The sequence below is a fragment of the Anomaloglossus baeobatrachus genome, chromosome 3, assembly GCF_048569485.1.
Source record: "Anomaloglossus baeobatrachus isolate aAnoBae1 chromosome 3, aAnoBae1.hap1, whole genome shotgun sequence".
Classification (NCBI taxonomy): domain Eukaryota; kingdom Metazoa; phylum Chordata; class Amphibia; order Anura; family Aromobatidae; genus Anomaloglossus; species Anomaloglossus baeobatrachus.
The window spans coordinates 693343211-693415299 of NC_134355.1; the positions used below are offsets into that span (position 1 = coordinate 693343211).

At 48.9% G+C, this 72089-nt stretch overlaps 1 protein-coding gene across 1 annotated transcript; it reads left to right on the forward strand.

Annotated features, from left to right (window-relative positions):
* Nucleotides 1–20228: 20228 nt before the first annotated feature.
* On the forward strand, nucleotides 20229–48610 carry LOC142295788 (DNA (cytosine-5)-methyltransferase 3A-like). Its single transcript, XM_075338880.1, has 13 exons — nucleotides 20229–20298; nucleotides 20447–20491; nucleotides 20665–20744; nucleotides 20882–20994; nucleotides 21272–21455; nucleotides 21532–21616; nucleotides 26770–26915; nucleotides 32203–32293; nucleotides 32408–32556; nucleotides 41487–41572; nucleotides 43200–43269; nucleotides 47135–47253; nucleotides 48451–48610. Exons 2-13 carry the CDS (start codon nucleotides 20485–20487, stop codon nucleotides 48590–48592), a joined length of 1272 nt encoding a protein of 423 aa, XP_075194995.1. The 5' UTR covers nucleotides 20229–20298; nucleotides 20447–20484; the 3' UTR covers nucleotides 48593–48610.
* The last annotated feature ends 23479 nt before the right edge of the window (nucleotides 48611–72089 follow it).

The window sequence follows — 72089 nt, forward strand, 5'->3', positions numbered from 1 at the left end:
GTGTGCCTTCTACAGAGCTTCCCTTGGTACAGGAACAATTTACCTCTCTCCTTCCAGAGATGTTGCGTCTCAGCTGGGGCATTCTGATTAGGGTATGCACCTTGTTGTGTAAGCAGTTCTTTCACTAGCTTCACAGCTGGATCGCTGTCTTGTGTGTCAGCCCACCCGTGGTGTGCTAATGGGTTGAGAGTTGCCTGCTGTTGTTTTTTGTAGACACTCGGTTGATACTGTCCCACCTTAGGACGGTGAAAGGCCGGCAGCTCAATTTCTTCCAGTCCCTCCGGTTCCTCTTCCACGTTCCCCGAGTGTGGCATCCGGGATAAGGCATCTGCATTCCCATTCTTGTGGCCTGCCCTGTACTTGATGACAAAGTTGTAGTTTGACAGTCGGGCTATCCATCGCTGTTCCAGTGCACCTAATTTTGCAGAGTCCAGGTGGGTCAATGGATTGTTGTCAGTAAAGATGGTAAATTCTGCAGCTGCCAGGTAGTGTTTGAAACGCTCTGTTACAGCCCAAACTACTGCCAGTAGTTCTAACTTGAAGGAGCTGTAATTCTCTGGGTTTCTTTCTGTAGGCCGGAGCTTCCTGCTTGCAAAGGCAATAACTTTCTCCTTGCCTTCCTGCTTTTGAGACAATACTGCTCCCAGTCCTACGTTGCTGGCATCCGTGTACAAAATGAAGGGTTGATGGTAATCTGGATATGCCAGGATCTCTTCTCCTGTCAGTGCCCACTTCAACTTCTTAAAGGACTCTTCTCTCTCATCACTCCACTGGAAAGGAGGATTTCGGGCTGCAGACTTCTTTGACTGTCCTACCAGGATGTCTTGTAGGGGAGCTGCTAGCTTCGTGAACCCTTTTATAAATCTTCTATAGTAGCCTACCAGTCCCAGGAATTGCCTCACCTCTTTCACGCTGGTGGGTCTCGGCCAATCTCTGATCACGGTAACTTTTTCAGGATCTGGTGCTACCCCTTCTGAGCTCACGACATGTCCCAGGTACTGTACCCTTGGCTTTAGAAGGTGACACTTGGATGGCTTGATTTTCATGCCGTATCCGGATAAGGCTTCAAACACTTCTGCCAGGTCTTGTAGATGCTGTTCATAGGTCCTGGAGTAGACTATGACGTCATCCAGGTACAGGAGGACAGTTTCAAAGTTCTTATGTCCTAGGCAGCACTCCATCAGTCGCTGGAAGGTACCAGGCGCGTTGCAGAGTCCAAACGGCATACAATTGAACTCACAGAGGCCCATCGGCGTGGTGAATGCTGTCTTCTCCTTATCAGCCTCTGCCACAGGAACTTGCCAATACCCACTAGTCAGATCTAGGGTGGAAAAGTAAGTAGCGGATTTTAATGCAGCCAATGACTCCTCTATCCTAGGTAATGGGTATGCATCCTTGTGTGTAATGCGGTTGATCTTTCGGTAGTCTACACACATCCTCATGGTCCCATCTTTTTTTCTAACTAGCACTAGTGGGGCTGCCCAGGGGCTACAACTGTCTCTTATTACCCCTGCTCCTTTCATTTCTTTGAGCATGTCTTTGGCGCATTGGTAGTGAGCCGGTGGTACTGGTCTATACCTCTCCTTTATGGGTGGATGGTTACCTGTGGGTATAGTGTGCTCTACCCCTTTGATCTGCCCAAAGTCTAATGGGTGTTTGCTGAATATTTGTTCATATTCTTTCACTACTCGGTATACTCCATGCTTTTGATGGGAGGGTGTAGAATCGGTACCTACATGTAGCTTTTGGCACCAATCCTCCAGCTTTCCCTCTGAGCCATTGTCTTCCGCCTGATTTGACGGCTTCAAGGGCTCAACGGTGGTGATGGCGTTGTTATCAACCGTATATAGCTTAGCCATGGTAGCATACTTAGGTAGGGTGACCTCATCTTCCCCACAATTTAGAAGGCGTATTGGCACTCTTCCCCTGTGTACCTCAACTATTCCTCTGGCCGTCAATACAGTGGGCCTACTGTCTGAGTACACAGGTTCTACCAGGGCCTGATAGTCTCGCCCTCTGATGCCTATTGCGGCTCTACACCAGACCAGCATTTCTGTTTTGGGAGGAATTACAATAGGTATTGGGTCACTTACCCTTGCACTGCCAATTTCACCTCCTGACATTTCTACCTGCTGCTTCAGCATCAAGGCTTTAATTTCCTTCTGCAGGAGTCTCTGTTGCCCAGGTTTGGCAGTCTCGACGATCTGCTGCAAGACAGTAATTACCTCTGCAAAACAATTTTCAATTACATTCATTCCTAGCAGCATAGTTGGTTCACGTTCTCGTCGGTCAACATCAACAATGATAATACCCTGATTCTGCAATTCTACTCTCCCAATCTTAATGGTCATTTCTCTGAAACCAACCTGTGGTACTAATTCACCATTGCTAGCCCATATATTCAATGCAACATTAGATGGACCACTGCTAACGTCTGAATCAGCCCAGTACCTCTTATAAAGGACATGCGGAATTGATGTTATTTGGGAACCAGTGTCCAGCAAGGCGTTGAGCGGAATGCCATCCAGCACGATGGGGATGACTGGACGTCCCCCCACATACTTGTCGTGCCAGGGTGAAGGGCCTTGAGAGTTCATTCCTGAGGAGCGGCCCGCCTCCCCAGGGGATCCCCATTTAAAGCACATTCACGGGCAAAGTGACCTGGCTCATTGCAACGGCGGCAAATGGGCTGTCCATCCGGCTGGTAGCGGTCGCTGGGTCGTCCTCTCGTCGCTTGGTATCTCCTAGGCCTCAACCATGGGACATCCTCCTTGCTGGTCGCCAGCTCAATCTTGGGTGCAGACTTGGATCCACGCAGCTCCTGGATGATTCTAGCCATGGAAGCAACAGTGTCTGTAAGGGCTTCAAGCTTTTGATGGAGAGCCTCATTAGTGATCGGCTCCAGGTGGTTAGCAGCAGCCGCTGACATGGCCGATGTCACCGGCACTACTGGCTGCTGGGGTGCCACTGTAAGGTGTTGAACAGAGTCTATATCCTGCGGCTCCTCCACCTGCTGGAGGCGGATGGCTCTATCCTTTAGCTGGGCAAATGTTAGTCCTGGATCCTGGATCACCATCATGCTCAGTTGTCCCCGGTGGGAAGGGGATGAGAGTCCATCCAGGAATTGGTCTATCAGCAGCTTATCTGCTCCAGGGGCTAAGGCAGGTTCTGCTACTTTAAGTGCTCTGAGCGCCTCCTGTAAGTTTAAGGCAAAGTCTCTTGCGCTCTCTCTAGGTTTTTGCTTGCATCCAAAGAACCTCATTTTAGCCCGGCTGCCAGCAGTGGATTCAAAAGCTGCTTTTAGTCCAGCTATTATATGCTCTACAGTGTCCTTTGCATCGTCCGGCCAGGATGTAGCCTCCCGCTGGGCATTGCCGGTTAACTGTCCCATAAGCATACCAACACGCTGAGCTTCTGTCAGGGGGTACATGCTGTAGTAGATTTTTAGCTTTCCGATAAAGTCATTAAGTGTGTTGGGCTCACCTGAGTACTGCGGCAGCCACACTGCACCCGGGGTGTACGGCATCAGGAACGGCATGATAGGTGCCGCTGCACCGCCGGGTACAACAGCGTCTCCCTGCTGCGACATCTTTGCGCCCCCTTAGTTAATTTCACCAGTCTTCTTGACAGCAAGCCTGGGACACTTTTCTGCGTTTTCGTTCAGGTCGCAGCACCGAGCGCACCTCCTCTGCAAGCAGGGGGCGGAGTCTTAGTTTAGGCGCGATGTTTTCCCGCGCGTAGCAGGTAATGGCGTGATTAAAGATGGCGCCTGGAAAATTTTACCAATGATGTTTTTAGATTTTTCCAGGTATCTTTGCAAAGTTTAAAGTCCGTTCTTTGTTGCAACAATTCACAGTGCAAGTCTTTTATGCGATGCAATAAGTCTTTACAGGCACACGTCACCCGGGTTGCAGCCGGGTCCAGTCCGCATCCTGTTCGTGACGCCAAAGTTGTGTCGCCAGGGGTTAAGGGGATACCCAGAACCGGGCCAAGGGGTTGCTTCTGGAAAGGGGATCACGGTGTCGTGACCCGGTCTGTGCTCCCTGGTTCCACAATAAAAAGGGGGGTTGTGTTCGTGACGCCACCCGTGGAATGTGATCAGAGATGACCACCGCTGCTGCAGAACCTCCGGGGTGATGGAAGGCAGCTTGAGATGGGACGGCTCCCCACGGGTAGAGCCTTTTCCCCGGGGCAGTGTGTTAGTAGTCTATGGGGGAAGTGCAGGACACGAGCACAATAAACAGGCAGACTCACGGTTTTGCAGTTTCTTTGTCCTTTACTGATGATGGTATTCAGCAGAGTACTGTCCACGGAGTCTGTGAGGGGTTCAGGGTTTCTCCCACCCAGCCGGGCCGTTTTGGCTTCCTTGCCTGCACTGTGTGTCTGTGGCCCCGCTGCTGAGTGAACTATGCAGCTGGCTCTGCTCTGCTCTGCTCCTAGGTACCGACCTGACAGGCAACTCGAGTCCTTCCTAGTATGTTCCTGAACTCTGCGTTTGTTGCTTGTGTCTGTGGTACAGGTGAAAGATCTGGAATCTTCACTTCTCTGGTGTTCACTGTGCAGTATGTAACCTGCAGTCTCGGATCCAGCATCCGTTCTGTGTGCTCCACTGGGATGAACTCAGCAATGCTCTGTCTCCCAGGAATGTTCCTTTGTGTACTCCTTCTCCTTTCCTCAGATCCTAAGCTAGGCCTGGAATTGGTCAGTGGATCCTGAGGTGAGCTAAAGCCAGCTTCCAACCTGCAGAGATCCTGTCTCCTCAGTGCTCTGCACTGAACTTCCAAACTGAAAACTCCTGACCATTTCCTCCCCCCCAGCAGAATGTACAGGGAAGCAACTTGGTCTCCCCCTTCTGGCCAGGAGGTCTTGGTGTTGTGTGTGGGGAGTTAACCCTTTGTGTTGTTACTGTGGCAACCCTGGGGTGCCACATATCCATCCCCTGATCTCTGTACTCCACCTGGTGCCGGATACTGGTGTTATATCCATCCCCTGATCTCTGTACTCCGCCTGGTGCCGGATACTGGTGTTATAGCCATCCCCCCTGATCTCTGTACTCCGCCTGGTGCCGGATACTGGTGTTATAGCCATCCCCCCTGATCTCTGTACTCCGCCTGGTGCCGGATACTGGTGTTATAGCCATCCCCCCTGATCTCTGTACTTTGCCTGGTGCCGGATACTGGTGTTATAGCCATCCCCCCTGATCTCTGTAGTCCGCCTGGTGCCGGATACTGGTGTTATAGCCATCCCCCCTGATCTCTGTAGTCCGCCTGGTGCCGGATACTGGTGTTATATCCATCCCCTGATCTCTGTACTCCGCCTGGTGCCGGATACTGGTGTTATATCCATCCCCTGATCTCTGTACTCCGCCTGGTGCCGGATACTGGTGTTATATCCATCCCCTGATCTCTGTACTCCGCCTGGTGCCGGATACTGGTGTTATAGCCATCCCCCCTGATCTCTGTACTCCGCCTGGTGCCGGATACTGGTGTTATATCCATCCCCCCTGATCTCTGTACTCCGCCTGGTGCCGGATACTGGTGTTATAGCCATCCCCCCTGATCTCTGTAGTCCGCCTGGTGCCGGATACTGGTGTTATAGCCATCCCCCCTGATCTCTGTACTCCGCCTGGTGCCGGATACTGGTGTTATATCCATCCCCTGATCTCTGTACTCCGCCTGGTGCCGGATACTGGTGTTATAGCCATCCCCCCTGATCTCTGTACTCCGCCTGGTGCCGGATACTGGTGTTATAGCCATCCCCCCTGATCTCTGTAGTCCGCCTGGTGCCGGATACTGGTGTTATAGCCATCCCCCCTGATCTCTGTACTCCGCCTGGTGCCGGATACTGGTGTTATATCCATCCCCTGATCTCTGTACTCCGCCTGGTGCCGGATACTGGTGTTATAGCCATCCCCCCTGATCTCTGTACTCCGCCTGGTGCCGGATACTGGTGTTATAGCCATCCCCCCTGATCTCTGTACTCCGCCTGGTGCCGGATACTGGTGTTATAGCCATCCCCCCTGATCTCTGTACTCCGCCTGGTGCCGGATACTGGTGTTATATCCATCCCCTGATCTCTGTACTCCGCCTGGTGCCGGATACTGGTGTTATAGCCATCCCCCCTGATCTCTGTACTCCGCCTGGTGCCGGATACTGGTGTTATAGCCATCCCCCTGATCTCTGTACTCCGCCTGGTGCCGGATACTGGTGTTATATCCATCCCCTGATCTCTGTACTCCGCCTGGTGCCGGATACTGGTGTTATATCCATCCCCTGATCTCTGTACTCCGCCTGGTGCCAGATACTGGTGTTATAGCCATCCCCCCTGATCTCTGTAGTGCGCCTGGTGCCGAAAAACAATTAACTATAAAGGCAAGAGGTGTAAATCCAATGGGGGCCTCTGAGGGAACCTCTGAGGTGGCGCACTGAGTATAACTTATCACCACTAATAACAAAGTTTTAAATTTGCTTTTACACGGAACAAAAGGATACCCGGGTATCTTAAAACTATGGTACCGTTAACTTCAAGGGAAGTTTCACACAGGCCTGTGGTCTGAGTCCGTTGTATATAATTCCAAAGAAGGAAAAAAAAGGAAACACAAAAATCTTCTTCTTGCTCTAAGGATGTCGTCATCCCGGTCCTGCCACGCAGGGACCCCGGACCCAATTACTCCACACAGAACACAGTCTCAGGCCCACAGCTCTGTAGTAATCCTCACACAGAACACAGCTTCCTCGGTCCAGAGAACAGACCTCCCCTCAGGAAATCGGAGCTCTTGTGTCTCACACAACACGGTCCAATTTCTTCAGCACCGCTCCTGGTTCTTTTGTGAGGAAAAGATAATGAAAAAGAAAAAAAAATAGTCTCTACCAGTCTCTCTGATCTGTTTCTCTTTTCAGACTGTTTTTAGCCCGCATTCACACAACTGTCTCTCTGATCTTTCTCTTTTCAGGCTGTTTTTTAGCCCGCATTCACACAACTGTCTCTCTGATCTTTCTCTTTTCAGACTGTTTTTAGCCCGCATTCACACAACAGTCTCTCTGATCTGTTTCTCTTTTCAGACTGTTTTTAGCCTGCATTCACACAACTGTCTCTCTGATCTTTCTCTTTTCAGACTGTTTTTAGCCCGCATTCACACAACTGTCTCTCTGATCTTTCTCTTTTCAGACTGTTTTTAGCCCGCATTCACACAACTGTTTCTCTGATCTTTCTCTTTTCAGACTGTTTTTAGCCCGCATTCACACAACTGTCTCTCTGATCTGTTTCTCTTTTCAGACTGTTTTTAGCCCGCATTCACACAACAGTCTCTCTGATCTTTCTCTTTTCAGACTGTTTTTAGCCCGCATTCACACAACAGTCTCTCTGATCTGTTTCTCTTTTCAGACTGTTTTTAGCCCGCATTCACACAACAGTCTCTCTGATCTTTCTCTTTTCAGACTGTTTTTAGCCCGCATTCACACAACTGTCTCTCTGATCTTTCTCTTTTCAGACTGTTTTTAGCCCGCATTCACACAACTGTCTCTCTGATCTTTCTCTTTTCAGACTGTTTTTTAGCCCGCATTCACACAACTGTCTCTCTGATCTTTCTCTTTTCAGACTGTTTTTAGCCCGCATTCACACAACTGTCTCTCTGATCTCTTTCTCTTTTCAGACTGTTTTTAGCCCGCATTCACACAACTGTCTCTCTGATCTCTTTCTCTTTTCAGACTGTTTTTAGCCCGCATTCACACAACTGTCTCTCTGATCTTTCTCTTTTCAGACTGTTTTTAGCCCGCATTCACACAACTGTCTCTCTGATCTTTCTCTTTTCAGACTGTTTTTAGCCCGCATTCACACAACTGTCTCTCTGCTCTTTCTCTTTTCAGACTGTTTTTTAGCCCGCATTCACACAACTGTCTCTCTGATCTTTCTCTTTTCAGACTGTTTTTAGCCCGCATTCACACAACTGTCTCTCTGATCTTTCTCTTTTCAGACTGTTTTTAGCCCGCATTCACACAACAGTCTCTCTGATCTCTTTCTCTTTTCAGACTGTTTTTAGCCCGCATTCACACAACTGTCTCTCTGATCTTTCTCTTTTCAGACTGTTTTTAGCCCGCATTCACACAACTGTCTCTCTGATCTTTCTCTTTTCAGACTGTTTTTAGCCCGCATTCACACAACAGTCTCTCTGATCTTTCTCTTTTCAGACTGTTTTTAGCCCGCATTCACACAACTGTCTCTCTGATCTTTCTCTTTTCAGACTGTTTTTTTTTAGCCCGCATTCACACAACTGTCTCTCTGATCTTTCTCTTTTCAGATTGTTTTTAGCCCGCATTCACAGAACTGTCTCTCTGATCTTTCTCTTTTCAGATTGTTTTTAGCCCGCATTCACACAACAGTCTCTCTGATCTATCTCTTTTCAGACTGTTTTTAGCCCGCATTCACACAACTGTCTCTCTGATCTATCTCTTTTCAGACTGTTTTTAGCCCGCATTCACACAACTGTCTCTCTGATCTATCTCTTTTCAGACTGTTTTTAGCCCGCATTCACACAACTGTCTCTCTGATCTTTCTCTTTTCAGACTGTTTTTAGCCCGCATTCACACAACTGTCTGTCTGATCTATCTCTTTTCAGACTGTTTTTAGCCCGCATTCACACAACAGTCTCTCTGATCTGTTTCTCTTTTCAGACTGTTTTTTTTTAGCCCGCATTCACACAACTGTCTCTCTGATCTTTCTCTTTTCAGACTGTTTTTAGCCCGCATTCACACAACTGTGTCTCTGATCTGTTTCTCTTTTCAGACTGTTTATAGCCCGCATTCACACAACTGTCTCTCTGATCTTTCTCTTTTCAGACTGTTTTTAGCCCGCATTCACACAACAGTCTCTCTGATCTTTCTCTTTTCAGACTGTTTTTAGCCCGCATTCACACAACTGTCTCTCTGATCTTTCTCTTTTCAGACTGTTTTTAGCCCGCATTCACACAACTGTCTCTCTGATCTTTCTCTTTTCAGACTGTTTTTAGCCCGCATTCACACAACTGTCTCTCTGATCTTTCTCTTTTCAGATTGTTTTTAGCCCGCATTCACACAACTGTCTCTCTGATCTTTCTCTTTTCAGACTGTTTTTAGCCCGCATTCACACAACTGTCTCTCTGATCTGTTTCTCTTTTCAGACTGTTTTTAGCCCGCATTCACACAACTGTCTCTCTGATCTGTTTCTCTTTTCAGACTGTTTTTAGCCCGCATTCACACAACTGTCTCTCTGATCTGTTGCTCTTTTCAGACTGTTTTTAGCCCGCATTCACACAACTGTCTCTCTGATCTGTTTCTCTTTTCAGACTGTTTTTAGCCCGCATTCACACAACTGTCTCTCTGATCTCTTTCTCTTTTCAGACTGTTTTTAGCCCGCATTCACACAACTGTGTCTCTGATCTTTCTCTTTTCAGACTGTTTTTAGCCCGCATTCACACAACAGTCTCTCTGATCTTTCTCTTTTCAGACTGTTTTTAGCCCGCATTCACACAACTGTCTCTCTGATCTTTCTCTTTTCAGACTGTTTTTAGCCCGCATTCACACAACTGTGTCTCTGATCTTTTTCTCTTTTCAGACTGTTTTTAGCCCGCATTCACACAACAGTCTCTCTGATCTTTCTCTTTTCAGACTGTTTTTAGCCCGCATTCACACAACTGTCTCTCTGATCTCTTTCTCTTTTCAGACTGTTTTTAGCCCGCATTCACACAACAGTCTCTCTGATCTTTCTCTTTTCAGACTGTTTTTAGCCCGCATTCACACAACAGTCTCTCTGATCTTTCTCTTTTCAGACTGTTTTTTAGCCCGCATTCACACAACAGTCTCTCTGATCTTTCTCTTTTCAGACTGTTTTTAGCCCGCATTCACACAACTGTCTCTCTGATCTTTCTCTTTTCAGACTGTTTTTAGCCCGCATTCACACAACTGTCTCTCTGATCTCTTTCTCTTTTCAGACTGTTTTTTAGCCCGCATTCACACAACAGTCTCTCTGATCTCTTTCTCTTTTCAGACTGTTTTTAGCCCGCATTCACACAACTGTCTCTCTGATCTTTCTCTTTTCAGACTGTTTTTAGCCCGCATTCACACAACAGTCTCTCTGATCTTTCTCTTTTCAGACTGTTTTTAGCCCGCATTCACACAACTGTGTCTCTGATCTCTTTCTCTTTTCAGACTGTTTTTTAGCCCGCATTCACACAACAGTCTCTCTGATCTCTTTCTCTTTTCAGACTGTTTTTAGCCCGCATTCACACAACTGTCTCTCTGATCTCTTTCTCTTTTCAGACTGTTTTTAGCCCGCATTCACACAACAGTCTCTCTGATCTCTTTCTCTTTTCAGACTGTTTTTAGCCCGCATTCACACAACTGTCTCTCTGATCTTTCTCTTTTCAGACTGTTTTTAGCCCGCATTCACACAACAGTCTCTCTGATCTCTTTCTCTTTTCAGACTGTTTTTAGCCCGCATTCACACAACAGTCTCTCTGATCTTTCTCTTTTCAGACTGTTTTTAGCCCGCAGTCACACAACTGTCTCTCTGATCTTTCTCTTTTCAGACTGTTTTTAGCCCGCAGTCACACAACTGTCTCTCTGATCTTTCTCTTTTCAGACTGTTTTTAGCCCGCAGTCACACAACTGTCTCTCTGATCTTTCTCTTTTCAGACTGTTTTTAGCCCGCAGTCACACAACTGTCTCTCTGATCTTTCTCTTTTCAGACTGTTTTTAGCCCGCATTCACACAACTATCTCTCTGATCTCTTCCTCTTTTCAGACTGTTTTTAGCCCGCATTCACACAACAGTCTCTCTGATCTCTTTCTCTTTTCAGACTGTTTTTAGCCCGCATTCACACAACTGTCTCTCTGATCTTTCTCTTTTCAGACTGTTTTTAGCCCGCATTCACACAACAGTCTCTCTGATCTTTCTCTTTTCAGACTGTTTTTAGCCCGCATTCACACAACTGTCTCTCTGATCTTTCTCTTTTCAGACTGTTTTTAGCCCGCATTCACACAACAGTCTCTCTGATCTTTCTCTTTTCAGACTGTTTTTAGCCCGCATTCACACAACTGTCTCTCTGATCTCTTTCTCTTTTCAGACTGTTTTTAGCCCGCATTCACACAACTGTCTCTCTGATCTCTTTCTCTTTTCAGACTGTTTTTTAGCCCGCATTCACACAACAGTCTCTCTGATCTCTTTCTCTTTTCAGACTGTTTTTAGCCCGCATTCACACAACTGTCTCTCTGATCTCTTTCTCTTTTCAGACTGTTTTTAGCCCGCATTCACACAACAGTCTCTCTGATCTCTTTCTCTTTTCAGACTGTTTTTAGCCCGCAGTCACACAACTGTCTCTCTGATCTTTCTCTTTTCAGACTGTTTTTAGCCCGCAGTCACACAACTGTCTCTCTGATCTTTCTCTTTTCAGACTGTTTTTAGCCCGCAGTCACACAACTGTCTCTCTGATCTTTCTCTTTTCAGACTGTTTTTAGCCCGCAGTCACACAACTGTCTCTCTGATCTTTCTCTTTTCAGACTGTTTTTAGCCCGCATTCACACAACTGTCTCTCTGATCTCTTCCTCTTTTCAGACTGTTTTTAGCCCGCATTCACACAACAGTCTCTCTGATCTTTCTCTTTTCAGACTGTTTTTTAGCCCGCATTCACACAACTGTCTCTCTGATCTTTCTCTTTTCAGACTGTTTTTAGCCCGCATTCACACAACAGTCTCTCTGATCTTTCTCTTTTCAGACTGTTTTTAGCCCGCATTCACACAACTGTCTCTCTGATCTCTTTCTCTTTTCAGACTGTTTTTAGCCCGCATTCACACAACTGTCTATCTGATCTCTTTCTCTTTTCAGACTGTTTTTTAGCCCGCATTCACACAACAGTCTCTCTGATCTCTTTCTCTTTTCAGACTGTTTTTAGCCCGCATTCACACAACTGTCTCTCTGATCTCTTTCTCTTTTCAGACTGTTTTTAGCCCGCATTCACACAACAGTCTCTCTGATCTCTTTCTCTTTTCAGACTGTTTTTAGCCCGCATTCACACAACTGTCTCTCTGATCTTTCTCTTTTCAGACTGTTTTTAGCCCGCATTCACACAACTGTCTCTCTGATCTCTTTCTCTTTTCAGACTGTTTTTAGCCCGCATTCACACAACAGTCTCTCTGATCTTTCTCTTTTCAGACTGTTTTTAGCCCGCAGTCACACAACTGTCTCTCTGATCTTTCTCTTTTCAGACTGTTTTTAGCCCGCAGTCACACAACTGTCTCTCTGATCTTTCTCTTTTCAGACTGTTTTTAGCCCGCAGTCACACAACTGTCTCTCTGATCTTTCTCTTTTCAGACTGTTTTTAGCCCGCAGTCACACAACTGTCTCTCTGATCTTTCTCTTTTCAGACTGTTTTTAGCCCGCATTCACACAACTGTCTCTCTGATCTTTCTCTTTTCAGACTGTTTTTTAGCCCGCATTCACACAACTGTCTCTCTGATCTTTCTCTTTTCAGACTGTTTTTAGCCCGCATTCACACAACTGTCTCTCTGATCTTTCTATTTTCAGACTGTTTTTAGCCCGCATTCACACAACAGTCTCTCTGATCTTTCTCTTTTCAGACTGTTTTTAGCCCGCATTCACACAACTGTCTCTCTGATCTCTTTCTCTTTTCAGACTGTTTTTAGCCCGCATTCACACAACTGTCTCTCTGATCTCTTTCTCTTTTCAGACTGTTTTTTAGCCCGCATTCACACAACTGTCTCTCTGATCTCTTTCTCTTTTCAGACTATTTTTAGCCCGCATTCACACAACTGTCTCTCTGATCTCTTTCTCTTTTCAGACTGTTTTTAGCCCGCATTCACACAACAGTCTCTCTGATCTCTTTCTCTTTTCAGACTGTTTTTAGCCCGCATTCACAGAACAGTCTCTCTGATCTCTTTCTCTTTTCAGACTATTTTTAGCCCGCATTCACACAACTGTCTCTCTGATCTCTTTCTCTTTTCAGACTGTTTTTAGCCCGCATTCACACAACAGTCTCTCTGATCTCTTTCTCTTTTCAGACTGTTTTTAGCCCGCATTCACACAACTGTCTCTCTGATCTTTCTCTTTTCAGACTGTTTTTAGCCCGCATTCACACAACAGTCTCTCTGATCTCTTTCTCTTTTCAGACTGTTTTTAGCCCGCATTCACACAACAGTCTCTCTGATCTTTCTCTTTTCAGACTGTTTTTAGCCCGCAGTCACACAACTGTCTCTCTGATCTTTCTCTTTTCAGACTGTTTTTAGCCCGCAGTCACACAACTGTCTCTCTGATCTTTCTCTTTTCAGACTGTTTTTAGCCCGCAGTCACACAACTGTCTCTCTGATCTTTCTCTTTTCAGACTGTTTTTAGCCCGCAGTCACACAACTGTCTCTCTGATCTTTCTCTTTTCAGACTGTTTTTAGCCCGCATTCACACAACTGTCTCTCTGATCTCTTCCTCTTTTTAGACTGTTTTTAGCCCGCATTCACACAACAGTCTCTCTGATCTTTCTCTTTTCAGACTGTTTTTTAGCCCGCATTCACACAACTGTCTCTCTGATCTCTTTCTCTTTTCAGACTGTTTTTAGCCCGCATTCACACAACAGTCTCTCTGATCTTTCTCTTTTCAGACTGTTTTTTAGCCCGCATTCACACAACAGTCTCTCTGATCTTTCTCTTTTCAGACTGTTTTTTAGCCCGCAGTCACACAACTGTCTCTCTGATCTTTCTCTTTTCAGACTGTTTTTTAGCCCGCATTCACACAACTGTCTCTCTGATCTTTCTCTTTTCAGACTGTTTTTAGCCCGCATTCACACAACTGTCTCTCTGATCTTTCTCTTTTCAGACTGTTTTTAGCCCGCATTCACACAACTGTCTCTCTGATCTCTTTCTCTTTTCAGACTGTTTTTAGCCCGCATTCACACAACAGTCTCTCTGATCTTTCTCTTTTCAGACTGTTTTTTAGCCCGCATTCACACAACAGTCTCTCTGATCTTTCTCTTTTCAGACTGTTTTTTAGCCCGCATTCACACAACTGTCTCTCTGATCTTTCTCTTTTCAGACTGTTTTTTAGCCCGCATTCACACAACTGTCTCTCTGATCTTTCTCTTTTCAGACTGTTTTTAGCCCGCATTCACACAACTGTCTCTCTGATCTTTCTCTTTTCAGACTGTTTTTAGCCCGCATTCACACAACTGTCTCTCTGATCTGTTTCTCTTTTCAGACTATTTTTAGCCCGCATTCACACAACTGTCTCTCTGATCTTTCTCTTTTCAGACTGTTTTTAGCCCGCATTCACACAACAGTCTCTGTGATCTCTTTCTCTTTTCAGACTGTTTTTAGCCCGCATTCACACAACTGTCTCTCTGATCTCTTCCTCTTTTCAGACTGTTTTTAGCCCGCATTCACACAACTGTCTCTCTGATCTCTTTCTCTTTTCAGACTGTTTTTAGCCCGCATTCACACAACTGTCTCTCTGATCTTTCTCTTTTCAGACTGTTTTTAGCCCGCATTCACACAACAGTCTCTCTGATCTTTCTCTTTTCAGACTGTTTTTAGCCCGCATTCACACAACTGTCTCTCTGATCTCTTTCTCTTTTCAGACTGTTTTTAGCCCGCATTCACACAACTGTCTCTCTGATCTCTTCCTCTTTTCAGACTGTTTTTAGCCTGCATTCACACAACTGTCTCTCTGATCTCTTTCTCTTTTCAGACTGTTTTTAGCCCGCATTCACACAACAGTCTCTCTGATCTGTTTCTCTTTTCAGACTGTTTTTAGCCCGCATTCACACAACAGTCTCTCTGATCTTTCTCTTTTCAGACTGTTTTTAGCCCGCATTCACACAACAGTCTCTCTGATCTTTCTCTTTTCAGACTGTTTTTAGCCCGCATTCACACAACTGTCTCTCTGATCTCTTTCTCTTTTCAGACTGTTTTTAGCCCGCATTCACACAACAGTCTCTCTGATCTTTCTCTTTTCAGACTGTTTTTAGCCCGCATTCACACAACAGTCTCTCTGATCTCTTTCTCTTTTCAGACTGTTTTTAGCCCGCATTCACACAACTGTCTCTCTGATCTCTTTCTCTTTTCAGACTGTTTTTAGCCCGCATTCACACAACTGTCTCTCTGATCTCTTTCTCTTTTCAGGCTGTTTTTAGCCCGCATTCACACAACTGTCTCTCTGATCTCTTTCTCTTTTCAGACTGTTTTTAGCCCGCATTCACACAACTGTCTCTCTGATCTCTTTCTCTTTTCAGACTGTTTTTAGCCCGCATTCACACAACAGTCTCTCTGATCTGTTTCTCTTTTCAGACTGTTTTTAGCCCGCATTCACACAACTGTCTCTCTGATCTCTTCCTCTTTTCAGACTGTTTTTAGCCCGCATTCACACAACTGTCTCTCTGATCTTTCTCTTTTCAGACTGTTTTTAGCCCGCATTCACACAACTGTCTCTCTGATCTCTTTCTCTTTTCAGACTGTTTTTAGCCCGCTTTCACACAACAGTCTCTCTGATCTGTTTCTCTTTTCAGACTGTTTTTAGCCCGCATTCACACAACTGTCTCTCTGATCTCTTTCTCTTTTCAGACTGTTTTTAGCCCGCATTCACACAACTGTCTCTCTGATCTTTCTCTTTTCAGACTGTTTTTAGCCCGCATTCACACAACTGTCTCTCTGATCTCTTTCTCTTTTCAGACTGTTTTTAGCCCGCATTCACACAACTGTCTCTCTGATCTTTCTCTTTTCAGACTGTTTTTAGCCCGCATTCACACAACTGTCTCTCTGATCTTTCTCTTTTCAGACTGTTTTTAGCCCGCATTCACACAACTGTCTCTCTGATCTCTTTCTCTTTTCAGACTGTTTTTAGCCCGCATTCACACAACTGTCTCTCTGATCTGTTTCTCTTTTCAGACTGTTTTTTAGCCCGCATTCACACAACTGTCTCTCTGATCTCTTTCTCTTTTCAGACTGTTTTTAGCCCGCATTCACACAACAGTCTCTCTGATCTCTTTCTCTTTTCAGACTGTTTTTAGCCCGCATTCACACAACTGTCTCTGATCTCTTTCTCTTTTCAGACTGTTTTTAGCCCGCATTCACACTACTGTCTCTGATCTCTTTCTCTTTTCAGACTGTTTTTAGCCCGCATTCACACAACTGTCTCTCTGATCTCTTTCTCTTTTCAGACTGTTTTTAGCCCGCATTCACACAACTGTGTCTCTGATCTCTTTCTCTTTTCAGACTGTTTTTAGCCCGCATTCACACAACAGTCTCTCTGATCTCTTTCTCTTTTCAGACTGTTTTTAGCCCGCATTCACACAACTGTCTCTGATCTCTTTCTCTTTTCAGACTGTTTTTAGCCCGCATTCACACAACTGTCTCTCTGATCTCTTTCTCTTTTCAGACTGTTTTTAGCCCGCATTCACACAACTGTGTCTCTGATCTCTTTCTCTTTTCAGACTGTTTTTAGCCCGCATTCACACAACTGTCTCTGATCTCTTTCTCTTTTCAGACTGTTTTTAGCCCGCATTCACACAACTGTCTCTCTGATCTGTTTCTCTTTTCAGACTGTTTTTAGCTCGCATTCACACAACAGTCTCTCTGATCTCTTTCTCTTTTCAGACTGTTTTTAGCCCGCATTCACACAACTGTGTCTCTGATCTCTTTCTCTTTTCAGACTGTTTTTTGCCGCATTCACACAACTGTCTCTCTGATCTCTTTCTCTTTTCAGACTGTTTTTAGCCCGCAGTCACACAACAGTCTCTCTGATCTTTCTCTTTTCAGACTGTTTTTTAGCCCGAATTCACACAACTGTCTCTCTGATCTTTCTCTTTTCAGACTGTTTTTAGCCTGCATTCACACAACAGTCTCTCTGATCTGTTTCTCTTTTCAGACTGTTTTTAGCCGCATTCACACAACTGTGTCTCTGATCTGTTTCTCTTTTCAGACTGTTTTTAGCCTGCATTCACACAACAGTCTCTCTGATCTGTTTCTCTTTTCAGACTGTTTTTAGCCGCATTCACACAACTGTCTCTCTGATCTCTTTCTCTTTTCAGACTGTTTTTAGCTGCATTCACACAACAGTCTCTCTGATCTGTTTCTCTTTTCAGACTGTTTTTAGCCCGCATTCACACAACTGTCTCTCTGATCTCTTTCTCTTTTCAGACTGTTTTTTAGCCGCATTCACACAACTGTCTCTCTGATCTTTCTCTTTTCAGACTGTTTTTAGCCCGCATTCACACAACTGTCTCTCTGATCTTTCTCTTTTCAGACTGTTTTTAGCCCGCATTCACACAACAGTCTCTCTGATCTGTTTCTCTTTTCAGGCTGTTTTTAGCCCGCATTCACACAACTGTCTCTCTGATCTCTTTCTCTTTTCAGACTGTTTTTTAGCCGCATTCACACAACTGTCTCTCTGATCTTTCTCTTTTCAGACTGTTTTTAGCCCGCATTCACACAACTGTCTCTCTGATCTTTCTCTTTTCAGACTGTTTTTAGCCCGCATTCACACAACAGTCTCTCTGATCTCTTCCTCTTTTCAGACTGTTTTTAGCCCGCATTCACACAACTGTCTCTCTGATCTGTTTCTCTTTTCAGACTGTTTTTAGCCCGCATTCACACAACTGTCTCTCTGATCTTTCTCTTTTCAGACTGTTTTTAGCCCGCATTCACACAACTGTCTCTCTGATCTTTCTCTTTTCAGACTGTTTTTAGCCCGCATTCACACAACTGTCTCTCTGATCTCTTTCTCTTTTCAGACTGTTTTTATCCCGCATTCACACAACTGTCTCTCTGATCTTTCTCTTTTCAGACTGTTTTTAGCCCGCATTCACACAACTGTCTCTCTGATCTCTTTCTCTTTTCAGACTGTTTTTAGCCCGCATTCACACAACAGTCTCTCTGATCTTTCTCTTTTCAGACTGTTTTTAGCCCGCATTCACACAACTGTCTCTCTGATCTTTCTCTTTTCAGACTGTTTTTAGCCCGCATTCACAAAACTGTCTCTCTGATCTCTTTCTCTTTTCAGACTGTTTTTAGCCCGCATTCACACAACTGTCTCTCTGATCTCTTCCTCTTTTCAGACTGTTTTTAGCCCTCATTCACACAACAGTCTCTCTGATCTCTTTTTCTTTTCAGACTGTTTTTAGCCCGCATTCACACAACTGTCTCTCTGATCTCTTTCTCTTTTCAGACTGTTTTTAGCCCGCATTCACACAACAGTCTCTCTGATCTCTTTCTCTTTTCAGACTGTTTTTAGCCCGCATTCACACAACTGTCTCTCTGATCTCTTCCTCTTTTCAGACTATTTTTAGCCCGCATTCACACAACTGTCTCTCTGATCTCTTTCTCTTTTCAGACTGTTTTTAGCCCGCATTCACACAACTGTCTCTCTGATCTCTTCCTCTTTTCAGACTGTTTTTAGCCCTCATTCACACAACAGTCTCTCTGATCTCTTTCTCTTTTCAGACTGTTTTTAGCCCGCATTCACACAACTGTCTCTCTGATCTCTTTCTCTTTTCAGACTGTTTTTAGCCCGCATTCACACAACAGTCTCTCTGATCTCTTTCTCTTTTCAGACTGTTTTTAGCCCGCATTCACACAACTGTCTCTCTGATCTTTCTCTTTTCAGACTGTTTTTAGCCCGCATTCACACAACTGTCTCTCTGATCTTTCTCTTTTCAGACTGTTTTTTAGCCGCATTCACACAACTGTCTCTCTGATCTTTCTCTTTTCAGACTGTTTTTAGCCCGCAGCCACACAACTGTCTCTCTGATCTTTCTCTTTTCAGACTGTTTTTAGCCCGCAGTCACACAACAGTCTCTCTGATCTTTCTCTTTTCAGACTGTTTTTAGCCCGCATTCACACAACTGTCTCTCTGATCTCTTTCTCTTTTCAGACTGTTTTTAGCCCGCATTCACACAACAGTCTCTCTGATCTTTCTCTTTTCAGACTGTTTTTAGCCCGCATTCACACAACTGTCTCTCTGATCTTTCTCTTTTCAGACTGTTTTTAGCCCTCATTCACACAACAGTCTCTCTGATCTCTTTCTCTTTTCAGACTGTTTTTAGCCCGCATTCACACAACAGTCTCTCTGATCTTTCTCTTTTCAGACTGTTTTTAGCCCGCATTCACACAACTGTCTCTCTGATCTTTCTCTTTTCAGACTGTTTTTAGCCCTCATTCACACAACAGTCTCTCTGATCTCTTTCTCTTTTCAGACTGTTTTTAGCCCGCATTCACACAACTGTCTCTCTGATCTCTTCCTCTTTTCAGACTGTTTTTAGCCCTCATTCACACAACAGTCTCTCTGATCTCTTTCTCTTTTCAGACTGTTTTTAGCCCGCATTCACACAACAGTCTCTCTGATCTCTTTCTCTTTTCAGACTGTTTTTAGCCCGCATTCACACAACTGTCTCTCTGATCTCTTCCTCTTTTCAGACTATTTTTAGCCCGCATTCACACAACTGTCTCTCTGATCTCTTTCTCTTTTCAGACTGTTTTTAGCCCGCATTCACACAACTGTCTCTCTGATCTCTTCCTCTTTTCAGACTGTTTTTAGCCCTCATTCACACAATAGTCTCTCTGATCTCTTTCTCTTTTCAGACTGTTTTTAGCCCGCATTCACACAACTGTCTCTCTGATCTCTTTCTCTTTTCAGACTGTTTTTAGCCCGCATTCACACAACAGTCTCTCTGATCTCTTTCTCTTTTCAGACTGTTTTTAGCCCGCATTCACACAACTGTCTCTCTGATCTCTTCCTCTTTTCAGACTGTTTTTAGCCCGCATTCACACAACTGTCTCTCTGATCTGTTTCTCTTTTCAGACTGTTTTTAGCCCGCATTCACACAACATTCTCTCTGATCTGTTTCTCTTTTCAGACTGTTTTTAGCCCGCATTCACACAACTGTCTCTCTGATCTTTCTCTTTTCAGACTGTTTTTAGCCCGCATTCACACAACTGTCTCTCTGATCTTTCTCTTTTCAGACTGTTTTTTAGCCGCATTCACACAACTGTCTCTCTGATCTTTCTCTTTTCAGACTGTTTTTAGCCCGCAGCCACACAACTGTCTCTGAGGCAGCCTGGCCTCAGCACACTTTCTCTGAGGTAACTTTTGCATCTACAGGGTCTCTGACCCAAAACCCTGCTGATCAGTGCAGGCAGAAGTCACAGGGTCCTAGTGCACTGCTGACACAATCACATTTCAGACTCTCACAGACACATCACCTGAAACAGGGTCTCCGCTCCGGCACCATGTTGCTCTCCAGAAAACACCTGGCCACACATTCCCCTTTAAGGTGTAACATGGGCGCAGATTTTACTATAACTTGGGCACAGATGGTGCGGGTGGTGAGAGGGACGCCTTTATTATTGCTGACGCTCCGCCTTCCTATAAGGGGCACAAATGAGATGTATCATGGTTACGAGGCTCTTTATATTCTTCAGGGCGCCTCTTTGATGACGTTCGTCGGGAGGTGAGAAGGATGGGAGGTAAGAAGAGAATCCCCCCGAGATCAGCCCCTCGTCTTCTGTCCCGTGTCGGGACCCTCGTGATGGCCGCCAGAATAGGGTCACGGTCGATAATAGACATATAATGAAGCGTTGTGGTATATGAGAGCAACATAAATGCTGGCGCCCTCCTGACGTGGCTTCTTCTCTTATAGAGTTCTGCATTGCCTGCGGAGATCTGGAGGTCACCACCCTGCACCCCCTCTTTGTTGGGGCCCTGTGCAGCCGATGTACGGTAATTATCGCACCACATCCAGGTAGCTGCTCTTATATGGAGCCTGATCTGATATACAGAGGTCATGAATCCGCACCCATCCAAGCCCTGTCCTTGTATACTGACCTCTTGCCTTTATCTGCCCCCCCCCCATATAGAGCTGGTTCCTGAGCTGGGGGTACCACATAGGTGAGGATGGGCGGCAGAGTTACTGCAGCATCTGCATCTCCGGGGAGCAATTATTGATCTGCAGTAAGAGGAGCTGCTGGAGGTGAGAAAGGAGGAAATTCCTGATTATCATATAAAATAGCCGAGATACTGTAGAACTGATACTATTCAATATGGAGGCAGTGCCAGGTATGGCCACTAGGTGGCAATAAAGCCTTCTCATTGCTCTGGTAGAGGTGCTTTGCTGCCACCTGCTGCCCATCTTAGGTACTGCATCATTTCTGAATTTTTGCAATTGTCCTGATTTTTCATGCTTGTGGTCATTTCTCCCGTCATCAGCTTCACCTTCTGTTCTGTGCACGTATCATACCTTCTTCTAGGTGTTTCTGCGTGGACTGTGTGGACTTGTTGGTGGGACAAGGAACCTCTCAGGCAGCTGTGGAGGAAGATCCCTGGACCTGCTACCTGTGCCGAGAGGAGAGCGTCCATGATTTACTGCAGAGGCGTGAAGACTGGCCCAGCCACCTGCAGAGTCTGCTGTCCAACACCCACGACCTGGACTATGTGAGTGCACGCGGGGGCCACGGGGGCCGGCAGATGGCAGCCGAGGGGTTAACGGTCATTATACCATATTTTACAGGCTCAACCAGTGCTTTATCCCCCACTACCAGCGAACAGGAGGAGGCCAATACGAGTGCTGTCCCTCTTTGATGGAATTGCTACAGGTGAGCAGAGCGCAGACTTCCACAGCGATACAGAGTATTTCAGGAGAAAGGCGAGAGGTGGATTCTTCCATTAACCCCTTCACGACCGGCCGGTTCTTCGCTTTCGTTTTTTTTTTTCCATCAATATGGTCATGTGAAGGATCATTTTTTGCGGAACGAGCTGTACTTTTAAATGAAACCATGAGTATTACCATATAGTGTACTGGGAAACAGCAAAAAAAATCCAAATGCGGAAAAATTGCAAAAAAAAGTGCAATAGCACTATTGTTTTTGAGATATTTTTTTTTCACTGTGTTCACTATATGGTAAAACTGATGTGTGGGTGTGATGCCTGAGGTCGGTGCGAGTTCATACACACCAAACATGTATAGGTTTAGTTTTATCTAAGGGGTTAAAAAAAATCAGGTTTGTCCAAAAAAAGTGGCGCACGTTTTACATCATATTCTGTGACCCATAGTGTTCTCATTTTTCGGGATCTGAGGCTCAGTGATGGCTTATTTTTTGCGTCTCAGGCCGATGTTTCTAATGATACTATTTTTGCGCAGATGCTACATTTTGATCGCCTGTTATTGCATTTAACGCAAAATTTGTGGCGACCAAAAAACGTAATTTTGGCGTTTGGATTTGTTTTGCCGCTACGCGGTTTACCGATCAACTTAGTTGATTTTATATTTTAACCGCTTCCGCCCCCGGGCACTTTCCGTTTTTGCGTTTTTGTTTTTTGCTCCTTTTCTTCCGAGAGCCGTAACTTTTTTATTATTCTGTCAATCTTGCCATATGAGGGCTTGTTTTTTGCGGGACGAGTTGTACTTTTAAATGAAACCATAGGTTTTACCATATATTGTACTGGAAAACAGCAAAAAAATTCCAAGTGTGGAAAAACTGCAAAAAAAGTGTCATCGCACAATAGTTTTTGGGATGTTTTATTCACCGTGTTCACTATATGATCAAACAGATGTATCTATGTGATGCCTCAGGTCGGTGCGAGTTTGTAGACACCAAACATGTATAGGTTTACTTGTATCTAAGGGGTTAAAAAAAATTCACAAGTTTGTCCAATAAAAGTGGCGCACGTTTTGCGCCATTTTCCGAAACACGTAGCGTTCTTATTTTTAAGGATCTATGGCTCAGTGATGGCTTATTTTTTGCGTCTCGAGCTGACGTGTATAATGGTACCATTTTTGCGCAGATGCTACGTTTTGATCGCCTGTTATTACATTTTGCGTAAAACTTGCGGCGACCAAAAAACATAATTTTGGCGTTTGGAATTTTTTTGCCACTACGCCATTTACCAATCAGATTGATTGATTTTATATTTTGATAGATCGGGCATTTCTGAACGCGGCGATACCAAATATGTGTATATTTATTTATTTTTTAACCCTTTAATTTTCAATGGGGGGAAAGGGGGGTGATTTGAACTTTTAGGTTTTTTGTTTTTTTTTTTTATTTTTTTAAAACTTTTTTTTTTTACTTTTTTATTTTATTTTACTAGTCCCCCTAGGGGGCTATAGCGATCAGCAATCCGACGCTGATCGCTATCTGCTGATCACAGCTATACCACTGTAATCAGCAGATTCAGTCACTTTGGTTTTCCTTCTGCTCTCGGCCGAGGGAAAACGAAAGTGAAACATCGTAGCAGCAGGCGTCATCACATGACCCTGTGCTACGATGGCAACCACCGATAGTCACAGGATAACACACGTGACTTCCGGTGGGGGCGGCGGTAAGTAACAAACATGGCCGCGCGCATTTAAATCTTGCTGCCAGACTTTGGCAGCAAGATTTAAGGGGTTAATGGCCGCGGGTGGAAGCGTTTCCACCCGCGGCTAGCAGGCACACATGTCAGCTGTTGAAAACAGCTGATATGTGTGCCGATCCACGCCGCCTGCCCGCGGCAGGGGGCGGGGTTTAACGGGACACGATCCTGGACGGATAGATCCGTCCAAGGTCGTGAAGGGGTTAATAGATCGGGCATTTCTGAACTCGGCGATACCAAACGTGTGTATATTTTTTTATTCTTTTCATTTTCAATGAGGCGAAAGGGAGGTGATTTGAACTTTTAAGTTTTTTATTGCTTCTGCTCGTGCCTAGCAGGCACACATCTCAGCTGTGGAAATCAGCTGAGATGTGCGCCGATCGCGGCATGCTGCCAGCGGCACACCGCGGGTGTAACATTATGACCGCTAGGACGTAATATTACTGCCTGCGGTCGTTATTATTATTATTATTGTTATTATTTATTTATAGAGCAGCATTGATTCCATGGTGTTGTACATGAGAAGGGGGTTACATACAGAATACATATACAAGTTACAGTAGACAGACTGGTACAGAGGGAAGAGGGCCCTGCCCTTGCGGGCTTACATTCTATAGAATTTTGGGGAGGAGACAGTAGGTGGGGTGTAGAGTGGGCGGCAGCTCCGCACGGTGGTGGGGCGGCAGCTCCGCATGGTGGTGGGGCGGCAGCTCCGCACGGTGGTGGGGCGGCAGCTCCGCACGGTGGTCGGGCGGCAGCTCCGCACGGTGGTGGGGCGGCAGCTCCGCATGGTGGTGGGGCGGCAGCTCCGCACGGTGGTCGGGCGGCAGCTCCGCACGGTGGTCGGGCGGCAGCCCCGCACGGTGGTCGGGCGGCAGCCCCGCACGGTGGTCGGGCGGCAGCCCCGCACGGTGGTCGGGCGGCAGCCCCGCACGGTGGTCGGGCGGCAGCCTCGCACGGTGGTCGGGCGGCAGCTCCGCACGGTGGTGAAGCAGTGAGGTCATTGTAGATTATAGGCATTTCTGAACAGATGGGTTTTCAGGTTCCGTTTGAAGCTTGCACATGTAGTAGATAGTCTGACGTGTTGAGGCAGCGAGTTCCAGGAGACTGGGGATGCTCGGGAGAAGTCTTGGAGGCGGTTGCATGAGGAGCGAATGAGAGAGGAGGAGAGAAGGAGATCTTGGGAGGACCGGAGGTGACGTGTTGGAGAGTAGTGAGAGATTAGTTCAGAGATATATGGAGGAGACAGATTATGCACAGCTTTGTAGGTCACTGTTAGTAGTTTGAATAGGATACGGTAAAAGATTGGGAGCCAGTGGAGGGACATGCAGAGGGGAGAAGCGGGGTGGTAGTGAGGCGAGAGGTGAATCATTTGGGCAGCAGAATTAAGGATGGACTGAAGAGGGGCGAGTGTGTTAGCAGGGAGACCACAGAGGAGGATGTTGCAGTAGTCGAGGCGGGAGATTATGAGGGCATGCACTAGCATTTTTGTAGATGGAGAATTGAGGAAGGGCGGATTCTGGAAATATTTTTGAGTTGAAGACGACAGGAGGTGGTGAGGGATTGGATGTGTGGTATGAAAGACAAGGCAGAGTCAAAGGTCACTCCGAGGCACCGAACTTTGGGTGCTGGCGAGAGCGTGATGTTATTTATTGTAATGGCTAGATCAGGTGGAGAGTGCAGGGGAGATGGAGGAAAGATGATCAGTTCAGTTTTGGCCACATTGAGCTTTAGGAAGCGAGAGGAGAAAAAGGAGAATATAGCAGATAGGCACTCTGGGATTCTGGACAGCAGAGATGTGACATCGGTACCAGAGAGGTAGATCTGGGTGTCTTCGGCATATAGGTGGTACTGGAAGCCATGGGACTTTATGAGTTGTCCCAGGCCAAATGTATAGATGGAAAAGAGTAAAGGTCCCAGGACAAAGCCTTGAGGGACACCAACAGAGAGAGGACGGGATGAAGAGGTTGTGTGAGAGTGGGAGACAGTAAAAGTGCGGTTGGAGAGGTATGAAGAGATCCAAGAGAGGGCGAGATCTCTAACACCAAGGGAAGAGAGGGTCTGTAATAGGAGGGAGTGGTCAACAGTGTCAGAGGCTGAGGACAGGTCTAGAAGTAGGAGTACAGAGAAGTGGTTGTTAGCTTTGGCGGTAAGTAAGTCGTTTGTTAGTTTAGTCAGGGCAGTTTCAGTGGAATGATGTGGACGGAAGCCGGACTGTAGGGTGTCAAAGAGAGAGTTAGAGGAGAGGTGGGAGGAAAGTTCAGCATGGACGTGCTGTTCCAGGAGTTTTGAGGCAAGTGGGAGTAGCGATATGGGGCGATAGCTGGTAGCAGAGGTTTGGTCGAGGGAAGGTTTCTTTAGGATGGGTGTGACTGTTGCATGCTTAAAGGCAGAAGGGAAGGTATCAGTCGTTAAAGATAGGTTGAAGAGATGGGTTAAGGCTGGAATAAGGATAGTGGTGAGGTTGGGGAGGAGGTGGGATCGGATGGGGTCAAGTGCGCAGGTGGTGATGTGCGCTTTTGAGAGAAGATGTGCAAGCTCTCCTTCGGTGATGGTGGGGAGGAAGTTTATGGGGGAGGGGCAGTGGTCTGTTATATGAGGGGGTTGTGGTGACTGAGCAGAGAAGACGACTGGATTGGTCGATTTTTTTTTTTTTTTTTTTTTTTTTTTTTTTTCCTTTGAAATAAGTGGCAAAGTCTTCTGCGGAGATGAGGGAGGTTGGAGGGGGCAGTGGTGGCCGAAGGAGGGAGTTGAAAGTATTAAATAGCTGTTGGGGGTTGTGTGTTAAAGAGGATATGAGGGTTCTGAAGTAATCGTGTTTAGTAGAGGTAAGGGCAAAACGAATTGTGTGAATTGCATTTTTGAGTGTGGTGAAGTCTTCCTGGGAGTGCGTTTTCTTCCAGCGTCGCTCTGCTGCCCTAGACACTTGCCGAAGCTTTTTAGTGAGGCTGTTGTGTCAGGGTCGTCTATTGACTCGTCTCGCTCTGCTGTGCACAAGGGGAGCGACTGAATCAATAGCTGATGTGAGAGTGGCATTGTAGAAAGTGGTGGCACTGTCTGTGTCGTGGAGTGACGATATGGAGGACAGTGGTAGGATAGAGTCAGAAAGGGTGTGTATGTTAAGGTACAATAACAGACAAATTAGAATTAGATAGTTGCACGGAGTATTACAGGGCAGACGGCTGGGAGTTGCATAGATGACGTCCAGCAGCACAGAGTATTTAAGGAGAGAAGAATGCTGACTGTATTGGCTGTCAGTGACCGGTCCATTCATCTGATGATCTGGGGGAGGGCAGAACGGAGGTCACCTGGTTTCATTGCAGATAATATATCTGTAGACGAGCAATGTCGGCTGATAATCTCCACATCTTATATGTATCCATGTTATCTACAGGAATGCTCGTGCTGAAAACACTGAAAATAAAAGTAGCGCAATATATCGCTTCAGAGGTGTGTGAGGACGCCATCGCCGTAGGAAGAAGACAGCACCCAGGAGAGATCACGTATGTGGGCGACGTGCAGAATATAACCCGCAAACAGGTCAGCAACACAGAACCCGCGCAAAAAAGCAGCGGCTGCTCACTGTGACTAGCAAAATCAGCCCCTATGTAACAGAGTATAAATACTGCCCCTATGTACAAGAATACATCTGCTATAATACTGTCCCTAAATACAAGAATATAACTGCTATAATACTGTCCCTATATACAAGAATATAACTACTATAATACTGCCCCTATGTACAAGAATATAACTACTATAATACTGCCCCTATATACAAGAATATAACTACTATAATACTGCCCCTATGTACAAGAATATAACTACTATAATACTGCTCCTATGTACAAGAATATAACTACTATAATACTGCCCCTATGTACAAGAATATAACCACTATAATACTGACCCTATGTACAAGAATATAACTACTATAATACTGCCCCTATGTACAAGAATATAACTACTATAATACTGCCCCTATATACAAGAATATAACTACTATAATACTGCCCCTATGTACAAGAATATAACTACTATAATACTGCTCCTATATACAAGAATATAATTACTATAATACTGCCCCTATGTACAAGAATATAACTACTATAATACTGCCCCTATGTACAAGAATATAACTACTATAATACTGCCCCTATGTACAAGAATATAACTACTATAATACTGCCCCTATGTACAAGAATATAACTACTATAATACTGCCCCTATGTACAAGAATATAACTACTATAATACTGCCCCTATGTACAAGAGTGTAACTACTATAATACTGCCCCCTATGTACAGGAATATAACTACTATAATACTGCCCCTATGTACAAGAATGTAACTACTATAATACTGCCCCTATGTACAAGAATATAACTACTATAATACTGCCCCTATGTACAAGAATGTAATTACTATAATACTGCCCCTATGTACAAGAATATAACTACTATAATACTGCCCCTATGTACATTTGTACTGGTATTTCTATTCCAAAGCTAAGTTGTAATCCTATGTAATCCTATGACCAGGGACTTACCCCTTACATCACAGTGACTGGAATCGTCTGATCACGCTTGTTGCCGGCTGTTCATGATGGTTCAGTCTTCTCGTCCTTCTCCTAATTTCCTAATTTATAACCTCTATGTATATAATATCAGAACCTTTCTTGTTGATGTCCCTATAGAAAGGGATCCTTCACGGGAATGTATCCGCTCCACTACACGGGAATAAGCAGGGCCGGCTCCAGGTTTTTGAGGGCCCTGGGCGAAAGAGTCTGAGTGGGCCCCATCCACACACAGACATGCACAGATACATACACATACAGGCACACGTACACATACTTATTTAAAGAGAAATTCACAAAAACACATAAATAGACATAAATCTAGACACAGTCATATACACTGCCAGATAGATACACATCATACACACACACACACACACACACACACACACATTATTTTTATATATTTATCCTGTATATATATTTCTAATATTGGGAAGCCGGCAACAGCCTCATTCACCTCCCGGCTTGTCTAACAGACATGGCCGCACATAGGGCACACTAACACTGCAGTATATACATCACAAGAGAGGCTGGGGACAAACACAATACTGGGGGGAATACATATTACTGAGGAAAGGGGTATACAGCTCTAGAGGAGGGCAGTGACTGAGGTGGGGGGGGACAGCTGTGAGGTGGGGGGTTGACATGCAGCTCTGGGTGTATACAGCTCTGGGGTGGGGGGGGGACATACAGCACCTGGGTGGAGGGGACATACAACTCTGGGGGTATAGTAGTATGCAGCCCCCATATTGTGTTATGAAGCCCCCATTGTCCTCCATATAGTATTATGTAGCCCCCGTATGCACTATGCAGCCCCCATATAGCACAATGCAGACCCAGATAGCATTAGGCACCTTCATGTAGTATACAGCACACATATAGCACAATGCAGACCCAGGTAGCAATAGGCACCCTCATGTAGTACACAGCCCCTAAATACCACAGTGCAGAGCCAGATAGCATTAGGCACCCTCATGTAGTACACAGCACCTATATAACACAGTGCAGAGCCAGATAGCATTAGGTATCCTCATGTAGTACACAGACCTATATAGTACAGTGCAGACCCAGACAGCACAGTGCAGAGCCAGATAGCATTAGGCACCCTCATGTAGCATACAGCTTGTATATAGCATAGCCTGTATATAGCACAGTGCAGAGCCAGATAGCAGTAGGCACCCTCATGTAGAATACAGTGATTAATACTCAGTGGCGTAACTAGAGTTTGATGGGCCCTGGTGCAAAATTTGGACCGGGGCCCCCCTCCACGTACACCGACACTTAGGGTGCGGGATAATGACACTGACACTCGGGGTACAGGATAAGGATGCTGACACTTGGCTCTTACCCTCAGCACCCATGTTTCTCATTATCTGAAATCCCTCTATCAGTACCCAGCTTTCTCATGTTCTGATATCCATCTTTCTCTCAGCACCCAGCTTTCCCATAACAGAGTAAAGCTGGGTGCTGAGAGATGTATAGCAGAGCATGGGAAAGCTGGGTGCTGAGAGATGTATAGCAGAGCATGGGAAAGCTGGGTGCTGAGAGATGTATAGCAGAACATGGGAGAGCTGGGTGCTGAGAGATGTATAGCAGAGCATGGGAAAGCTGGGTGCTGAGAGATGTATAGCAGAGCATGGGAAAGCTGGGTGCTGAGGGAAAGAGCCTTTTTCCCTCAGCACAAAACATTCCCATCCCATACTTGTATCTTTGTCCTCCTTATATATAGATCTCCAAATACTATAATGGCCCCCACATAGCTTTCCGTATAATATAAAGGGTCCCACATAACCCGTCATATATTATAATGCACCCCCATAGTTCTCCATGTATTATAATTCACCCCATAGTACTCCATATATTATACTGCACCACAGTCCTCCATGTTTTATAACGCACACCCATGTGTGACCATGTGTAAGGTAGCCTCCATATTTCTCCATGTATTATAATGTAGCCCCCATAGTGCTATATGTATTATAATGTAGCGCCATAAATCATCATATTGTATTATGCAGCCCCACACTCCTCCATGTATAATGCACCTCTAGTCCATGTATAAGGTGTCCTTCATGTTTATTATGCAGTCCCATAGACCTCCATGTATCATGGAGCCAGGCCCCTCCAGGCCTCCATGTGTCATGCAGCCAGCAAAATAAAAAACAAGTACCTCTCTTCTCCTTCCGACCCCTGCGACTGCGGTAGTTACGCCCCTGCCCCCATATGTCACACACCCTGCACCCCCATATCACACACACTACACCCCCATATCTCACACACCCTGCTTCCCATACAGCCTGCACCCCCATATCACACACACTACACCCCCATATCTCTCACACCCTGCTTCCCATACAGCCTGCACCCCCCATATCACACACACACACACACACTGCTCCCCATACAGCCTGCACCCCCCATATCCCACACACACACACTGCTTCCTATACAGCCTGCACCCCCCAGATCTCACACACTACACCCCCATATGTCACATACCCTGCTTCCCATACAGCCTGCACCCCCCATATCACACACACACACACTGCTCCCCATACAGCCTGCACCCCCCCATATCCCACACACTACACCCCCATATGTCGCATACCCTGCTCCCCATACAGCCTGCACCCCCATATCACACACACTACACCCCCATATCTCACACACCCTGCTTCCCATACAGCCTACACCCCCATATCTCTCACACCCTGCTTCCCATACAGCCTGCACCCCCCATATCACACACACACACTGCTCCCCATACGGCCTGCACCCCCCATATCCCACACACACACACACTGCTTCCCATACAGCCTGCACCCCCCAGATCTCACACAGTACACCCCCATATGTCACATACCCTGCTTCCCATACAGCCTGCACCCCCCATATCACACACACACACACTGCTCCCCATACGGCCTGCACCCCCCAGATCACACACACACACACTGCTCCCCATACGGCTTGCACCCCCCATATCACACACACACACACTGCTCCCCATACGGCCTGCACCCCCCATATCCCACACACACACACACTGCTTCCCATACAGCCTGCACCCCCCATATCACACACACACACACTGCTCCCCATACAGCCTGCACCCCCCATATCACACACACACACTGCTTCCCATACAGCCTGCACCCCCCAGATCTCACACACTACACCCCCATATGTCACATACCCTGCTTCCCATACAGCCTGCACCCCCCATATCACACACAATACACCCCCATATCTCACACACCCTGCTCACATATCTCACCCTGCCTGTACCCCAACTTACCCCTCTCAAACACTCTGCACCCCTTCACATGCTTCTGTCACAGTCTGCAGCCCTCATATGCCCCTCACCCTGCAGCCCCCCTCACCCTCATGTCCCCTCTTTTCTTATTACCAGTCATGTGTCCAAATCTCCTTCAGGATTCAGTATCTTGCTTTCTGCCCGGCCTCCTGTGTCTCCTCCCACACAGTCACATGGGCGTGACATCATCGCAGGTCCTGCAGGATGGAGATTCCGTCTGCTGTGCAGGTCAGGACTAGCACTCCTGCAGCTCAGACATGGCTGGTGGCCTCTCCAGGTCAGGGGCCCCTCTACTGACACTGGGCTCCCCTGACTCACAGGCCGGCCACTACACAGCAGCACTACACATAGACGCAGAGCGGCTGCCGGGCCCCTATGTGTACTAGTGCCGCTGTGTAGTGGCCGGCCTGTGAGTCAGGGGAGCCCAGTGTCAGTAGAGGGGCGGTTCACTCGTTCCCCCGCTGATCCGGTCTCCTCGGCGCATCGTCCATTGCTGTCGCTCGCTCTGACCTCTCAGCAGGCGCGCAGTGATGACGTCACCGCGGTCCTCTGCAGAGCTGTCAGAAGAACGCCGACAGTCACAGCGGGGAGAATGATAAGAGAGAGAGCGCCGCTCACTCTCTCATCATTGCTCTCAATTGTATCGGCACCTGCGATGCCGATGCAATTGAAAGCTCGATCCTCGGCGGGGGGCGGTGACAGCACGGCCACCGGGGCACCCTGAGTAGCGGTGCGCCACTCCTGCCACCGCGAGTGGGCCCCCCGGCAGCTCAGGGCCCCGGCATTTGACCGGGTTTGCCGGGTGCTGGCGCCGGCCCTGGGAATAAGGGGCGACACTTACTGTACAGAGTCAGATAATGATGAGATGATATATTATAAATTTGGGTGATCTCACATATTGCACCTCTGACTTCACTCCGGATTATTCCGCAGATCGAGGAGTGGGGGCCTTTCGATTTATTGATAGGAGGAAGTCCATGTAACGATCTCTCTATGGTGAACCCCCTCCGTAAAGGGCTGTATGGTAAGTCGATCATTCTGTAGGACGATCCTGAATGTGAGATGAGAGCTATGGGCAGATCTAGGATCAGACATGGAGTGCTGAACTGTATGTGACCGGCTTGTGTGGTCTTGACAGGGGGCACCGGACCACTTTTCTTTCACTTCCCCCGATTGCTCCGCATGGTCAAGCCAAAGCCTGGTGAAGAGCGTCCCTTTTTCTGGGCTTTCGAAAACGTTGTGTCAATGGAAACAAGATTCAAGACAGCCATAACCATGCGCCTCAAGGTGAGAAGCAGATGCTTAGGATGTAGGAAACTTCATTACTTCTCATGAATACAACTGTATATGTCCGGCCCTGGAGTTGAGCCTGAGACCGCTGTAATACTAGGCACGGCTTCCTTTACAACAGCAGGGACCGGATATAACTCTGATCCAGGAGACACAACCCCATAGATGCCATAGTCAATAGAGACCGAGGCATCTAAACATTTGGACATCCCCATGTCATGAAAGGAAAGGTGCAATGGTGAAGGGTCAAAATGGAATTTCAATGTAATTTGTGTTCTAGTTAAGTGACATCACAAGCTGAGATGTCCAGAAATGATAAATAATTACAGCTCTAAACGTGACAGGAGTATAACTGCACAATGTATGCTAGGAAAGTAATGCAAAATTACTGCCACAAGGAGGTTTCACAGACATCGCCAACTGTCATGGCGGTGTGACGCCCTGGCCAAAACCAGGTAGTCACAGCTAGGCCCCTGCATAACACCTTCCCTCATTAGGAAACACACAGCCAATCAGAAACCCTAGTCACCCCCCCCTTAGGGAAAGATAGACCCACCAGTGGGCGTGACCAGGCGGTTGGAACACGCCCACCCAGGGGTCTAGACAGCCCGGGGCGGGAAAAACAGCAGTTTTAGTTGGAGTTCAGTTTGGAGTTCAAGTGGAGAGGAGTGTGGGCTGGAGCAAGGGGTAGCTCCAGCAGTGAAGTTCAAGTTGAACGGTACCAGGATCGGAGCCCTGGTGGCACTGGCTAGGAGGCAGACGATAGTCTCCGTCAGCAGGAGACGTGAAGACGGCTCGGTGGAACCGAGGTGGACCGGGACAGGGTTGTAGCCCACCGGTACCGACACGGGGAACCGACCCGGAAACCGTAGCACAAAGGGGGGTACTCGGACCCTGAAGCCAGAAACCGGAACCAAGCGGACTGGTTAATTAATCGATTGAAGCCAGTACTAGAGGTCCTGTCCCACCCAAAGTCCCTCATAGAACACAACAGCCCACCGATTAGGGATAAGAGGTCACCGCCAGGGCCCATAGATCCCACGGGCCAGCATCTGGGGGCACGGCTCCTTAGGCCATATCCAGCCGAAAGTGGACTCCTGAGTTTCAGACTAGGAAAGCCCACCTTGCACAAGCAGTGCAGGAAAAGGATAGAGACCACCAGCTGGGTGGGGGACCCTGAATGCAACCGGCCGTGGCACCGGCCACCATCACCTTGGTTTACCAGAGACTTGTGTGTTTACTAACAGTGAATACACCAACACCCTTGGGGTCACCTGCCATCTGCACTGAGTCACCGGGTCCCGGGGCCACCATCCCTGCCCACGGAGGGGTTAACAACTTGCTGCACAACATCTCCCCCGGGTGCCTAACAACAGCAGCGGTGGTGTCCCATCTCACCACACTCCGTGGGTGGCGTCACGAACTTACTACGGCCCAGCCCGTACATCTACATCCCCCCATTTATTTGGCGTGTCCGCGAGACCCCCGGGTCCGGAGAACCCTCGAGCCCCCTCCCCTGAAGGCCCGGACCCGAGCATCGACGGCTGCTGGTGCGGGGCGACACACCCCAAAAAATTTGGTGTCACGAACAGGATACTTACCCATCCATTTACCTTGTGGAAGTGCGCCTTGTATTGGATAGTCAGCGGTGATCCGTTGCAAAAATTTCAGAATTCGCCATCTTGCCGCCATTTTGGGAGCGAAAAACTACAGCCCAGCGTCTTCTTCACCGCGAAAAGGGCGCGAAAGCCGAAGCCCCACCCCCTGGGAACGCGGCCGGAAAGCGAGCCCGGAATTCGCAAAACGAAACTAGCAGGCCACAGAAAAGAGTGCCTGCAAAAGAGCAAGGGGGGGCGGGTGAAGAATCTGCAGCATGTGACCGAGCAGATAAAGGGCAGGGACTCCAGGACCCTGCCACCCTTCTTGTTCCTGGACACCATCAGAGCAACATGGTCAACCCGTCTGGCAAGCCCGGAGTGCCGGAGCCCGTGCCCGGAACAGCGGCCTGGGTAGAAGCCCAGACGGAACGCATGTGACGCCGGATCCAGGCGCAGGTGCGCTTTATCTTGGAGCGATGGACGGCCGAGATGGCGGAGTTGACTGCAGCCGTTCAGGCTCGTGAAGTGGAGCAACCTTGGAGGAGCGGGTAAGAGACCCACGCCCCTATGTCCCTCAGGGACCGGCCGACCAGGCTAAGAGGCCCGGCCTGCCCCTGCCCGCCACGCTGCCTCCCTCACCGCCCGCGCCTGCTGCTGACCCCCCCGCTCGGCCCGCTGCCACCAGCATCGGCAGCGGTGTCCGTTCCACCGGCCCGCGAGGACCAGCTCAAGGAAGCTGCCAGCAGCCAGCCAGTCACCGCCCCGGCACCCGTACCGGCTCCATGCCAGACCAGCACCTGGAAGGTGCCCCGTCCAGCCTTGGACCCGACAGCGATCCCGAAAGAGGCCGTGCCTAAGATGACCATGGCCCCGGCAGTCTGCCCGGCCAAAGCAGAGGCGGTTCCCGTCTGGAAGCCGGCACAACGAGCAACGCTGGCCGCTCCCAGATTGCTGGCCTCGGCTGAGGTGCCGTGGGGCTGCAGCTGCAAGACAGCAGAGCAGGCCATGTCACAGCGGGGTCCCCCGTTGCCAAAGATGCCGGTCGTAGCCGGCACGGAGGGACTCCGGCTGGGCCCAGACCCAGCGCAGGATGCACCGGAGCAGGCAGCCGATGCTCCATACTGGGAGCGGCAGCGGCACCAGCAGGGAAAGGAGATTGCTGCCCGGGAGATGAGGAAGGCGGGGGTCCTGTCCCGGACCTACACCGAGAAAGACAATCTAAGGAATGCCATGTTTCGAGTGAGGGGACCAACATATGAAGGGCAGGTCCGGCATTGTAACCCCCAAAAGGGATAGGGGTTCATATACGAGCCAGGAATGGAGGCCAAAATATTTGTGTCCCTGAGGGACGTGGCCCCTCATCTGCCCGTTGGCCACCCAGATCGGGACATGGAACCCGGAGAGCTTGTAACCTACACCCGGCACTGCGGAGAGAGGGGGTGGTCTGCCCTCTATGTCAGGAGGAGGGTGAGAATGGGCGCCCAGCTACATGTCCGCCAATCTCCGGCCCCGAGTTTGACGCAGATTAAAATGTTAGGTAGCGGTTCCCGGCTACCAAAAAGTTGAAGTTTCCCGTTGGGACTGTTGGTGATTCCCGTTTAAAAAGTTTAAAAAGACAAAGGCTTTGGACTTGCAGGCCAACCCAAAACTTTCTGGGTCTTGTAAATTGCCCCCGACCTACCTTCTCACCAAGCCACAGTCTCTGGAGAGGCTGGTTGGAGGATGGGCCTGCGGTAGAGTCGGCCGAGGCCCTGTCACCAACAAAACCGGTGACTACCCTCCGGGTCAGGGGTCTCCTGGACGTGGGGTCCCTGTAAAGGACTGCCGGGTAAGGAACTTTTTTACCCGGCCCGTTTGGGTGACACCCGGGCAACCTGGACTTGGGCAAGGGGTGCGCACCATTGCTTAGCGGTGGCACCAGGGGGCAGGTTGTTTTGGGTGGGTGAGGTGAGAAGAACCCGGTTGTTTTATATGTGCAAACTTTAAGTAACATGCTTCCCGTAAGGAAAGAACAAAACAAAACATGCTTATTGTAAATATGTTAATATGATTGTAAAATGTTTTACTCGTTTTATCCCCTTTTTTCTAGTTAAAATAAACGGTGGTGGTCGGACAGCCCGCGGACAGTCTGTGTTTAACCAAAGGCGAGTGTGACGCCCTGGCCAAAACCAGGTAGTCACAGTTAGCCCCTGCATAACACCTTCCCTCATTAGGAAACACACAGCCAATCAGAAACCCTAGTCACCCCCCCCTTAGGGAAAGATAGACACACCAGTGGGCGTGACCAGGCGGTTGGAACACGCCCACCCAGGGGTCTAGACAGCCCGGGAAGGGGAAAACAGCAGTTTTAGTTGGAATTCAGTTTGGAGTTCAAGTGGAGAGGAGTGTGGGCTGGAGCAAGGGGTAGCTCCAGCAGTGAAGTTCAAGTTGAACGGTACCAGGATCGGAGCCCTGGTGGCACTGGCTAGGAGGCAGACGGTGGTCTCCGTCAGCAGGAGATGTGAAGACGGCTCGGTGGAACCGAGGTGGACCGGGACAGGGTTGTAGCCCACCGGTACCGACACGGGGAACCGACCCGGAAACCGTAGTACAAAGGGGGGTACTCGGACCCTGAAGCCCGTAACCGGAACCAAGCGGACTGGTTAACCCCTTCAGCCCCCGGGCACTTTCCGTTTTTGCGTTTTTGTTTTTTGCTCCCCTTCTTCCGAGAGGCGTAACTTTTTTATTTTTCCATCAATCTTGCCATATGAGGGCTTGTTTTTTGCGGGACGAGTTGTACTTTTAAATGAAACCATAAGTTTTACCATATAGTGTACTGGAAAACGGCAAAAAAAATCCAAGTGCGGAAAAATTGCAAAAAAAGTGGGATTGTACAATAGTTTTTGGGATATTTTATTCACCGTGTTCACTATATGGTAAAACTGATGTGTGGGTATGATGCCTCAGGTCGGTGCGAGTTTGTAGACACCAAACATGTATAGGTTTACTTGTATCTAAGGGGTTAAAAAAAATTCACAAGCTTGTCCAAAAAACGTGGCGCACGTTTTGCGCCATTTTCCAAAACCCGTAGCGTTCTCATTTTTCAGGATCTGAGGCTCAGTGATGGCTTATTTTTTGCGTCTTGACCTGACGTTCTTAACGGTACCATTTTTGCGCAGATGCTACGTTTTGATCGCCTGTTATTGCATTTTGCGCAAAATTTGCGGCGACCAAAAAACGTAATTTTGGCGTTTGGAATTTTTTTGCCGCTACCCGTTTACTGATCAGATTCATTGATTTTATATTTTGATAGATCGGGCATTTCTGAACGTGGCGATACCAAATATGTGTGTATTTTTTATTTTTTTAACCCTTTAATTTTCAATGGGGTGAAAGGGGGGTGATTTGAACTTTTTAGGTTTTTTTATTTTTTTTTTAAACTTTTTTTTTTACTTTTTTTTTTTATTTTACTAGTCCCCCTAGGGGGCTATTGCGATCAGCAATCCGATCGCTCTGCACTATCTGCAGATCTCAGCTACAGAGCTGAGAACTGCAGATTTGCTGCTTCACTTTCAATGCCGGCTGTATTCCGGCATTGAGAGGAAGTGACTCATGTTAGCTACAGGCGTCATCACATGACCCTGTGCTACCATGGCAACCGCCGAAAGTCACGTGATCATGTCACGTGACTTCCGGTGGGGGCGGGGTAAGTCACTGTCATGGCGGCGCCCATATACATATCGCTGCCAAGACTTTGGCAGCGAAATGTAAGGGGTTAATGGCCGCGGGTGGAAGCGATTCCACCTGCGGCTAGCAGGCACATATATTAGCTGTTGATAACAGCTGATATGTGCGCGTCTCGCCGCCGCCTGCCGGCGGCAGGGGGCGGGGCTTACTGGCGCACGATCCATGACGTATCTAGTACGTCATGGGTCGTTAAGGGGTTAATTAACCGATTGAGGCCAGGACTAGAGGTCCTGTCCCACCCAAAGTCCCTCATAGAAGACAACAGCCCACCGATTAGGGATAAGAGGTCACCGCCAGGGCCCATAGATCCCACGGGCCAGCGTCTGCTGGCACAGCTCCTTAGGCCATATCCAGCTGGAAGTGGACTCCTGAGTTTCACACTAGGAAAGTCCACCTTACACAAGCAGTGCAGGAAAAGGATAGAGTCCACCAGCCGGGTGGGGGACCCTGAACGCAACCGATCGTGGCACCGGCCACCATCACCTTGGTTTACCAGAGACTTGTGTGTTTACTAACAGTGAATACACCAACACCCTTGGGGTCACCTGCCATCTGCACTGAGTCACCGGGTCCCAGGGCCACCATCCCTGCCCACGGAGGGCTTAACAACTTGCTGCACAACATCTCCCCCGGGTGCCCCACATCAGCAGCGGTAGTGTCCCATCTCACCACACACCGTGGGTGGCGTCACAAACTTACTACGGCCCAGCCCGTACATCTACGTACCCCCATTTATTCGGCGTGTCCGCGAGACCCCCGGGTCCGGAGAACCCTCGAGCCACATTCCCTGAAGGCCCGGACCCGAGCAGAGACGGCTGCTGGCGCGGGGTGGCACAGCGGCGTCAGGATCTGTAGAGACTACTTATTGTGGTAGACTCTGCTAACTTCTCTGATGTCTGTGATCAGCACAGGGAGACCCGGGCGTCAACCCACAGGCTTTGGCAGGCTATTGTGACGCCCTGACAAAACCAGGTAGTCACACTTAAGCCCCCGCAGAACACCATCCCTAACTTGGGTAACACACAGCCGACCTGAAACCCTAGTGTTATTTCTGACCACCCTTCTCACCTGCCGCAGTCTCTGGAGAGGCTGATTGGAGGAAGGGCCTGCGGTAGAGTCGGCCGAGGCCCAGTCACTAGCAAAACCGGTGACTACTCTCCGGGTCAGATGTCCCCTGGACGTGGGGCCCTTGAAAAAGGACTGCCAGGTAAGGAACTTTTTACCCGGCCCGTACGAGCAACACCCAGACCTAACCTGGACTTGGGCAAGGGGTGCCAACCTGTGTTTTAGAGGTGGCATCAGGGTTAGCTTGTTTTGGGTGGGGAAGGTGAGAAGGACCCGGTCCGTCACGTCCCGTTTTTACATGTACAACGTTTAAGAAAAGTGCCTCCTGCAAGGGAAGAATAGTTTGTACAAATGTTAGTATGATTGTAACCTGTTTTACCTTTTTTCACTTTTACAGTTCCTGTTCAATAAATGTTGGTGGTCGGACAGCCCGCGGACGGTCTGTATTAACCCAAGGGGGAATGTGACGCCCTGGCAAAACCAGGTAGTCACACATAGGCCCCCGCAGAATACCATCCCTCACTTAGGTAACACACAGCCAACCTGAAACCCTAGTCACCCCCCTTAGAGAAAGATAGACACACCAGTGAGCGAGGCCAGGTGGTTGGGACACGCCCACCTAGGGGTCTAGACAGCCCGGGGCGGGAAACACAACAGTCTAGTCTAGTTTTGAAGTTCATGTTGAGAGGAGTGGAGCTGGGGGCTAGGTGTAGTCCCAGCAGGAGGAGAAGCTCAAATTGAACGGCGCCAGGGTTGGAGCCCTGGTGCCTTTGGCTAGGTGGCAGACGGTGGTCTCCGTCAGCAGGAGATGGGAAGACGGCTCGGCAGATCCAAGGTGGACCGGGACAGGGTTGTAGCCCGCCGGTACCGACACGGAGAACTGACCCGGAAACCGTAGCACAGAGGGGGTACTCTGACCCTGAAGCCAGAACCGAAACCAGCGGCCTAGCTAATTAACTGATTGAGGGCAGGGTTATAGGTCCTGTCCTACCCAAAGTCCCTCATAGAAGACAACAGCCCACCAATAGGGACAAGGCCACCGCCAGGGCCCATAGATTCCACGGGCCAGCGTCCGCGGGCACGGCTCCTTAGGCCACATCCAGCCGGGAGTGGACTCCTGAGTTCCAGACCAGGCAGTTCACCAAACACAAACAAGTGCAGAGGAAAAGGACAGTGACCACCAGCCCGGGTGAGGGACCTGAATGCAACCGGCCGCGGCGGCCGGCCACCAGCACCTTGGTTTACCAAAAGACTCGTGTGATTCATTTACTGTGAGTAACCAACCAACCCCCCTCTGCACGTCCGGGCGCGCCGGCCCTTGCCATCACTACACCCTGCACAAAGACACTGGGTCCCGGGGCAACCATCCCTACCCATGGACGGGTTAACATCCAGCTGCCACTACATCTCCCCCGGGTGCCCCACAACAGCAGCGGTGGTGTCCCACCTCACCACACACCATGGGTTGCGTCACGAACTTAATACGGCCTAGCCTGTACATCTACATCCCCTTTTTATTTGGCGTGTCCGCGAGACCCCCGGGTCCGGAGGTCCTCGAGCCACCGACAGAAGGGCCGAATCCGAGCAGCGGTGGCTGCTGGCATGGGGGCAGCACACTCCGAAACTTGGCGTCACGAACAGGATTCAAACCCATCCACCTACCTGGTGGAAGTGCGCCTTGAATTGGACAGTCAGCGGTGATCCGTTGAGAAAATTTCAGCAGTCGCCGGCGGCTGCTGGCACGGGGGCGGCACACTATTAAGAGTTAATCTCTGCTGGGCTGCTTGTTAGTCTCTTTGATCACACGCTGTGGGGGAGGCAGTCTTATTCGCCCCCTCCTATATTTGCTGGCTTGACTATCCCATTAATGCCAGCTAAAGCTTCTCTATACTGATCTGGTGAGGTGTTGGGATCCAGACTTACTGGTAGTTGTTGTGCATTATTGCTGTAAGCGGTTGTGGTGTTAACTGTTGTTGCTGCCTTCCTGCTCTTGCTTTTCTCCTGAGTCTTCCTGTTTATTCCTGTGCGTTTGCAGTGTGTCTGACTTTTGGTTTTCTCCTTGTCTTAATCTGTATTTCCATTATACTCTTGCCCCTTCCTTCCCTGGGGTGGGGTGGGGGGAGTAACAGTTTAGATCTGGTCAGGACAATAGTCAGGCATGGAACTTCGGTGTCTCCACCTTTGGGGGTAATCCAGAAGTCAGGGATAGCCTAGGGTCCCCTAGCGTGAAGGCCACTATACAATCCCCTGACCCTTGCTATCCTGCCGTCACATTGTGATAGTTACAGGTAATGTGCAGTTATACTATGTAACGTAATATTCACACAAGGATCACAGCTTTGGTGCTTTGTGGAATCAAGATTTTAAGTATGTGCTTGTGGTGAAAAATAATTCTGTCAACACAGCCGCAACAGTGTTACCAAAAATGTAAGATGTCCCTGTATGATGTAACATTGCACTATATTTCAGCCGTGCACACAGATTAGTCCCCATTCTAGTCAAACTGGAAAATCAGTAATTAAGGTTTTCTTCTTCCAGAGAAATGCGGTAAAAATAAATGCTGCTGCTGTATCACCGGCTCATCGCGACAGATACTTTTGGGGAAATCTCCCCGGCATGGACAGGTTGGTATCACAGATCTTTAAGAACGTCGTCAATGTAGCGCGCACTGTGGCGTCTTCAGATCAGTGTGGAGGACTGTCTCTCACGTGTGTCTATTCCGGAGCAGGAGACCGGTCCGCACACCACTACTGTGCCCTTGACAACTATTTTAGGCCGCACCGGCCGGCAGCAGCTTTTATAGTCATCAGTGCAGTAATGATTGGATTGTGGAGATGTCGTCAGATACTGACACCTTGTTTTTCACCGGAATGGATTCCACGCAATGTATCTCTGTCTGATCTCCAGAAGTAAACATTTCTGATATGATACTGATGTAAGGGTGAGGAAACTTTCCAAAAAATGGTAATTACAGGAAGCTGTGAGGCCGGAGGCGGCCAGTCTTATGTGGGAACCATTATCCCGGCTTATGTCTTCTAGGCATTGGTAGCTGGTAATGGAGGGCGCACACTCTGGACCGGCTCATCCGGCTATGGCTGATATGTTGTGCCACTATTTTCACATTTGCTATCTTGGATAGGACTTTACACTTCTATATGGTGTCCGAAACCATTCACACAGCAGGAGCCCCGTCTATTAAGCTGCAGCCTCAGCACCCTATCACAGGAGGTGTCCATTATGGCTTATTTACCCAAATGGGCTCCACACATGGAGGCAGCTGTGTATATAGTGTCTGGTGTATCCTCCATGTGACAGGACTCCATTATTTTACATGGATACTAACTGGCAGCATTATTTGGATACTGTATGGCCGTCTTTTTCAGACTATGTATGGCACTATTATCTGGATACTGGACTGTAATGTAATCAGGGTCATATATGGAAATATTGTTTAGCACTATATGGGAGTATTAAAGAACATTTGTTTTGCCCTAAATATAATCAAATTTCCTGGGTTTCCTGGGTTTGGTGCCATTTATTGGGGGCACTTGCTTTTCTCTGACATCTTGGTGATGCTCCGGAGTCAGGTATTTTCAGGAAAATTCTCATAGTGATCCTGAATCCTTTCTGAAACTTTGCCCTTTGGTTTGGTTCTTCCAGCCGTACCATTGTATGCACTGTGCTAACCTCTCTGTATCTCCAGGCCTCTAGTGGTCCATTGTATGCACTGTGCTAACCTCTCTGTCTCTCCAGGTCTCTGGTGGTCCATTGTATGCACTGTGCTAACCTCTCTGTATCTCCAGGCCTCTAGTGGTCCATTGTATGCACTGTGCTAACCTCTCTGTCTCTCCAGGCCTCTGGTGGTCCATTGTATGCACTGTGCTAACCTCTCTGTATCTCCAGGCCTCTGGTGGTCTGTTGTATGCACTGTGCTAACCTCTCTGTATCTCCAGGCCTCTGGTGGTCTGTTGTATGCACTGTGCTAACCTCTCTGTCTCTCCAGGCCTCTGGTGGTCTGTTGTATGCACTGTGCTAACCTCTCTGTCGCTCCAGGCCTCTGGTGGTCTGTTGTATGCACTGTGCTAACCTCTCTGTCTCTCCAGGCCTCTGGTGGTCTGTTGTATGCACTGTGCTAACCTCTCTGTCTACCCACTCCTCTGGTGGTCTGTTGTATGCACTGTGCTAACCTCTGTCGCTCCAGGCCTCTGGTGCTCCGTTGTATGCACTGTGCTAACCTCTCTGTCTCTCCAGGTCTCTTGTGTTTACGGCTGATGAGAAGACAACACTTCAGGACTGTTTGGAACCAGGGCGAGTTGCAAAGGTGAGAAGTCTTAGGGAGAGTATTTTTTTATTATTATTATTATTATTATTATAGTAAAAAAAAAATGTCAGCGATTTTCAGAAAAAAAAAACATTTTTTGCGTCTCTACTGTGTTTTTGGGTGTCGCGCTGATATATTCTTTTTTTATTGATAAAACTGTGTCACTACGATCGCTTCTTACCGCAATTTTTGGAGGAGTTTTGGCAAAAGAAGAACTGCGATTCTGGCATTTCAGTTTTTGTTTTTTTATCTTTGTGATTTTGTTAGAGCTGATTTTTATGAACGCTGCGATTCCAGATCTGGATTTTTATTATTAATAATAATAATAATAATAATATAATTATTATTATTTTTAATGGGCGAAAAGGCAGCATGTAGAATTCCAATTTTTAAAATTATTTTTTTACATTATTATTATTTTTTAGTCTGCATAATGAACTTGAACCTCCAATAATCTGACTGTTTCTACAACAGTACCTTGAGAAAGTATTCATACCCTGTGAACTTTGTCACATTTTTTTCACATTACACCCACATACTTGAATGTATTTTATTGGGATTTTGTTATACCAACACTAAGTATTAAGTATTTGTGAAATGTGAAGGAAATGATAACAGCTATTCTCAATATTTTAAATATATAAATCTGAAAAGTGTGATGTGCATTTGTATTCACCCCCCCCCCATCCCCGGAGTCATTGTCCTACTGAAAGGTGAACCCTCGCTCCGGTCTCAAGTCTTTTGCAGCCTCTAACAGGTTTGCTCCAGGATTGTCCTGTATTTAGCTCCATCCATCTTCCCATCACCTCTGACCAGCTTCCCTGCCCCTGCTGAAGAAAAGCCCCCCCACAGCAGGATGCTGCCACCAACATATTTGACGGTGGGGATGGTGGTGTTTTCAGAGTAATGTGCAGAATTTGTTTCCCGCCACACATAGCATTTTGCAGTTTGCCCAAAAAGTTCTCCTTTGATCTCATCTGATTAGAGCCCCTTCTTCCACCTGCCATGTAGGGGACACAGCGAGCAGTGGAAGAAAGTGCTCTGGTCAGATGAGATCAATAGAGATCTTTTTGGAGAAACTGAAAAATGCTATGTGTGGCATAAAACTAACACTGCACAGCCTCCTGAAAACACCCTTCCCACTGTCACACATGGTGGAGGCGGCATCCTGCTGTGGGGAGGCTTTTCTTCAGCAGGGGCAGCTCTTTTTCCATGGTCCTGATTCACAATTCATAGTGAAGCCATGCTCCTATGTATGAGGGTGACCGTGATCGGTGCTGGTTCAGTTACAGGCAGATGTCCGCAGTAAAACAGAGTTCACAAACCCGTATAATGCGAGGAGCCTACAGATCCTCCTCAGAACCCGCACTCTACTCATGCGATTTTACTCTTTTTATGCATTTGTACCATATTATGGTCAACACAAGCCACGATTTTAACTTTTTAAAGGGAACTGCGTTTTTCTAGTGGAAACTGCTCTAATGAGATGTTCTTTTGTTGGGAGATTTTTGGAAGAGTTTTTTGTTTTTAGTGGAGTTTCTTTTTTTCCTGATCCGTTCTTTACAGGCTTCTGATTGGCTGATTTGGAGCCGTTTCCATCAGGAGCTGCTTCTTAGAAGTCACATGTGCCTCATCTCTCATCAACCCCAAGCATAAAAAAAATGTTCAAAAGACTAAAAAACAGAAATTGATAGGAAAAACCTTTTGTGGGTTTTTTTTTCTTTTGCTACGGATCAGCTCCAAAAAATTTACAGAGCTTATCCGTAGGTTCTTCATAGTAAAAGCTGTGGAGCAAAAATAAAGACCAATGGTCCTGGAGAGTTACGTTTTAAGGCGATTTTTCCCACACTTGTATATTCAGCTTTTTTCTTATGTTTTCAATCGCATTCAAAAGGTTTTATATATATATATATATATATATTATATATATATATAAAAAACCTTTTGAATGCGATTGAAAACATAAGAAAAAAGCTGAATATACAAGTGTGGGAAAAAAAAAATATATATATATATATATATATATTTTTTTTTTTTTCCCACACTTGTATATTCAGCTTTTTTCTTATGTTTTCAATCGCATTCAAAAGGTTATATATATATATATATATATATATATATATATATATATATATATATATATATATATATATATATATATATATATATATATATATATACATTATATATACATATATATATATATAAAACCTTTTGGATGCGATTGAAAACATAAGAAAAAAGCTGAATATACAAGTGTGGGGAAAAATATATATATATATATATATATATATATATATATATATATATATATATATATATATATATATATATATATATATATATATATATATATATATATATATATATATATGTATATGTACCGCCCCGGGGCTCGGCCGGCTGCCAAGCCACTTGGATCCATCGTCGCTGGGTGGCTCGAGCTCTCCACGGACCCGGAGGTCACGTCGCTCTGAAAGGGGGTTGGCGCTACATGTAGGGACTTCGGTGGGGAGATCCACAGCCGGAACCGCGGTGGTTTGCAGGGGATTTAAGTTCGTGACGTCACCCACGGGTTGTGGTGAATGGATGGACACCACCGCTGCCGTTGACTAGGCTCCCGGGGACTGTGTTGTGCAGCTTGGTGTTGACCCTCTCCGTGGGTAGGGGGATGGTGGTCCCGGGGGCCCGAGGAAGGTGCTGAGGTGAGGGGATGGACGCGTGCTGGGGTGTCGGTGCGGTGCGGCGCGGTGCGCGGTCCGAAGACACTGTTGTACTCACTATGAAAAAATACGCTGGACACTCTGGTAAACCAAACAAGATGGTGAACGGGGTCCGCAGCCGGCTGCAGTTACCCCTTAACAGGTTGTTGGTTTCCGCCTTTCTCCTGCACCTCTCTTGTGTAATGAATCACGACTCTGAGTCTCTATGCCTTGGCGGTGGCTTTACCCTAATGGTTGGGCTGTTGTCTTCAGTCGGGTCTTGTGTGGGAAAGGTCCTAAAGTCCAGTCCTCAATCAGTTGATTTGACTTAGCCTAGTTGTTTCTGGGGCTCGTACTGGATCTGAGTACCCCTCCTGATGCTCCGGTTTCCAATCGGTTCCCTGGTTCGGTACCGGCGGGCCACCGCCCGTCCCCGGTCCCTACGGTTCCACAGGCTGTAATCCCAGCTCCTGCAGGCAGCCACCACCGTCTGCCTCCTTGCCAGAGGTGACTGGACTCCAATCCAGACACCTGGTGTAGACTTTTGACAGGCCTGAGCACAGGTCTGCCCTTGAACTTGACTCAAACTCATCTTCTGTCTTTCCCGCCTCCGGGACTGTGAACTCCTCTGTGGGCGGAGCCAATCACCTGGCTCCGCCCCCCTGGTGTGAACATCAAACTCTGAGGGTGGTGACAAGGGTTTTGTAGTTTGGCTGCTGTCACCTTACTAAGGGGCGGGGGGGGTAGTATGTATGCATGGGACTACCTGGGATGACCTGACTAGTCCAGGGTGTCACACATATATATATATATATATATATATATATATATATTTTTTTTTTTTTTTCAATCCATCAGTCAGTAAATGAAATCAGCTGTTAAAAATACTCCTCACGTAAAAAAAAGTCCTCATACAATCACATTGAAAGTAATATTCACAAGGGAAGGTTTTTCTGAAAAGATGGAATTGTCTGCACCGCTGAGTGATTAAAAAAAGGATTTAGATTTAAATTGGGGATTCTTTTCAGTTAGAGCAGTAAAAATGAGAATATTCTGTACATGTGGGCAGATTTGTTAGTTTCCACATGCACACAGGGTATAGAGGGGTTTATCAGGTAGATGATGTCCTTTCATGATAATTATGTGCCCCTTTGTTTTGGCAGTTTTCTAAAATAAGAACCATCACGACAAATAGCAGCTCTATGCTCCAAGGTAAAGAGCATGAATTCCCGGTAACCATCAACGGGGAGGAGGACATCTTGCTCTGCACGGAGATAGAGAGGTAATGTCACCTGGCAGCGGAGCCTTCACCTAGAGGGGATGGTATCGGGACACGTAAGGGCACCGTCAACCAGGATCAGGCCTGATATTACATCTCCAGAGCTGCATTTATACTTCTGCTGCTTTTTAATTACATCTTTAGCAGCTCTGGATATAAATGGAGAGAGGACAACATGGATGAACCCAGGCTTCAAATAACAGGATCACGAATTATTGGTATAAATTGTGGACACCATCACACTTCCCTGCCCTAGGCCAGCCGGGTAAAGTGATGGACATTTAACCACCAGGCCTGATGACTAGAGCTGAGCGGACTCGCAATAAACCGGGACCGGCGGGTCCCTGCTCATTTTCTGAAAAAATCCGGATCCGGTCCAGAATCCGATACCCATATAAGTCTATGGGAACCAGAATACGAGGATTAAAAATGTTGGTGGAAGGGATAAGGGGATAAGACTGCGCGTGGTGTATTCACCCATGCTCCATGTCATGACGGCAAGCTGCTTCCGGGTCGCACATTCACTTGGAGCTGCTTGGGCTTCGATTGTGCACTAAAAGTAAAGGTAGATGCTAGAATGTATGGGCTCCTTCCAGGTATGACGTAATTTCTCGCGTAATAGGGGGGCGTGTTCAGAATGTGTGTCATGATCTGCTCAGCCTGAGCGGCCTGCTGCATGAACCAGGCAGCTCAGTATGAGCTGCGTCCATGATGTGTACTCCTCTGCTCAGCCTGAGTGGCCTTCTTCATGAACCAGGCAGCTCAGGATGAGCTGCGCCCATGATGTGTACTCCTCTGCTCAGCCTGAGTGGCCTGCTTCATGAACCAGGCAGCTCAGGATAAGCTGCGCCCATGATGTGTACTCCAATGCTCAGCCTGAGCGGCCTGCTTCATGAATCAGGCAGCTCAGGATGAGCTGTGCCCTCGATGTGTACTCCTCTGTTTAGCCTGAGCGGCCTGCTTCATGAACCAGGAAGCCCAGGATGAACTGCGCCTAGGCCTCCCGGTGCATGAATCTGGCTAGAGACATCGTGTCCATCGAGATGTCACATGGCCGCTGCCGTTGGTCATCATTGGCGTCTCTTTTTGTGGAAATGGTAAAAAAAAGAAGAGAGAGGCAGGATCCTCCCCCATAATGTGATCTCTTTGATCATCGGTGATCATCTCCACCAGCCAATCCCTCCGCTGTTCTCCCCGCAGGGTCTTCGGGTTCCCCCCTCGCTATACAGAAGTGGGTCAGATGAGTTTCACCTCCCGGCAGAAGCTTCTGGGCCAGTCGTGGAGTGTCCCGGTGATCCGGCATCTCTTCGGCCCCCTGAAGGAGTACTTCACCAGTGAATAAGAGCGCAGCAGACCGAAGACAGCGACCGGCGGCAGTAACATTCGATTTCCTATGTTTTGTTCTTGTAGATAAAGAGGTTTCTGTATTTTATAACCTTGTGACGTCTCTTTATTCGTCGGCTGTGGGGGGAGCAGTGGGGTGGGCGAGGGGTTAAATGTCCTCCAGCTCCTTCATGCCCCAGAATTTACAGCCATTTTTTTCCCTACAGATGAAGAATTCTTGTAGTTACCAAGGATTTATTCCTCCAAGATGGCGTCCTGGGCCGGGGCTGGTAGAGGAGTCATTGTGAATGGTGGGTATTGTCCCCTCCAGATCAGTCGTTATATACAGAGGCCACTACTTATCTCCATTAACCCCTTCATGACCCTTGACGGATATATCCGTCATGGATCGTGTGAGGTTAATCCCCGCACCCTGCCGTGGGCAAGTCGCGCCGATCCGCGCACATATCAGCTGTTTTCAACAGCTGACATGTGCGCCTGCAAGTTACGAGTGGAATCACGTTCCACCCGCAACTTTTAACCCCTTAACATTTTGCTGCCAAAATCTGGCAGTGATATGTTTATGCGCGCGGCCAATACTTTTACTTACCGGCGTCCCCACCTGAAGTCACGCACGTGATCACATGACTTTCAGTGGTTGCCATGGTAGCACAGGGTGATGTGATGACGCCTGTAGCTAACATGAGTCACTTTCTCTCAGTGCCGCCATACTTCCGGCATTGAGAGTAAAGCAGTTCTCAGCTCTGTAGCTGAGATATACAGATATAGAAGAGCGATCGGATTGTTGATCCCTATGGGGACTAGTAAAATAAAAAAAAAAAGTTTTAAAAAATAAAAAAACCTAAAAGTTCAAATCACCCCCCTTTCACTCCATTGAAAATTAAAGGGTTAAAAAAATAAAAAAAATACACATATTTGGTATCGCCGCGATCAGAAATGCCCGATCTATCAAAATGTAAAATCAATTAATCTGTAGGGTAAACAGCGTAGCCAAAATTACGTTTTTTGTTCGCCGCAAGTTTTGCGCAAAATGCAATAACAGGCGATCAAAACGTAGCATCTGCGCAAAAATAGTGCCATTAGAAACGTCAGCTCGAGACGCAAAAAATAAGCCATCACCGAGCCATAGATCCCGAAAAATGAGAACGCTACGGGTTTTGGAAAATGGTGCAAAACGTACGCCACTTTTATTGGACAAGCTTGTGAATTTTTTTTAACCCCTTAGATCAGAGGTCTCAAACACACAGCCCGCGGGCTGCATGCGGCCCCTGAGGCTGCTTGTTGCGGCCCGCTGTCCCCATGACGATCGTGGCCCGCAGACCCCGTGACAATCGCGGCTCTATGCTGAGGGTCGGCGCCGGCAGGAACTTTACTGCATTTGAATCTATTTGCGGTGCCGCGCAGAGGAGCTGTCAGCTCTATTCCAGTTGCTGCTGCTGCCTGCCAATCAGATGCAAGGAGATGACGTCATACAGCGACGTCACTTCCTTGCATCTGATTGGCAGGCAGCAGCCATTGGTCCAGACACAGCTCCTCTGCGCAGCACCGCAACTGGATTCAAATGCAGTAAAGTTCCTGCCGGCGCCGACCCTCAGCACAGAGCTGCGATCATCACGGGCGTCGAGAAGCAGGTAAGGTACGTGCTCAAGATCAGGACCCGCTGTGTCCTGGACACGGCGGGTCCTGATCAGCGGGGCCGCAAGTCTCCTCCTTAGGAGACCGCAGCTGCCCGTGCCTGCGATCAGGGGTTCGGGCCGCTGCGGTCTCCTCGCTGTGCTCTGCCTAGGGAGAACGCTTCTGACTCCGCAGCATAAATTCACATGCTGCGGCCTCTGGAAGCCGCACCGCAGTTCCGTTTTCACTGCAGGCCGTACACGCACAGTGGGCATGGGGTTATTAGAAATCCCATCCATTATGCTTGTACTGTGCATAGCAGGGTTTTGGACACAGCTGAAGCATGCTGCATCCAAAACTCTGCAAGTACTGATCGTGGGCATGCAGGGAACGAAGGAAAGGTGAGGAGAATTTTTTTTTTTTTGCGTATTACTAAAGGATGGGCAGAATACTACAGAGCACAATACTACAAGGGTGGGCTGAATACTACAGAGCACAATACTACAAGGATGGGCTGAATAGTACAGGGCACAACACTACAGGGATGGCCACAATACTACAGAGCACAATACTACAGAGCGCAATACTACAAGGGTGGGCAGAATATTACAGGGCACAATACTACAGGGATGGCTACAATACTACAGGGATGGCCACAATACTAAAGGGATGGGCACAATACTAAAAGGATGGCCACAATACTAAAAGGATGGCCACAATACTACAGGGATGGCCACAATACTACAGGGATGGCCACAATACTACAGGGATGGCCACAATACTACAGGGATGAGCACAATACTACAGGGATGAGCACAATACTACAGGGATGGCCACAATACTACAGGGATGAGCACAATACTACAGGGATGGCCACAATACTAAAGGGATGGGCACAATACTAAAAGGATGGGCACAATACTACAAGGATGGGCACAGTACTACAGGGCACATACTACAAGGATGGGCACAATACCACAAGGATGGGCACAGTACTACAGGGCACAAGGATGGGCACAGTACTACAGGGCACATACTACAAGGATGGGCAGAATACTACTGGGCACAATACTACAAGGATGAGCACCTTACTACAGGGCACACGGATGGGGACATTACTGCAGCATGGGCACATTACTACAAGATGTTGGCTAAGATTACTATATGATGCTGCTAATTGTAAAACAATATTACAAGAAGGTGATAAAATGTAAAAAAAAAATCATAATAAAGCATGAAAATTTTTTTGCCATTAAAAATACTTTTTATATATATATATATATATATATATATATATAAACTTAACAAAAAAAAGTGCACGTTTGTTATAATATACAAGCAAAAAATGTTTAAAAAAGTGATCCAAACACGTATAGAAAAAAACCATGGATTCATTAAAAATGCTCACTTTGTCTTGCAAATAATGCGGCCCCTCTCAATTTTTCTTTTTCTATTTGCGGCCTATACACCCAGCTGAGTTTGAGACCCCTGCCTTAGATACAAGTAAACCTATATATATATGTTTGGTGTCTGCAAACTCGCAGCGACCTCATGCATCACACCCACACATCAGTTTTACCATATAGTGAACACGGTGAATAAAATATCCCAAAAACTATTGTGGAATCACACTTTTTTTGCAGTTTTTCTGCATTTGGAATTTTTTTGCCATTTTCCAGTACACTATATGGTAAAAAATTATGATTTTATTTAAAAGTACAACTCGTCCCGCAAAAAACAGCCCTCATATGGCGAGAGTGATGGAAAAATAAAAAGGTTACGTCTCTCGGAAGAAAGAGAGGAAAAAAAAATGGGAAAACGCTCTGGGGCTGAAAGGGTTAATGGCTCCTTTATGTCACAAGGATCCTCAATGATGAAACCTTCTGCTGTCCATACTGACCAATCACAGCGCAGCTGCCATCTTACCAGGGCAGTGAAGGAAATGAAAGCTAAGCTCTGATTGGTCGCTATGGACAACCAGTTTTGATAAATACGGCCCAAAATAAAACTATTAGCACCTATAGGAAAAGAAAAGGAGGAATAGAATAAGTCATCTGGATGAGGATAAGACAATAGAAAGACTCCGACACAGAATATACGACAAATAATATGTATTAGAGGGGTGTTCCAGCTCCAGGATCCTCTCCCGATACGTAGATGGGGTAATAATAATGTACCGCCCGGGGCTCGGCCAGCTGCCGAGCCGCTCGGATCCGTGCTTGTCGGTGGGTGGCTCGAGCTCCTCACGGACCCAGGGGTCACGTCGCTCTGAAAGGGGGTTGGCGCTACACGTAGGGACTTCGGTGGGGAGGTCCATGGCCGGAGCCGCGGTGGTTTGCAGGGGATTTAAGTTTGTGATGCCACCCACGGGTTGTGGTGAATGGATGGACACCACCGCTGCCATTGACTAGGCTCCCGGGGACGGTGTTGCGCAGCTTGGTGTTGACCACCTCCGTGGGTAGGGGGATGATGGTCCTGGGGGCCCGAGGGAGGTGCTGAGGCGGGGGGATGGATGCGTGCTGGGGTGTCGGTGCGGTGCGGCGCGCGGCCCGAAGGCACTGGTGTACTCACTATGATAAACACGCTGGAGTCTCTGGTAAACCAAACAAGATGGTGAACGGTGCCCGCAGCCGGCTGCAGTTTCCCCTTAACAGGTTGGTGGTTTCCGCCTTTCTCCTGCACCTCACTTGTGTAAAAGTTACGACTCTTATGCCTAAGCAACGGTAGTCTGCTCCCCGGCTTGCTGTGTGTCGGGAGAGCCCTCTTTGCCCGCAGACGCTGGCCCCTCGGGTCTCTATGCCTGGGCGGTGGCTTTACCCCTATGGTTGGGCTGTTGTCTTCAGTCGGGTCTTATGTGGGAAAGGTCCTAAAGTCCAGTCCTCAATCAGTTGATTTGACTCGGCCCGGTTGTTTCTGGGCTTCGTACTGGGTCTGAGTACCCCTCCTGGTGCTCCAGTTTCCAATCGGTTCCCCAATTCGGTACTGGCGGGCCACCGACCATCCCCGGTCCCTACGGTTCCACCGGCTGTAATCCCAGCTCCTGCAGGCGGCCACCACCGTCTGCCTCCTTGCCAGAGGTGACTGGGCTCCAACCCAGACACCTGGTGTAGACTTTGGCAGGCCTGAGCACAGGTCTTCCCTTGAACTTGATTTCACTTCACTCCACTGTCAAAGCTCAACTCTCACTCACTGTTTTCTCGCCTCTGGGGTTGTGAACTCGTCGGTGGGAGGAGCCAACTGCCTGGCACCGCCCCCCTGGTGTGAACTTCAAACCCGGAGGGAGGTAACAAAGGTTTTGAAGTTTGGCTGCTGTCACCTTACTAAGGGGAGGGGGTGTGTGTGCATGGGACTACCTGGGATGACCTGGCTAGTCCAGGGCACCCCTAGATGACAGTCTCCCTGTACCTAAGCGGGGGCCTACCTAGGTTGGGGCGTGTGGACCTCCTGGGCCCAGTGCTGGCAGGGGGAGGCAATGGGATAGAGGGGACAACCGGTCCCTCTTCCAGTATGTCAGGTATAGCTGGTAGAGACCTACGGGAGCATGGTATGGGTGCATCCCTGGGCACTTGTTCAGGTGGCTTGCTAGCGGGTGTCTCCGTCTCTACTTCTTTCACGGGTTGTGGGAACATTATCACAGGAACAATTACCGCACCATTCTGCATAGACCAGTCTGTTGGGAAGTCACCCATCACGGTATGAATCACCTCTTTCTAATGTTCCCCGCTCGGCATGGGAACCGGAGCCTCATCTACCAGTCTCAAGGGATCCGGGCATCTCTTCACATCGTCCCTGGAAACAGTAGCCGTGATCTTCCCCTGGTCGCAACTGATCAAGTAGGTCTTCTCGTTTTCTCATTCAGTAGGCTGTATGACGTATTGGGTCCTTTCTCACTGGTCGTCGAGCTTATGCATCCTTCTCTTATGTTTCAGCACCACATCCCCGGGTTCAAAGGGGCTAGCCGGAGCCCGCTTGTTGAAGTGCTGCTCTTGCTTTTCTCGGCTCTGGCGCAGATTCCTCTCCACATACTCCTGGATCAGTCGGTACTGCGTCTGTCGCTTGGCATCCCAGTTGTTAGTGGAGGGAAGGGCTTCGGGTGCTTCTATGTCCATTTCCAGGTCCACTGGCAGCCGTCCCGGTCGTGGCTCCTGGAACACCTCTGCTTCAAAGGCCAGGCCCTGATCCGTGAGCACCCTCTCCGGATAGCCATGCGGTCGGCAAAAGTAGACCTAGAATGCCCTAGCTGTGGTACAACCCGTCAAGTCTTTAACGGGAACAACCACCATGAACCTTGAGTAGTGGTCCACAATGGTCAGGGCATAGGTATACCCGCTTTGGCTGGGCGTGAGCTTGACGTGGTCCAAGGCGACCAACTCCAGCGGCTGGTGAGTAGAGATGAGCGATGTTCGAGGTTCGCCAATTTCTTGTTCGAGTGATTTTGGGGGGTGCTCGAGATCGAACACGAACTCGAGCTTTTTGCTAAAAGCTCGACAGCTCAAGTTACGTTCGAGAATGGTTCGAACAGCAAAAGCGTGGCTTTTCACAGCTACAGTGTGCAGGGAGCCATCGCTGGCAGCCTGCGGTAAGCTGGTAACCAAGGTAAATATCGGGTATCCAAGCAAAGCGCTTTGATTAGTAACTCGATATTTACCCTGGTTACGTGTGCAGGGAGCCGACACTTCCCTGCTCGGATCCACCCCCTCCTGCACTCGGCATGTACACACACACTCACACTCACCTGTCCCCAGCCATGCAGTCGCCGGCACTGACGTCCTCAGCGCCACATGGCCCCGCTAGGCTCCACCCACCTCACACTTCGCACACATGGCCCCGCTCGGCTCCACCCACCTCGCACTCCGCACACATTACCCCGCTTGGCTCCACCCACCTCGCACTCCGCACACATTACCCCGCTTGGCTCCACCCACCTCGCACTCGCACACATGGCCCCGCTAGGCTCCACCCATCTCGCACTCCGCACACATGGCCCCGCTTGGCTCCACCCACCTCGCACTCCGCACACATTACTCCGCTTGGCTCCACCCACCTTGCACTCCGCACACATTACCCCGTTTGGCTCCACCCACCTCGCACTCCGCACACATTACCCTGCTTGGCTCCACCCACCTCGCACTCCGCACACATGGCCCCGCTTGGTTCCACCCACCTCGCACTCCGCACACATGGCCCTGCTCGGCTCCACCCACCTCGCACTCCGCACACATTACGCCGCCTGGCTCCACCCACCATGCACTCCGCACACATTACCCCGCTTGGCTCCACCCACCTCACACTCCGCACACATTACCCCGCTTGGCTCCACCAACCTCACACTCCACACACATGGCCCCGCTTGGCTCCACCCACCTTGCACTCCGCACACATTACCCCGCTTGGCTCCACCCACCTCGCACTCCGCACACATTACCTCGCTTGGCTCCACCCACTACGCACTCCGCACACATTAACCCACTAGGCTCCACCCACCTCGCACTCCGCACACATTACCCTGCTAGGCTCCTCCCACCTCGCACTCCACACACATGGCCCCGCTTGGCTCCACCCACCTCGCACTCCGCACACATTACCCTGCTAGGCTCCTCCCACCTCGCACTCCACACACATGGCCCCGCTCGGCTCCACCCACCTCGCAGTCCGTACACATGGCCCCGCTCGGCTCCACCCACCTCGCACTCCGTACGCAAGGCCCCGTTCAGCTCCACCCACCTCGCACTCCACACACATTACCCCGCTTGGCTCCACCCACCTCGCACTCCCCACATGGTTCTGCTCGGCTCCACCCACCTCACACTCCGCACACATTACCCCGCTTGGCTCCACCCACCTCACACTCCGCACACATTACCCCACTAGGCTCCACCCATCTCGCACTCCACACACATGGCCCCACTTGGCTCCACCCACCTCGCACTCCACACACATTACCCCTGTTTGGCTCCACCCACCTCGCACTCCGCACACATGGCCCCGTTTGGCTCAACCCACCTCGCTTTCCGCACAAATTACCCTTCTTGGCTCCACCCACCTCGCACTCCGCACACATGGCCCCGCTTGGCTCCACCCACCTCGCACTCCACACACATTACCCTGCTAGGCTCCACCCACCACGCACTCTGCACACATGGCCCCGCTTGGCTCCACCCACCTTGCACTCCGAACACATTACCTCGCTTGGCTCCACCCACCTCACACTCCGCACACATAGCCCCGCTTGCTCCACCCACCTCGCACTCCACACACATGGCCCCGCTCGGCTCCACCCACCTCGCACTCCGCACATATGGCCCCGTTTGGCTCCACCCACCTCGCACTCCGCACACATGGCCCCGCTTGGCTCAACCCACCTCGCTTTCCGCACAAATTACCCTTCTTGGCTCCACCCACCTCGCACTCCACACACATTACCCCGCCTGGCTCCACCCACCTCGCACTCCGCACACATTACCCCACTTGGTTCCACCCAACTCGCACTCCGCACACATTACCCCGCTTGGCTCCACCCACTTTGCACTCCGCACACATTACCCCGCTTGGCTCCACCCACCTCGCACTCCGCACACATTACCCCGCTTGGCTCCACCCACCTCGCACTCCGCACACATTACCCTGCTTGGCTCCACCCACCGCGCACTCTGCACACATTACCCCGTTTAGCTCCACGCACCTCGCACTCTGCACAAATTACCCTGCTTGGCTCCACCCACCTCGCACTCCGCACACATGGCCCCACTTGGCTCCACCCACCTCGCATTCCGCACAAATTACCATGCTTGGCTCCACCCACCTCGCACTCCGCACACATGGCCCCGCTTGGCTCCACCCACCTCGCACTCTGCACAAATCACCATGCTTGGCTCCACCCACCTCGCACTCCGCACACATGGCTCCGCTTGGCTCCACCCACCTCGCACTCTGCACACATTACCTCACTTGGCTCCACCCACCTCGCACTCCGCACACATTACCCAACTAGGCTCCACCCACCTCGCACTCCGCACACATGGCCCCGCTTGGCTCCACCCAACTCGCACTCCGTACACATTACCCCGCTCGGTTCCACCCACCTCTTAGTCCGTACACATGGCCCCGCTCGGCTCCACCCACCTCGCACTCCGTACACATGGCCCCGTTCAGCTCCACCCACCTCGCACTCCGCACACATGACCCCGCTCATCTCCACCCACCTCGCACTCCGCACACATTAACCCGCTCGGCTCCACCCATCTCGCACTCCGCACACATTACCCCACTAGGCTCCACCCACCTTGCACTCCGCACAAATTACCCCGCTTGGCTCCACTCACCTCGCACTTCACACACATGGCCCCACTTGGCTCCACCCACCCAGCACACATTACTCCACTTGGCTCCACCCACCTTGCACTCCGCACACATTACCCCACTTGGCTCCACCCACCTCGCACTCCCCACATATGGCCCCGCTAGGCTCCACCCACCTCACACTTCGCACACATGGTTCTGCTTGGCTGGACCCACCTCGCACTCCACACACATGGCCCCGCTCGGCTCTACCCACCTCGCACTCCGCACACATTACCCAGCTTGGCTCCACCCACCTCACACTCCGCACACATTACCCCGCTTGTCTCCACCCACGTCACACTCTGCACACATTATCCTGCTTGGCTCCACCCACGTCGCACTCTGCACACATGGCCCCGCTTGGCTCCACCCATGTCGCACTCTGCACACATGGCCCCGCTTGGCTCCACCCACGTCGCACTCTGCACACATGGCCCCGCTTGGCTCCACCCACCTCGCACTCTGCACACATTACCCCGCTTGGCTCCACCCACCTCACACTCCGCACACATTACCCCGCTTGGCTCCAAATACCTCGCACTCCACACACATTACCCGGCTTGGTTCCACCCACCTCGCACTCCGCACACATTACCCCGCTCGGCTTACCTGCGGTGATGAAGTTCCGCCCTCCCGACGTCAGCGCTGTCATTGTCTTCCATGGCCGCCGCTTGTCACATCTCCTCTCGCTGACGACCCGAGACTATGACTAGCGGTGACGTCACGGGCTCCCGCGATACTTGGTTGTGAAGGCGGGGTCATTGAACTCAGTGACCGCTCTTGTCATATAAAACTGTGGAAGGGCCGTCACCCCCCTTGTTTCCACCATCAGCCACAGATCGTCATGACGATTATCTGATCGGCCTGGAAGCTTAAGGTATTTACGACATGGGTGATGGTATATCTACAGAAAGCAAAACTGCAGAGAAAGACAATCCTTTGTACTATTGGCGGGAAAACTTCCAAAGCAGGTTTTAAGCGCTGCGTTAATGCTAGAAAAATGCAAAAACAGAGAGTAGTAGATAGGGATGTCAAACCGCGCCACTGACTCAGCCGATCCAGGAGATTATGGATTGATGTTGCTTTTATTCATTACACAGATCAAGTCAACGCGTTTCGGGAGTTACAGCTCCCTTCATCAGGACAGACTGGCAAGCAAAACAAATCTGCTGTACAAGGATTCCTTCCAGCAATATATACCTTACTGATGACGTCATGATCCACCCCCTTCTGAAAAAATCGGCGGGAATCCATACATAGAAAAAAATGTCATCATCTATTGCATTCAACCTTTCTTATAGTAAATCAATTGAACATTATTATATCTGTCCTGACGACTAAGATGTATGAATTAAAAATGGATTAAAAAGAAAATAAAAACATGTGTTTGTGCAAAATCTATATGCGTACCTCTCTTTTATATATAGTGTCAAAATTATTGTAGGGAAACCATGCAAGTGTGCAACTAGACAATCACAACATTGCCTAGAACGTCTTTAGGAAAGTGTCAATTGATCAAAGCGGCTGGGTTGTGATCGTAAATTCAGCCAGCGCCATCCTGGAAGTGATCGTCGGGATGTGTTCAACCCATGGATTTATTACAAAGTATACTAAATGGAAACCTATTGAAGGAAAACGTGTCTAAAAGGATTAATTATCCAGTGAGTAAAAAAGTACATGGTATAAAAAAGGATGAAAAAAGAAAAAAGGAAAAGGATCAAATTTTATCCCTTAAAGAACAGTGTCATGGTCTTAGAACCAAAAACTAAAGAGACCATGAGCTTAGTGGAGGGGATTTGTGCCAACACAAGGCGCTATAGTTCCCTGTGTGTCAGTGTAGGGAAAAAAATAGATGAATGTCCACATAATTGTTAATTTCCCCGACCGACAAGCTAATGCGGATCATTCTATGGGAAAACAATTAATGTTGTTTTAGTCGAAAATCACCAACATCATACCATCATTTATTTAGGAATGATAATTTGGGGACCAGTAAAAAAGTAGATTATACCCGGTTAAAGGCGTGGGAAAAAAATACAGACATCTGCTTCGTAAGGATATGGAGCTAGTATAAGACTGAACTATGCCGTGAGGGTGAATAGAGTTCAAACCCGTGGGAACAAATCAAGTGCGTATGTCAAGGAGATCTCTCTCGAGGAATGTGTTTGTATGGAGCTATGTGTGGTGTATAATGTGTCCCTAGAACACTGCAATTGTTTTGTCTCTAACAGTTATTAAGAATATATATATATATGAATATATATATGTGTATAAAATAGTTCTAAAAACATAAGGCTATGACCTGATCATATTATTATTACAGCAGTTTAATAAAATAATTTGGAGTGACCACCTCAAACCTATAGGGATATAGAAGTCCTCTCTAACGATAAAAAACACTAAAATCATCACAACACATCATAAAATCATAATATTACATAAAAGGTTACGTTAAAAACATAAAGAAGAGTAGTCCATACTGTTCTCTAGTCAGGGATAATCCGTTGCTCGTTAGACGGCGTCCATATAAACAATCTTATTATTGAGGATATTGTGGTCATTTCTTTACAACACAGGCACAAACACAACAAAGGGACTGCTTTAGGGAACAATAGCGATCTAATAAAACAGATCCGTTACTTCATTGAGCCCAAAGGGTTTAAGTGTGTTAAGTTTATAGATCCAATAGGTCTCTTTCCTTTTTAGAGCATCAATGCGATTATGTGAGAAAGGGGGTATCTGTTCGATCGGGGTGATTCTGATCTTTGAATTCCCATTATGATCCATAGTGATGTGTCTCGACAGACCATGTAACATGAATCCTATTTTAATGTTGTGTCTATGCGAGTTTAACCTATTATGTAGGGCCTGTGTTGTTCTCCCAATATATTGTCTATCGCATTCACATTCAATCAAATATATGACATAATCTGATTGACAATTTAAACGTGATTTAATGGAAAAAACTTCCCCCCCCGTTTTTGAGCAAAAATTAACCCTTTTATGTTGAATTGACCTGCAACATAGACAGTTCTTAGAGAAACATTTAAAGGATCCCTTAATATTATCCATGGCTTCCATGGGTTTTTTCTCTCTGAGCCGGCTAGGAGCTAACTGATTTTTTAATGTCGAGGCCCTCCGATAGGTGATCCCAGGAACCTCTGGGATAGCTTTCTTCAGAAAGGGGTCATTCCGAAGAATACCCCAGTGTTTACGGATAATACTCTTGATTATATCCCCATCATTGCTATAAGTCATCACAAAATTGGACGAAAAATTCACACTCGTGTCCTTAATATTGTGATTGTTTGATCTTACTAGATCTGTCTGTGTTAGTTTTTTGTTGACATGATATGCTTTCTTGATTAATGGGACGGGATAGTCTTTCTCCAAAAACCTTTCTCTCAGGATGTTGGCTTGTAGCTCAAAGTCCCTATCTAATGAACAATTCTTTCTGATTCTTTGGAACTGATTCTTTGGGATATTTTGTAACCATTTATTGTAATGGTTACTAGTAAAATGAATATAGCCATTGCTATCTACTTTTTTAAAAAAGGTTTTCGTATGGATTACTCCTTCATTGTGTGAGATGGTCAGGTCTAGGAAGTCAATATTATCCTTATTCATAATAGGGGAGAAAATAAGACCCCAATTGTTATTGCATATTTGTCCCAAGAATTCATTCAAATTATCTTGTGAATTGTCCCAGATCAGGAACAGGTCGTCGATATACCTTTTATAGACAATCACATGCTTGAATAATACCGACCCAAAAATGTATAATGACTCAAACATACCCATGAACAGATTTGCGTACGTAGGTGCGACTTTGGACCCCATCGCAGTCCCACAGCATTGGTGGTATAGTGTATTTTGGAAAGTGAAGTAGTTATTAAATAGTATAAACCTCATTCCTTCAAGGAGGAAGTTTTTTTGCCCTTCCGGCAGACGTTCATCCACTAATAAAAATTGCTTAAAACACTCTAATCCTAGTTGGTGGGAGATGTTGGTATACAGGGCTGAAATATCTAGGGTTACAAAAACAAACGTGTCTTTCCACTCAATACTCTTAATTATATTGATGAGCTCTGTGGAGTCACGGAGATAGCTTCTCAGATTGGTGACATGTCTTCTCATAATGCGGTCAATGTAAGCTGCTAGATTTGCAGTCAAGGAATCAATACCTGAAATGATAGGTCTCCCAGGGGGATTCTCAAGATCCTTATGGATCTTCGGTAGGTGATAATAAAAGGCTAGTTTAGGGTTTTTAATACTGAGAAACTTAGTCTCATCCTTATTTAATATTCCTTCTATGACCGCTTTATTAACCAATACATGGTAATCAAGAATAGCCTGGTTATAATTGGCCATATCCACAGTCTCATAATGGAGAGGGTTAGACAGGTTCCTAAGCGCCTCCTGTATGTAAGTCTTTTTATTTTGTAATACGATCCCACCTCCTTTGTCAGCGCATCTGATTACTAGGTCAGGGTTATTTCTTAAGGAGAGTGTCACAAACCACCGGGGGGTCACTCAGAAATCCCCCGCGCTGGCTACCAGTACGTCACAATCGGGGGGTAACAAGTGGGGGTCACCCCTCCTTTATACCTCCCGACCGACAGACAGAGCACGTGACGCGCTCTCTAGCGCCCCTCTTATAGTCAGGCCAATTATGGAATTGCCCGACAATAAGCAAGGAGGCCGCTATACTACTTATGCCGATTATTGAAGGGTCCCCAGTGAGAGTAGGGTATATATTCCCCCGACCTCCGCGGGCGGAATATATAAAACCTCCCCGGATCTCACTGGCCTCCCCACAATAATCCTTGGCACAACTCGCTGCCACCAACCGCTTCACGGTAACTATTAGCCGAACACACAGACGTGGGATTCAAGATCGAGATAACAGAACAGCCCAAGATTAATTATATAATTTAATCAGCCTAAAGCACACTAGAAACTACAATATATACAATAGGGAATCTACAGAATATACATATGTCAGAGTACAGTTACAGATAAAGCATGGTTTACAAACAGGTATGCAATTCAATCAGTTACCTTGTGCGTCTGGCCACAGGGGGGCGCTGTAGAGCAGGTTTCTAGGAACTCCCACAGATGTTTCCTGCACGTGACCCCCAGCGAAAGAACACTGGAAAATGGCCGAAGTAGGGTTATCAACCTGGGCAAATCCAGGTCCCCTCCTACCTTAGTGACCTCAGAGGGAGCACTGCTCCACCCCTGGCTGGAGTTATGGACAAAATCCACAACATGGAATATGGCCATAACTTGGCCTGGGAGCGTCGTAGGCGGACGCCAACGCTCTCATTGTGACAGCTATGAATTTAGCTACAGAATGAGAGGACTCGTGACTTGTCTACTAGTTCCACATTGGCTGATATCACGCCTGGGGTATTTCCCAAGCTCCCGCTCCCATAAAAAAGGGTGTGCCAGCATCGTCCGCATGCGGAGACACCATTTTTATGGTTGCCATATTTATCGGAAATATGGCTTGCGAGATATGAACCATTTTTTACTGGAGTCGTTCTGTCTGGATACTTCCAAGCTTGCTAATTAGATAGCAGCTCCTACCACAGGGTCACGGCAGGGAGTCATCCTGTGTCCATTGTTCCCACATCACCTAATTTCCATATCATAGGAGATGGCCATGGGATGTGACACCTTCACAGATGCTGGACATTGAGGACAAGAAGGGAGGGGGGCACTGCCAGGGAGTGATGAGCGATTATGACTGGAAGTCATAATTCATCTTCATATCCCGGGATTTGCCTCACACCTCCCCCCTTTTGAGGGCGCTAGGGGGCAGCACACTCCGGTGTTCCCCCGTGCGCCCGTCCGCGACCTCTCCTTGTCGGGACAGCCCGTCTGCGTTACCGTGGTCACGGCCCCTTTTGTGGCGAATGGTGAAGTTGTATTGCTGGAGCGCAAGGCTCCATCGCAACAATCGCCCATTCGTCCCAGAGACGGTGTGCAACCAGCTGAGGGGATTGTGGTCCGTCTCCACGATGAAGTGGCGCCCGTATAGATAGGGTTGCAGACGCTGCAGGGCCCACACTATGGCCAGGCACTCCTTCTCCATCGTGGAATAGGCCACTTCCCTTGGTAACAGCTTCCTGCTCAGGTACAAGACTGGGTGCTCTTGGCTCGCAGAGTCCACCTGGCTGAGCACCGCACCGAGGCCGAAGTCACTGGCGTCGGTCTGTACTACAAACGGCCGCGTGAAGTCGGCTGCCTGTAGCACGGGCGGGCTGGACAGGGCGTCCTTTAGGGCCTGGAAGGCTGTCTCGCAGTCCATTGTCCAATCGACTGCAGAGGGCAGCTTCTTCTTGGTGAGGTCCGTCAAGGGCTTTGCCAGGCTACTATAGCGTGGAACAAACCTCCTATAATACCCGGCGGTCCCTAAGAAGGACATCACCTGCTTCTTGGTCCTGGGGGTGGGCCAGGATGCGATGGCCTCCACTTTCTCAGGCTCGGGCTTCAGTGTTCTCCCGCCTACCCGGTGACTGAGGTACTGGACCTCGCTCATGGCCAGCTGACACTTTCCCGGCTTGATGGTCAAACCTGCCTGGTGGATCCGCCTGAGCACCTGTGCTAGATGCTCTAGGTGGTCCTCCCAGGTGGGACTGAAGACGGCAATGTCATCCAGGTACGCGGCCGCGTACCCTTCAAGTCCCTTGAGCAGGGTGTTGACCATCCGCTGGAAAGTGGCAGGGGCATTCCTCATCCCGAATGGCATCACCGTGGACTCGTACAGTCCAAATGGGGTAATAAAGGCAGAGCGTTCCCTGGCCTTGCGAGTCAGGGGGATCTGCCAATATCCCCGGCTCAGATCCATGATGGTCAGGTACTGAGCCCCGGCCAACTGATCGAGCAGGTCATCGATGCGTGGCATTGGGTACGCATCGGCGACCGTGACAGCATTGAGCCCCCTGTAGTCCACGCAGAACCGAGTGGTTCGGTCCTTCTTAGGGACGAGGACTACAGGCGAGGCCCAAGCGCTGTTGGATGCCTGGATCACCCCCAGCTTCAGCATCTCGTCAATCTCCTGGCGCATGTGTTGCTGCACCTCCAGGGAGACCCGATATGCCCGCCGTATCGGGGGATGATCCCCAGTGTCCACGTGATGGACAGCCAAGTCAGTCCTTCCGGGCTGGTTGGTAAACAACCCCCGGAAGGGGAGGAGGGTGGCCCACAGCTGGGACCGTTGGTCCTCCAAGAGCTGGTGGCCAACCTCCACATCCTCCATGGATCCGCCTGCCCTAACCTGGGCTAGCATATCCAAGAGGGTTTCCGCTTCTCCCTCCTCGGGCAGGTTGCACACGGGGAGCGCCCATGCCTCCCGCTCATGATGTGCCTTCATCATGTTCACATGGAAGGGCTTCCGCCTTCCACGGGCAGGGTCCAGGGTGACCAGGTACGTCACAGGGTTGAGCTGCTGGTACACGAGGTATGGGCCTTCCCAGGCTGCCTGAAGCTTGTCCTGTGGTACGGGGACCAGTACCCACACCTTTTGACCCACTTGGTAGGTCCTCTCACAAGCGTTCTGGTCGTACCAACGCTTCTGATCGGCCTGGGCTTGAGCCATATTGTCGTGTACCAGTTGCGTCAAGGCCTGCATTTTGTCCCGGAAGCGCATGACATACTCGATAACCGACACTCCAGGGGTGGCCAAATCCCCTTCCCAAGCCTCTTTCACCAGAGCCAGGGGGCCCCGCACACGTCGCCCGTACAGGAGCTCAAACGGTGAGAATCCTGTTGAGGCCTGTGGAACCTCCCGGTAAGCAAATAACAGGTGTGGGAGATACCGCTCCCAGTCACGCCCATGGGAGTCGACCAACATCTTAAGCATCTGCTTTAAGGTGCCATTGAACCGCTCGCACAGGCCATTAGTCTGTGGATGGTACGGGCTGGCCACCAGATGTCGCACCTGGACTTGCTTACAGAGGGCCTCCATCAGCTGGGATGACAGGTCCCCCGGTCAGTGAGCATTTCCTGGGGAAAACCCACTCGGGAGAAAATCTCCAGCAATGCGGTGGCCACCTTGTCAGCCCGAATGGACGACAAGGCCACTGCTTCTGGGTACCGGGTGGCATAGTCCACTACCGTCAGTATGAAGCGTTTCCCGGAGCTGCTGGGGATGGCCAGCGGGCCGACCAGATCCACAGCCACCCTCCTGAAAGGCTCATCGATGATGGGCAGAGATACCAGTGGGGCTTTGGGGCGTGGCCCCGCCTTCCCCACTCTCTGACAGGTTTCACACGAACGGCAGTAGGCAGCCACATCGGCCCCCATTTTTGGCCAGTAGAAATGCTGGTTTAACCTGGCCTTGGTCTTAGCGATCCCTAGGTGTCCGGCCATCGGAATCTCATGTGCGATCCGCAACAACTCCGCCCGGAACGGATAGGGTACCACCAACTGTCGGTCCCTGGGCCACGCCTCCGGTGAACCCTGCTGGACCGTGGCCCGGTACAGCCGTCCTTGGTCCCAGACCACTCGCTCCGGGTCCGAGTCCGAGGGAGGCTGTGCCGCCTGCTCCTTAAGAGCTTTCAGGCTGTCGTCAGCTTCTAACGCTGCCTGAAACCCCTGACTAGATGTGGCCAGAATCGACGAGACTGTCACATCTTCGGTCAGTACCCCGGGACCTGTGTCCTGGCCTCCACCTGACTCGGCTGCCACTTGGTCAGAAGGGGAAGAGCTATCGGACCTCCGGGAGGCCCCTTGGCTTCCAGCACTCCCACTGCGGGTGACAGCGGCCACAGCCGCTGCGACCGTGGGTCGTGCCTGCTCCTCCTCCGTTCCTGACCAAGTCGCCGGTTCAGGCAGACCGACCTGGCTTCCTGACACCCCGGTTGTGGGGGAACCATGCACCGAGATCTTACCTGGGAGCACTTCCGCTCCTGGACCGGCCCCAATCTCACCTGCCTGTTCCCCTCCTGCAGCAACAGAACCCCGCTGTGAAATCTCTGGGGACCCCACATTTGCTGTGGTAGCCCCCACCCCACACACTGGTCCTCCCCCTGCAGCACCCTGCTCTCTGCTTATCCCTGCAGAGGGCAGCAGATCCCAGCTCACAGGCTGGTTACTTGTAGAGGCATTGTCACACCTTTCTCTGACCCCCTCCCCTGTCACAGCTGCAGCTGAGTGTGTGTCTATGGTGTCTATGCAAGCAGAAATATCAGAGTTCACTCCCTCCTCCCTTACATCATTCATAGATAACACATTAACATTGTTAGGAGTCATGTCAGTACGGGCTGAAGGTTCAGCCCTTGGGGGGGGCCCAAACTGGGAGGTTATCTGCCCCAAATCTGTCCCAAGTAGCACGTTTGCAGGGATCCGATCAGTTACCCCCACCTCTCTCACCCCTCGCCCTGCGCCCCAGTCCACATAAATGTCAGCAACAGGCAGCGCCGGGTCAATGCCTCCAATCCCGGAGACAGCGAGGGTTTTTCCCGGGATCAAGTCTTGGGGGGACACCATGTCAGGCCGCACCAGAGTCACCTCCAAGGCGCTGTCTCGCAGTCCTATGGTCACAGACCGGCCGACGGTGACAGGTTGGAAGCTGTCCAGGGACCTACCACCACCCCCACCCACACAATACACCTTGGGCGGCCCTTGGGACGGGGACGGAGCCGGGGCCTTGGGACGCTGAGGGCACATGGCCTTGAAGTGTCCAGGTAAGTTGCACTGGTGGCACCGTCTTGGTTCTGCCACGGGCCTGGAGAGGGGAGTTGAGGGGGACACCCCCTGCAGTCTAGGGGCAGGTGGGGCAGTCGCAGAGTTCATCTTACCCCCTCTCCAGGTGCTGCTGGTGGCTGCTCTCCTGGCCTCAGGAGCCCGATTGTTGGTGTAGTCATCGGCCAGGGCAGCTGTAGCCGTGGACCCCTTTGGCTTCTGGTCTCGGATGAACTGGCGGAGATCCTCAGGGCAGTTCCACAAGAGTTGCTCCGTGATGAACAAGTCCAGGATCTCCGGTCCGGTGGAAAGCTGCAGGCCTTGGGTCCAGTGGTCGGCAGCTCGGGCAAGTGCCCGCCGGTGGTCAGCCCAGGAGTCCTTTGGTCCCTTTTGCAGGGTCCGGAACTTCTTGCGGTAGGACTCTGGAGTGAGGTTGTACTGTTGGATCAGGGCCCGCTTGATGGTGTCGTAGCCCTGATCTGCCTCAGCAGGCAAGTCCCCAAGGATATCCAGGGCCTTACCCCTTAGACGGGGGGTCAGGTATTTGGCCCACTGATCCTTGTCCAGATGGTGCTGCAAGCAAGTCCGTTCAAAAGCAGTCAGGAAAGAGTCCAAGTCTCCATCCTTCTCCAGCACTGGGAAGTCCTCAACACGGACCTTTGGAAGTTTGGTGTTTTGAAGGTCACATGTGGCTGATGAGGGCCGGAGCTGAGCTAGCTGCAGCTGGTAGTCACGGTCTGCCTGTCGCTCTCGCTCTTCACGCGCTGCCTGCCGCTCCGCAGCCTCACGCGCTGCTTGCCGTTCCGCAGCCTAAGCGTCACGCGCTGCTTGCCGCTCCGCAGCCTCAGCGTCACGCGCTGCCTGTCGCCCACGCTCGGCCATGAGTATCTCGTAGGTATCCCGGTCTCCAGCTGTAAGCCTGGCCAAGGCAGCTTGAAGGAGGGCCTCTGCACCTCTCAGGCCGGAGGGATCGGCAAGTGGTGATCTGCGGCACGCTGCGGAGCCTGGTGATTCACTGTCCATTGCAGAGCGGAGGACTGGCACCTGGCTCGTTGAGGACCCTTGGGCGAGCTCCTCCTCATCTTGTCCAGCAGTGCCAGGTTGTGCAATGTCCTCTGCAGAGCTGTTCTCTGGCGTCGAGCTCCTGGAGGACTCGTGGGCAACCTCCTCATTACTGTCCACAGCACCGTCCTCCCTCTCTTCGGCTCCTGCTTTAGCATTGGCCAGTTGCATAGCTCTGCTCCTGGTGCCATCAGCCATTCTTGCAGACTTTTGGTCACTGACACAGAACTGACACCTGATGCCTCCACACACCTTACAGTATCTGCACTCTGACACTCTAGTGTTGAGCTAGTCTGAAGACCCCAGCAGCCACAGCTGCTGCAGGCAGTCTTTAGTGTCTGGGAGTATGGGTCTCACACTCACACACACTATTATCTCGATCCCACCGCTATGCCACCAATATGTCACAAACCACCGGGGGGTCACTCAGAAATCCCCCGCGCTGGCTACCAGTACGTCACAATCGGGGGGTAACAAGTGGGGGTCACCCCTCCTTTATACCTCCCGACCGACAGACAGAGCACGTGACGCGCTCTCTAGCGCCCCTCTTATAGTCAGGCCAATTATGGAATTGCCCGACAATAAGCAAGGAGGCCGCTATACTACTTATGCCGATTATTGAAGGGTCCCCAGTGAGAGTAGGGTATATATTCCACCGACCTCCGCGGGCGGAATATATAAAACCTCCCCGGATCTCACTGGCCTCCCCACAATAATCCTTGGCACAACTCGCTGCCACCAACCGCTTCACGGTAACTATTAGCCGAACACACAGACGTGGGATTCAAGATCGAGATAACAGAACAGCCCAAGATTAATTATATAATTTAATCAGCCTAAAGCACACTAGAAACTACAATATATACAATAGGGAATCTACAGAATATACATATGTCAGAGTACAGTTACAGATAAAGCATGGTTTACAAACAGGTATGCAATTCAATCAGTTACCTTGTGCGTCTGGCCACAGGGGGGCGCTGTAGACCAGGTTTCTAGGAACTCCCACAGATGTTTCCTGCACGTGACCCCCAGCGAAAGAACACTGGAAAATGGCCGAAGTAGGGTTATCAACCTGGGCAAATCCAGGTCCCCTCCTACCTTAGTGACCTCAGAGGGAGCACTGCTCCACCCCTGGCTGGAGTTATGGACAAAATCCACAACATGGAATATGGCCATAACTTGGCCTGGGAGCGTCGTAGGCGGACGCCAACGCTCTCATTGTGACAGTTATGAATTTAGCTACAGAATGAGAGGACTCGTGACTTGTCTACTAGTTCCACATTGGCTGATATCACGCCTGGGGTATTTCCCAAGCTCCCGCTCCCATAAAAAAGGGTGTGCCAGCATCGTCCGCATGCGGAGACACCATTTTTATGGTTGCCATATTTATCGGAAATATGGCTTGCGAGATATGAACCATTTTTTACTGGAGTCGTTCTGTCTGGATACTTCCAAGCTTGCTAATTAGATAGCAGCTCCTACCACAGGGTCACAGCAGGGAGTCATCCTGTGTCCATTGTTCCCACATCACCTAATTTCCATATCATAGGAGATGGCCATGGGATGTGACACCTTCACAGATGCTGGACATTGACGACAAGAAGGGAGGGGGGCACTGCCAGGGAGTGATGAGCGATTATGACTGGAAGTCATAATTCATCTTCATATCCCGGGATTTGCCTCACAGAGAGTAAGGGTACCTTCACACTTAGCGATGCAGCAGCGATCCGACCAGCGATCTGACCTGGTCAGGATCGCTGCTGCATCGCTACATGGTCGCTGGTGAGCTGTCAAACAGGCAGATCTCACCAGCGACCACTGAACAGCCCCCAGCCAGCAGCGACGTGCAAGCGACGCTGCGCTTGCACGGAGCCGCCGACTGGAAGCTGCGGAGACTGGTAACTAAGGTAAACATCGGGTATGGTTACCCGATGTTTACATTAGTTACCAGCGCTGTGTGCAGAGAGCAGGGAGCCGCGCACACTGAGCGCTGGCTCCTTGCTCTCCTAGCTGCTGTACACATCGGGTTAATTAACCCGATGTGTAATGCAGCTACATGTGCAGAGAGCAAGGAGCCGCGCACACTGCTTAGCGCTGGCTCCTTGCTCTCCTAGCTGCTATACACATCGGGTTAGTTAACCCGATGTGTACAGCAGCTACATGTGCAGAGAGCCGGAGCCGGCAGCACAGGCAGCGTGAGAGCTGCGGAGGCTGGTAACTAAGGTAAATATCGGGTAACCACCTTGGTTACCCGATGTTTATCTTGGATACAGCTTACCTCAGCTGTCAGACGCCGGCTCCTGCTCCCTGCTCGCTTCATTTGTCGCTCTCTTGCTGTCACACACAGCGATCTGTGTGTCACAGCAGGAGAGCGGCTTTGAAGAAAACGAACCAGGGCTGTGTGTAACGAGCAGCGATCTCGCAGCAGGGGCCAGATCGCTGCTCATTGTCACACACAGCGAGATCGCTAATGAGGTCACTGCTGCGTCACAAAAAGCGTGACTCAGCAGCGATCTCGGCAGCGAGCTCGCTGTGTGTGAAGCACCCCTAAGGCTCTTCTCTCATCCATATTTAAATTGGTTTTTACTGAATTCCTATAGCTTGAGAGTTTCTTAAATTCTTCCAAAACTAAATCACTAAAAGTTTCTAGATGGTGACCCTTGCTCCGTACAGGATAAAAGTTGGATTTTGATTTTAAATCCGTATGATGAAAAATTCAGGGCTCTCTATGTATGTATTGGGATGGGTCTTGTGTATCTCAAAATGTCTAGTTAAGGTGAGCTTTCTTACAAATTTCTGAAAGTCCAAGTACAACTCGAAGTCATTAGCACTGGTAGCAGGACAGAAAGACAAGCCTTTCCTAAGAATTTTAAGCTCCCCTTTGGATAGGGGGTAATCTGATAGATTAAAAATACCTAAATTAATGTCTCGTGTAATAGATCTCTTCTCTCTTTTTTGTTTGACCCTAAATCCAGCCCTGGATCCTTTTAGTGCTTTTTCTCTTTCCTGTTCTTGGTGTCAGAAAGTTGGTTATATGGCTCTGTGACTTTCTGGCCAAGGCTAAAAAAGGAACACACGTGTTGCCTTTTTGGGAGTTATCAATGGTAATCGTACTAGTTTTGGGGCTAATAATGGGGGAGGCCCTAGGAGATAGGATAGTCATCGGTTCATTTTCACTAGGTATCTCAGGTAGGGGAATAAACTCCTCATGTGTAGATAATTCAAGGAGATCTATGAAATCCTTGTCGGGTTCATCTAAAGGGATCAATTTATTGAACTCTTTTTCCAAGGCTATGTCTCTGTCCTTGCGGATTCTTTCGATCTGAATCCTTAGAGCTTCGAGTTGTCTTTTAGTGCTTTCAAAATCTCTCACATTCCCATCACTCTTAGGAATATCTATCTGTATCTTATTGGACGGTTCACTCGGAACCCCTTTCTTAGGTGCCATATTTAGATTTCCCCCAGGGGGTTCAATAGAAGATATTTTAGTTTGTAATCCCCCTACATCAGAATTAATGGGAGTTTGTCGGATGGGGGTCGTCTCAGAGTTCAGAGAACTAGGGCCCACCATCCCATTCCTAGAAGAGGATAGAGACCTTTTTCTACTCTTATGGAACTTGCTATTAACAAAGTTTTTACTATTGAAACTGTTAATTCTGAACCTGCGGTTAACAGGTTCTCTAGATGGATCCCGAGGGACGGGATCCTGAGATTTTGAGGGAATCATATCTTGCCTGTCCCTCTGTAATTTTTTCGACTTTCTGAAAATAGTATCTTGTTCC

What these genes read in the sequence shown, in the direction of transcription:
- LOC142295788 (XM_075338880.1), top strand. An exon ending in AGTAAGAGGAGCTGCTGGAG is followed by an intron (nt 20,995 to 21,271) that starts GTGAGAAAGGAG and finishes ACCTTCTTCTAG; the next exon opens with GTGTTTCTGCGTGGACTGTG. An exon ending in CCTCCGTAAAGGGCTGTATG is followed by an intron (nt 32,294 to 32,407) that starts GTAAGTCGATCA and finishes TGGTCTTGACAG; the next exon opens with GGGGCACCGGACCACTTTTC.